Source organism: Ochotona curzoniae, unplaced genomic scaffold (assembly GCF_017591425.1).
Source record: "Ochotona curzoniae isolate NIBS_2020 unplaced genomic scaffold, NIBS_Ocur_1.0 scaffold_3835, whole genome shotgun sequence".
Lineage (NCBI taxonomy): Eukaryota > Metazoa > Chordata > Mammalia > Lagomorpha > Ochotonidae > Ochotona > Ochotona curzoniae.
The window spans coordinates 31276966-31349054 of record NW_024467114.1 but is presented as its reverse complement, the minus strand read 5'-3'; the positions used below and the strand labels follow the sequence as shown (position 1 = coordinate 31349054).

At 41.6% G+C, this 72089-nt stretch overlaps 2 protein-coding genes across 3 annotated transcripts in view; both read right to left on the bottom strand.

Moving 5' to 3' along the window:
* The window catches only part of POLR1F (RNA polymerase I subunit F), an 8265-nt gene extending 1217 nt beyond the window's left edge, over positions 1 to 7048 (bottom strand). The window contains exons 1-3 of the mRNA XM_040964900.1: positions 6797 to 7048; positions 4124 to 4265; positions 1 to 150 (exon numbers count right to left, since the gene is read on the bottom strand). The exon at positions 1 to 150 is cut by the window's left edge and continues 59 nt beyond it. Of these exons, the coding sequence (XP_040820834.1) occupies positions 1 to 150; positions 4124 to 4265; positions 6797 to 7029 (525 nt within the window). The 5' untranslated portion in view covers positions 7030 to 7048. The remainder of the gene's footprint in view (positions 151 to 4123; positions 4266 to 6796) is intronic.
* An 11188-nt stretch (positions 7049 to 18236) lies between these two features.
* TMEM196 (transmembrane protein 196) lies at positions 18237 to 68689 on the bottom strand. Of its 2 annotated transcripts, none has more exons than XM_040965032.1 (4): positions 68525 to 68689; positions 24884 to 24940; positions 21636 to 21890; positions 18237 to 18296 (listed from the first exon to the last, which is right to left on the bottom strand). In XM_040965032.1, exons 1-4 carry the CDS (start codon positions 68687 to 68689, stop codon positions 18237 to 18239), a joined length of 537 nt encoding a protein of 178 aa, XP_040820966.1. The 2 variants fall into 2 exon arrangements, with proteins under 2 accessions (XP_040820966.1, XP_040820968.1); XM_040965034.1 differs by having other exon boundaries at positions 68543 to 68689.
* Positions 68690 to 72089: the final 3400 nt, after the last annotated feature.

Below are 72089 nucleotides of genomic sequence, written 5' to 3'. Positions count from 1 at the left end.
AAACACTTCAAACTCCAGCTCATCACCCACGTCTACCTCCAAGGTTTGCCACTGCTCAGAAGACATCTTCTCAGGTTTGGGGATGGACGCATTAAAACACCCATGGACCAGGCAGCCAATGTGGCTGGCAGACACCTTATTAACCATACCCTGTGGAGGAAGGAAAGGAGAAAACACACATCAAAAAGAGATCCGCGAAATTAAAAGATGAAACAAACAATAAGTTTCGAACAGATCTTCAAAGAAAGGAAAAAAAAAATCAAATAAAGGACATTGAACACAGAAAAAGTTTACCTCAATGAAGATTTACCACATGTCAAACAGTAACATCACTTTAAAACACTAGAGTTTGCTAAAAGCGCAAATTTTATCAAACAAGTAACTGGCTGCCAACTGTCCACCTGGATAAAACACACAGTCCCTCTAAGAGCCTTCCTCCTGCCACCACCAAGATGCCTCTGTCCCTCTGTGGAGTGCCCTGGGGAGCCACATTGAAACCAGGCTGGAAATACACTTTCATGAGACCTGCACGTGGAAACATACGCTTTCTGTAAATGAAACTGACGATACTTTTCCATAAGTATTCTGGATTTCCAAGATTCGAGTGCACTTTTCAGTGACTCAGGTTAGCATGATGGAAGCCTACCGTTTATGTGTAAATTCAGAATATGGCATATGTGGCTAAAAAACAAGAACATCACAGGACCTCAAACTAAAGGAAACGCATATGCCATAGGACTTTAAGCTTATGCTGAAACTTTCCACAAAACCTAGTTCTCTTTTCTTCCATTTGTGAGGATATTTGCACGCAATGTATTTGAATGAAAACCCTGAAACATAAAAAAATCACATTTTCGGAAGTACAGATCTGTATGTGACACTGCCATGTGTGCAATGCTCTTTAACAGCAGAACAAAGCTCTCCTAGACCAGGGTCAGGCCTGAGTGTCTCCACTGTGGCTTCTGCGTCCTCGAGGTAAACTGTACTCACAGAATGCAGTATTAATTAGAAACAAAAATGAAGAGACCTCTAAAACTGCAGAGAGACTGGGGGAAACATACATAGACTTAAAGAAGCTTAAGAAGCTACATACTGAATGTCTCCAACAACATCCCGGAAGAGGCAAAATTATGCTGGCAGTCCAAAGATCAGCGGTTGTCAGACACCAGGGAAAAGGAGGTGAGCAGGTGGAGCACACAAAGGGTTTAGGGCAGAGCAGCTGTTTCACGTGACGGTGCGACATTAGACACCAGTCACGACACAGACTCAACTCCAACAGAAGCTGCAAGCCATTATGCTTGACTGCAATGTAAATGAAAAAATTATCTCAAAACCAAGAAATAAGGTAAGACAACTTTCCCAGCAATATGAAGGAACAAAAGTGCCCACACTGCCATAAAAATTGGTAACAAACGCAGTGCAAACAGAAGATGGTGTCAGGAACACAGCTAACTGTGTGCACACCTGGGGATGTGAATGTGGGACCCTGGGCGAGCCACTCATTTTTTCTACAAAGCTAAAGCGGATCTAAAAATGGTTTTATCAATTAAAAAAATCAACCAAAAGGTCTTTAGAAATTTCAAGCTTTGGGGCTACTAGAAAGCTCTAGGAACATGACAACAGATCTCAAGGCCTCCCTCACAGCAGCTCACGAGAACATCCCTACTCAGGGGTAGAAAAATCTTTTCAATGAGATCTAGAAAACAATAAACATCAAAGTGCACAATACTGAGTTGGATCCCTTTAACAGTTTCTCCGTCATACACAATTAAGTCACTGAATGTGGGAGACCTGGGTGAAACTCCTGGCTTTAGCTTGGCCACATGCTGGCCATGGTGGCCACCTGGGGAGTGAACCAGCAGAAGGAAGATCGCTCTCTGTAACTCTGACTTTCAAAATGAATAAATAAATGTTAACAAAATTAAAAGGATTTTAAAAAAATTAACACTGAGTAATGAAAATTGAAAATGAATTGAAAACTGACAACGCATTAGAAAAGACCATTTTTGTTCAAATATATGGAAAATTTCTCATGAGACAAATACAAATTAAAATAATAATGGGATACTACTATATGCCCACGGGTAAAATTAAAAAATTGACACACCAAATACTGACAACCATACAGAATAACCAGAAGAGCTGAATGGGAAATTAGTCTGACAATAATCTTTTATAAAGGCAAATGCACACTCAGCCCGTGGCACACCACTTCCACTAAAAGTTACTTACTGTAGAGAAGTAAGAATGTATGTCTATCACGGCTTCATTCCTACCAGCACCAGGCTGGACATGACCGAAATGTACAACAAGAGAGACAGTCCGACAGGCATACACCCACAGAACTGTGTGCCACGAACAGTAACAAGTACACAGCACCACGGGCGAAGCACAGCGGGCTGACGTAATGAAGTGTAATGAGTGAGTCCAGCAACACTGAATCACAGAACACAACAAATCCCTGATCAAAGAAAGCCAAACCACACTTGTACCAGGGAAAGGGAAAGGCGCGCTGGTCTCAGCAGGTGGAATGGACCAAGACCTGCCAGCACTCCTGGCCAGCGCACTGCGACCTGTGCATTACACAGAAACCACAGCGCCCTGCACACAAGGGAACACCGAAAACGTTACCAGTCAAAAGGACTTGAGAACTGCATCCTGTTCAGGGTTGAGAATAAAAAGGCTATTTTTCATTTAATTTTTCTGGCGAAACCTGAATGTAACAGCATGTACATGTTCACATTTGTGATAATAATTTATACAAAATATATGGGGGTTTCTTTTCATTTTTTGGAGATGTGCTTATTCATTCTGTTTGAGCGGCAGAGCACCACAGGGAGAAGGATGGATTCCCCACACAGTGGTTCAGTCCCCAGATGTCCACAACAGAGGACCCGGGCCAGCCTGAAGCTAGCCAAACAGAACCCCAATCAGCCCTCCCACACAGAGGGCCCAAGCCCTTCTGCTCTCCTCTGCTGCTTTCCCAGTTGTGTTAGCATGAAGCTGGAATGAAATTGGAGGCCGAGCGAGTAGGTCTCAAATTAGAACTTCAACGTGGGATGCCACGCAGGTGCAGGGTCCCAAGGCTTTGGGCCTTCCTCCACTGCTTTCCCAGGCCACAAGTAGGGAGCTGGATCAGAAGTGAGCAGCCAGAATATGAACCAGTGCCGACATGGGGTGCTTGTGATTGCAGGCGGAGGTTTAGTCAGTTATGCAACAGTGCCAGCCCCTGGAAATTTTCAAGTATAAATATACTTCTAACTTCAACAGTAGGTGGCCCAGTTGTGAGACCCCAATTTGGCAAGCAATACACACTATTTCTACTATTTTAATTAGTATTAAATTTTAAAAATAGTATGACCTCATGGCTTTTGCCACAGTGAAATTATATCTATAATTTTATTAACTGTACCAAGTTATTTGTAACATTATGCAATGTCTATATTTTTTAAGGAACAAGTGGTAGGACTACAAACACACATATGAACGCACAATAGCACACATATATGTATGAAGCAGGGTGAGTTGTTTGCATGCTCACACACACAGCCGCTGGTACAAGAGTGGGGTACAGAAGGCACGGGGACACGTCTCAGCAGAGGTCCCCTCCCGTCTCCACGTCAGCTTCTGGGAAGCCGGACGATCTGCCCTCGCCTGCCTGCACTCCCCCAGCACAGCGGCCCGGCTGGCTGCCTTCGGCTCGGCCACCCAACTGCACGTGCCCCGTAAATCCAACAGGATTTTCTGCCCTGTCTCACAGTTATTTGAACTGCTCTTTGAGACCCATTGTAACACTAGCGGAATCTGTGTAAGAAAAAAGGAAAAATTATGAAGAATTAAAATATCATTTAAAAATAATTACTATGATGGTTTCCTCTTAAAACCATTCTGGCACAATGCAGACAACAGATCGGACGGGACATTTATCCTGTGTATGCACAGGTCTCAGGGCACCGCAGTTTAAACTCACCTGCCTGGAACTTACAGAAAGTAATTTTTCTTTTTAAATAATAATTTTCATTCATCGGCAACAACAATTTATTTGAGTCTCAAGGGATATATAGTCTTAACAATATAATTACACACACACACACACACACAGACAGGAAGAAACGACACATACCTTAAGCTTCTGTCCTGGTTCAGGACAGAAAATAACAAAATCCGCTTCAATGTTAAGGTGGATGTGTCCCTGGTCATCGTGAATGTCCCCCAGCTCACCCACGACCTTGATGTTGTCATATGCTATGGGGACACCTAGAAGGCTGGGTACAAGAAACAAAGACCACGTTTTACCTTCTCTTCCATCAGGCCATTATCATACTGACTAGATGTTTTACTAGCCCAAAAAGCACACGATTCCAACATTTACCACTCATATTAAACATACAATGCTTCTAATTAGTCCTTAACAACCTTAGCTAGTCCATTCCACCACAAGTTCCGAAGTAGAAGTTAAAAGTGAATATTTATGGTTTAAAATGATTATTTGAAATCAAGCACTCAGAAACAAAATACCCCATGATGCATGAGCAACACATTTGCTATCTGCTTGGATTCTAGTCATGTTAGCGAGAGAAACAATGACTGTTGGCAGGGAAAAGGCCAGGGTACTGCTGTAAGAACGAATCACCAGCAATCCGGGTATTGTCCACCCGTTCGTGGCCCAGAGCAGGGGAAGCACGGCAGACCTGAATATGAAAGCCCCAAAGCAGGACTGCGGCTGGCAAGGGAAAGGCTGAGAACTGATGCCACCACTTTCTGCACATTTGATAGACAGGATTGGGGCAAAGGGTTCCTTTAAAATGTCACTTCCCAGCTCTCAGACTGAAGGTTTTGCCACCACACCCTCTCCTTGCAGCAAAACTTCCTCAGCTCTGTCAGGTCAGCCTGGAGTCACGGCTGTTCTCCCAGGGAACTGCTGTCCAGTGGCATCCCTGCTCTGCACGCAGGCCTACTGAGCTGGCTGTGCCCTGGACCACAGCGCGCATCTGTTGTTGCTGCTGTATGCAATCACTTTTGTATCATGACTCCCGGTAAAAAAACAGGAAGATTATTCCTAATAGAGCCTGTTTGAGATATCAAACATCAAGGGGCTGGCCACACACACACACACACACACACACACACTTTGCAACCTCATCTATTGTCCGCACCCATCAACACAACATTAAATTCAGGGGAGACTGTGTGGCCCTTTGCCAAGAACCCAATCACTCCCCGAAAGCAAGGGAGACAGGAGGGCTCCGTGGACCAGCTGGGATGCCACGGAGCGCATCATGCCCTGGGATTCAGCACATGAACTACCCTGTCTGGAGTCTCAGAGCTAGTTACAACAGGCAGCTTTAACCCTGCTTAAGAAACATAGCAGATGGCATTCTACCATTTTTGCGGTCCCTTTACTGAGCCATGGAAGCCTCAAACCTCTCTCACTTCTCTCCAGCCCTCACTCAACTCCCCATGACGCAGCCTTGCCTTGCATTTCACCCCTGCAGCCCTCCCTTCGCATCTTATAGCTAACATTATATTTGTAACTTCCGCAACAGCACTTATTTACATGAGTTGTAACAAGAAAAAAAAAAATCCAGCAAAAAGTCCTCCTGGCAAACAACCACACGTAACAGGAAACTAACGAAGGCTTCACCTGCCATCCCTGACCGGCAACGGAGGGGCGCCCATTTTCCCTGTCAGAAACGCCCTGCCCCAGGTCCACTGCAGCCCACCTCTCCAGCCAACGCAGGCCAGGGCACACTGACCACCACCCATTTGTCTGCTGGAAGTCCGGGCACCTCCAACAACCCTCCCAAGCGATGCCGTCGGCAAACCAAACGCTGCACTCTTGGTCTTCCTCCTAGCCATGGGACTTAACCTAGATCTGCATCACACGTAAGTGACCCGCTGGCTCACAGTCACATCTCCCTGCAGTTCAGGACTCCATCCCCTCCTCCTGCTTGCACGGGGAATAGTTAGGCCTACCGCCCCTCCCAGGATTTCCGAACACCTTGTTCATACCTTAATTTCAAGGCACTAGGAGGGCTTGGGGGTGTGTGTGTGTGTATGTGTGTGCGCGCGCGCGCACCCTCCACAACGTTACAAACTACCCACTCGCCTGATCTCATCAGGGCCAAGAAGCCTACATAAACCCTAAGACCAAAGCGACCCTAAATGCCCACAATGCTGCACCCCAACCGGCCACAGCATGAGCCTGCGGAATGGTCCAGCCCAATCCACCCACACCACGGTCCGGGGCCCTGGGGGGAGGGTCCCCCCACCTCACAGTCCAGGTCCATGCGGGGAGAATCCTTGCAGGAGGGTCCCTGCTGGGAGGGCCCATGCTGGGAAGGTCCAGGTCCCTGTGGACAGGGTCCATGAGGTGAGGGTCCCTGCGGGGAGGGGCCATGCAGCAGCGTCCAGGAGGGGGAGGTCCATGCCGGGAGGGGCCACGCTGGGAGGGTCTTAGTCCCTGTGGATAGGGTCCTGGCTCTATGGAGAGGATCCCTGTGGGGAGGGGCCATGCTGGGAGAATCCATGCAGGAGGGCTCATCCGGTGAGGGTCTACGGGGAAGGTCCCAGTGGGAAGGTTCCATGTGGGAGGGTCCTGCGGTGAGGGTCCTCCCACCCCACAGCCCGGGCCCCTGCAAGGAGGGTCCCTGTGGGAGGGCCCATGAGGGGAGTGTCTCTGGAGGGTCCGTGCGGGAGGGTCCCTGAGGGGACCATCCTTGCGAGGAGGATCCTCTCAGCCCACAGCCTGGGTCCCTGCGGGGAGGCCCTCGGCCCCGGCCCGCCCGTCCCGCACCTCTCCGAGTAGCGCAGCAGCTCGGCGTCCAGCTGCTCGCGGATGCCGGTGCGCTTCCTGTGCAGATACCGTGGCGACAGCGCGATGTGCCGGCGGTGCGGCCCGGCCACCAGGCAGGAGTAGGGGCCGTGCACCAGCTCGCAGGCAGCCGCGTAGGTCGGCAGCTCCAGGCAAGGAACCTGCCCCTCCGGGGCCGCTTTGGGCCGCGGGGCCTCCGAGCCGCCCGCAGCCATGCGTCTTGTCAACTTTCCCCTCGGCGCGCGCCAGTGACGCAGGCCTTTCCGCGTCGTGCCGGTCGCCGGGACTTTGACGTCATCTACCGGCTCCCACGCCCTGCTGCGTGCGCACGCCTGGCCAGCAGGGGGCAGCCGCTACCCCGCGCGTCTAGAGCCCAAGGCACGTACGGAGCATGCGCGAAGGCCCCGCCACCTCCTGCCTGTTTTCCAGCTACGGAAGGTGCGCTTTTGCAAAGGGCCTCGCCGGGTTTGAATTGAATGCACACCGGGGCGCTGTCCTGTCCCGCTTCCCTCCTCTTCCCTCAACCTGTGGATTCCTTAACAGACTCCTGAATGTGGTGTCTAAGTGCCACAGCGTCATCTTTTTAATATTTTATTTATTTATTATTATTCATTTTATGATACAGTTCCATAGGCTCCTGGGGTTTCCCTTATCATTACTATTTCATTACCACAGTATAGTTCCCCTGTTTCATTACTACAGTATAGTTCTTCATATACGGTCATATGTCCATCATTGCGGGCATGGACCATGACAGAGTCCAGCATCCTATTGTGAAGATAGAGTAAGCAGTTTCGTTGGGAGTCCATCTTTGGAAGTGGAGATGCTTACTACATTGTATCCTCACATCTGGATGTGTTAGTCTCCTCACGATGCCCCCCACCCTGCTGGCTCTCTCCTCTGTCCCTCGTCCCTCTCCTGTCCCACCCCCCCCTCCTTCCTCTCCCTCTCAGCTCCTCAGTCTCCGTGTGTCCTCTGTCTTCCTCTCTGCCTCTCCTCCATCATCTCTGCCTGCCTCCCCTCACTCCCTCCCTCTTCTGTCCCCTCCTCCATCTCCTCCCTCCACTGGCTCCCTCTCCTCCTCCATTTTCCTTCCCCTTCGTCCTTCCCCCTCTACTTCTCTCCTTCCCCTCCCTGTTTCTCTCCACCTCCCCCTCCCCTTCCTTTCTTGCTCTCCCTCCCTCTGCCTCCCTCTCCTCTCTCCCCCTAACCTCCTCCTCTCCCGCAGACACTCTCTCCCCACCTTGTAGAGATAATTCTTTTGCTGGGAAACTTCTACTTGGACATTAGTTTTCAGCTTGGGTTCTGCACCGCAAAGAGTTTCCTTTCACCCTAGGGTCGGGTCCCAGTGGCCTGTGTGTCTGTCACCATGTTCACCAAGCTCCTCTTTTACCGTAGCCGCCAGGGTGCCAGGCCCTTCCCTTCTCTGGGCTCTGCAGCCTGGTGACCCTGGTTGACACTGGGGAGAAATGGACACAGTCCTGGCTCCCCGGAGAACTGCGCCTCCATCACCCGAACAACCTCATGAAATCTGCTTCTTCCTCGTCAAATCGGGGAAGGTCACTTGCCCTACCGCCCTTGCAGAGGCCACGGAGAGTGTCACGGGTGGGGCGCTGTCTTCTTTGGCGGAAGCTCTGCTGCAGGTGGGAAGGGCTGCCGGACGCCACTGAAGACAGGCACAGCCTGAGTAGGAAAAGTCGTGGCTCTTCCCCTGACTTGGCTGCAGAATCCTACCCGTGGCTGTGGAGAAGAGCCTTGCTCAGTGTTTCCAGCCTGGCTGAGCTTGATGTCATTCCTGAAGCTGTGGGCACTCTGCGTGCCCAGGTGGTCCCTGGCACTGACGGAGACTTCTCTAAACAGGCTAACATTGCTACCCTTTATTGCACACTTGCCAGGCCCTGTGCTGCATACATTATGCCAGCACCCATGATGGCAATTACACATGTTTAAGCATGTGGACACTGGGGTTTTAGGGAATCGTTTTATGAAGTCAGACCCATGGTGGTAGCAACCCTGATTGTATTTTCGAGTCGTGTGTCCAGTTTGAAAGACATGTATTTCTTTAATTCAAAGGCAGGTGACTGGAAAGAAGACATGGAGAAAAATGGTGGGGAGAGATCTGCCAAGTGCTGGTTCACTCCCCAGCTGCTGCAGCAGACAGCTCTGAGCCAGGCTGAAGGCGGGAGCCAGGAACTCCATGTGAGTCTCTCCTACATGGGTGGTAGGAACCCAAGTCCTTGGGCCTTCATCTGTTACCTGCTCGCCATAATGAACGGTCAAGGAAGACAAGTCTTGCAGTCCAGCAGGACAGAATAGAGACTGGCTGTGTCGCAGCAGTTCTGATCTACAGTTTCGGTTGTTATCAGAAAGAAGTAGAATAGTAATTTGCACTTAGTGTGAGAAATTTAGAAAACTGTTTGCTTTCAGTTTTTTAAAGTAGACTGTAAAATATAGTTTATATGGTGGCAACAGACACTTAAGTTTTTTGCCTGATGGGCTCTGGAAAAAAAAGAAACAAAAGCAAAATCTGAACCCAATTTGTTACCAGTTATGGAGTGATGCTGGGCACATGTAATTCACAATTATGCCAGCAGATGGCAAACATGAGCTTTAAACGTGCTAAGTTTTGGTTTAGCCTAATGCACTGGAGTGTCCAAAATTGTTATTACTAATAACTGTATTTACCTATAGTATCTCTTAAAAGCATGATTTGGGGCCATTTTTAACGATGAAAATTCCTGCTTCTTGCTTTTTAGTTTGTTGATACTAACAGACACTGTGTCTAAAAAATAAGCACATTGTAGTATATATATTGACCATAACATATTTTACTTTTCACGAGCTAAACATTTGCTACAAATACACAGAAACAAATAATTCTGGAGTGGTGTTCTGCTGCACTGGAATCCATACATGAGCACAGGGTGAGAGTCAGGGCTGCTCCACTTCTTATCCCGTTTCCTCTAACGTGGCTAAGATGCTAGCAGGTGATAATTCAAATACTTTACCTCTGCATTCATGCGGGAGACCCAGACAGAATTCCTGGTTCCTGGCTTCCACATGCCCAACCCTGACTATTCCAGCTTTCTGGAGGATGAACCAGCAGATGGAAAAATTCACTCAGTGTCTCCCACTGTGTCTATGCTCTCAAGTAAATATGTAAGTTAAGACTCAGCTTCTTTAAAAGAGTACCTGAAACTGCAAATCCAGAAGCCAAGCCTGAAGGCCCCAGCATGCCATGAACTTACAACAGGTTAGAAATAAAAATTCCAGGACTCTATCTCAAGCAGAATTCATCTGGGGACGGAGCACAGAAATCGGATTGGTCAGACCTTCCCAGAGCCTGATGTCTGCTGACACGTGACAGCCACTGACCAAGAGGACTCGAAATACAGGCTGGAAGTTCTGGGTGACAATTAAAAATACACGTATTTATTGTTATTGGAAAGGTAGGTTTATGGAGATAAGAGGAAAGAAGGATCTCCCAACTGTGGGTTCACTCCCAAATAGCCTTAGTGGCCAGAGCTAAGCCGATATGAAGCCAGGAGCCTGGAGCCTCCTTCAGGTCGGCCTCGTGGGCACAGGGTCCCAAGGGTTTGGGCAGTCCTCCACTGCTCTCCTGGGTTACAAGCAGGGAGCTGGATGGAATGTGGAGCAGCTGGGACACCAGCCAGCGCCCACATGGGAAAGCAGCGCTTGGCGGCTGAGGATTAGCCAGTTGAGATATCGTACTGGCCCCTGGATTGATCATCTTTGTCCCTCTGTGATTGATGCCAATGAAGTCACGAACCAGGCACGTGGCTGTTTGCATCAGTGTACCAAGGAAATAGTTTGACCACCAACAAGCATAAACTAATACGTGATTTTTATAAACTTACCTAATGTCTACATGTTTCCTTTGATCAAAGGTGTGTGTGTGTGTGTGTGTGTGTGTGTGTGTGTGATAGAGAGACAGACACACAGAGAGAGCGAGAGAGAGAGAGAGAGAGAGAGGCTAGAGAGTTGCTTTGACCTCTGGCTGATTGCTTTCAGAGGCTGAGGAAGGGACAGGGTAACTCCCTCCAGAGAGCCTTGTTTTAGGATAAGAAAACACACCTCCCTGACCCAGCACAGCCTCTCCTTTCTGTGGCCACTGGCCACTCCTTTCTGCAGCAGGGTCATTACAGCCTTCTTGCAAGGCTTTCAAATCCCAGGTCCCCTGGCTCATCAGGTTAGCCATGGTGTTCACCAGGGGGGCTTGGGCAAACTTTCACTTACTGCCATCTGTCTTCAGCTCATCGCAGAACAAAACAATAGGAAACTTTCTTTCTTTAGCTTTTGAAGATGACTTCAGAGCTGTGGTTTAATAACCCACCTGCAGAGTTGGTGGGGGTGTTACCTCCAAGAGCCTTGACATTAAAATAGTTCCAAAGAAGCTGGTACGGAAAGTGTGGGGGTGGAAACCAGACACAAGTGAAATGTAGACTCCATGCCTTTCGATGTGTGATGTGTTCCGAAGTGGCCAAAAAATTCAGATGAATGTATCGGATTCTAGATCTCTCAAGGCCTTCAGAGAGCTCTAGTCATAACGATACCCCTGTGCTTTTGGAAATTATGACAGTGCAAGATGGACTTGCACAGTCATCAAAGAATGCCCTGAAGGAGACCAGAAGGGAAGACTCTACTAAAACCAGGCCCTTGCTAATAAAATATTTGAAACTCTAGGATTTGCAGCGAAGGCTGTGTTTCTGAGTAGGCTGGGCCGAAAGTTATCTGGAAGAACTAGACATACCCCGACCCCGTTTGTGTCTCAGTTTGCCTTGTATGTTTGTTGTAGTGATCCTCTGTTGTCTTGTACCAGGTTGGCTTCTGGCTCCATCTTGAAGAGAAATCTTTCTTTTGGTAATTTTTAGCATGGCTGAGTGAGCCAAAGCAGGGAACTAGAAGAGGATAAAATGCAGACTACAAAAATGAATGCATCTGACACATGAGGGAAGAATTTTGTTTGTGGCAAACTTGGTTTTCTCTGAAGCTTGGAAGTGTACTTGCTCTGTTTATAAAGCACCAGGGAACGTGATCTTTGCTTTTTCACTTAGGGCTCCTCATCTGTCTACAGTGATCTGTGTTGTCCAACCTCTACACGTTCAATCTCAAGTTTCCTTTCATTGTCAAACTCCGTGTTTTGAATTCTTGCTTGCAGTTGAAGCAGGTGCCTTTGGGCCAGGTGGTAACACGGCCAAAACCACTGGGGTCATCAGCCACTGTTGGCTCAATGACCAGGATTTTGCACGGAGGATTTAGCCACTGGGCCATCCTGCCGGGCCCGACTTGCTCCATTTTTTATCTGTCTTCCTGATAATGTGCATGAAAAGCAGCAGATAATGGTTCAAGTGCTTGATTCCTGTCACCCACATGGGAAACACAAAGGATATTCCTGGTCTCGCTGGCCAGGCAGGACAGTTGAGGCCATTGGGGGAATGAAAAGGCAGCGAATCTGTGTGTCTGCTGCCTATCTATCCATCTCTGCATTGCTTGCCCACTCATTCACATGAATACAACAAGCTCATATTTAAGATAGAATTATCTCGTACCCTGTGCATCACCATCCTTTTTATTAACATTCAGCAATAGGCTCCGGTGACCACCCCTTAATTGTTGTGATTTGGAAAGTGGATATTCTGTCCAGCAATTGGTCTGATTTGAGAGGACATATTACTTTAATATCACTTTCATTACTTCCTATTACTTTCTCAGAGATGGGTGTAAGAGCACAAACATACTTAACAGACAGGAGACTCTGGATCTCAAAAGACTTTTAGATGGTAGTGAGGTAGCAAACCTCTGTGGGTAGAATCCTTTTGTATCTGTAAAATCAGGTGTTAGTTCATTCCTCAGCTGACATATACACTGTAGTGGGAGGACAGCCTTGCTAATGGAGCCTCCCCCACATCTCCTGCAGCCTTTCCTTCTTGGGCTGTGGCCCTGGTAGACTCAAGGGAGCGCTTAAAGCGCCCCATTTCCCCCACCACCAAGACGTATACAGGGTGATACGTATGTGATTTTGCATACAGATGAGCTGGGGAACACCTTGATGAAGCAGCCCTGAGTCCTGATTCTGTTAAGTGAAGTCTTGTGGCCATTTTGAGCAGATATTAGGTTTCTTTTTCTGCAACGTGTCAGCCAATTCCTAAAGTCTTCTTGGTGACATTCAGCAGTGTCGTACATTTTACCTTGGGAGAAAGGATTGTCATCTGTTGTGTCACCTCTTCCTTAACTATCTCCAACAAAGTGAACATTATCTACCAACACAGAGCCTCTTTTCACTAGAAGAAGTTAACACTGATGGTCCTGAAGTATTGGAGCATTGAGGTAAGTTGCCTCTAGATCTGTAGCTTCACTGTTTAATAATGTATTTCTTGGGGAAATTCATTGTATTAGAAGATTTCTGGTGCTCAGTAAATAGTTCTCCCAGCAAAGGGAATGAAAGAACAACAAAGTTGCCCTGTATAATTTTACTGGGTCTGCACATTTTCAACACTTTCTGAGTTAGTTTCCTCGGCTATGAGTAACTGACAACTTGTGATTTATGGATTTAGAATAATTGAATTTCTTGGCTGTCACACACTTTGTGTAAGAAATATTACATATGTTTCGAAAAAAAAGTGGCTTAAAGAAGAAAAGCATGGAAGTGATGCCAAGTTCTAAAATTTTATTTGGAAACAGTCTTCTTACCAAATGGCATGTCTACGTTCCCTCTACTTGTGAAATATGTTTGCTAACTCATCTTTTGAAATGTACTTTTGGAGTCACTCTTAAAAGGGAGCTGTTTTTGAACTAAGACAAAGAATGAAGTGAAAGCCAGCATTTTCTGTGTCTTACCCTCCCAAACATAAGGCATGCAGAGGTATTCACTGACACATGGCACTAAGTAGAATCAATTTCTTCGGGAATAGGAGCTATGTAATATGTAATTTTGCCTGTCAAACGTAGAATGTTTATTGATTTAGAGAAGCCTTTTTTAGAGAAGAATCTTTATTATTTTTTTTTTTCATTGGAAAGGCGGATGTACAGAGAGAGGAGAGAGAGAGAGGAAGATCTTCCGTCCGATGATTCACTCCCCAAGTGAGCGCAACGGGCCGATACTATGCCGATCCGAAGCCAGGAGCCTCTTCCGGGTCTCCCGCACGGGTGCAGGTTCCCAAAGCTTTGGGCCGTCCTCCACTGCTTTCCCAGGCCACTAGCAGGGAGCTGGAAGGGAAGCGGGGCTGCCGGGATTAGAACCGGCGCCCATATGGGATCCCGGGGTTGCAAGGCGAGGACTTAACCACTTGCGCCACCGCGCCGGGCCCGAGAAGAATCTTTAACATGAAATCTCTAAAGCACTTTCTCAAATTTTTTAGGGGTGTAACTACTATAACTTTTGTTAGTTTATACTGATGTTGCTGCATCTGTGGGTCTAACTGGTCTAACAACTTTCAGATTCTACGGGATGTTGATCAACTCTTCATACTTTCAAGTTCAGAGAGAACTGGCTTACTGTGGAAGAACTTAAACAAAGATGGAGGAAGAACAGGCAATACCTCTCTGTGGTTTGTCGTTGGAAGTGTTTGTTTAGGTGTGTATTCACTTATGTGAGAAGGAAGATGAACAGGAAAGGAGGAAAGAAGTGGTTGCGGGAGAGGAAAAGATGAGAGAGGAAGGGATGGAGGGAGAAAAAAGAAAGAGAAAGAGAAAGAGAAAGAGAAAGAGAAAGAGAAAGAGAAAGAGAAAGAGAAAGAGAAAGAGAAAGAGAAAGAGAAAGAGATTCCACTTGCTGGTTCATTCCCCTAAATTCTGGCTGGGATCCGGGAACCCAAACAAGTTATTCCAGTCCAGAATGTAGATGTTCAAGTAGCATTTTACTGTGAGGCCAGATGTGCGCCCCTTGTGTGCTTTTGGCCAACACTGTCCAATAGTAACTTCTGAAATGATAGAAAGATATAATTGGTGTCAATCTGTTGGTTCTACAACACTTAGAATGTGACTAGTTTAATGGAGAAACTGAATGCTTGATTTAGCTTTGGTTCACTTATATTTAAATTTTATCAATCACCTATGCATAACAGCTACCATTTAGAAAATGTCCGTAGACCTTAGAACAGTTCGTGACCCGAGCAATTAAAGTCTACACCTGTGAGTATCATCAAAGCTGCCTCCACTTCTTCTTGTCATGGAACAGTACTGCACTCCAGAGAAAATAGGTGGACACTTGCTGGAAAATTTCCATTGGTTGGAATGAAAGGGGTGGCTTCCTGGCAGTTAGTGGATTGGGGACAACTGTTGGAAAAGAACTTGAAATGCCTAGGACGGTCGCTACAATGGGACACTATCTGCCCAGTCACCCATGTCAACCACTTTGACAAAGTCACATGAGCCACGGGGCTCTCTGAAGATTGTGATTCCACTTATGAGAGCTTGTAATCTCATGCCTACTGACGGCTAGTTTAATTTGTTCTGATCTCTAACATATTCATCCTGCTCGTACAGGAATTTCACTCTCTCATTAGGATCATATTGTCCTTATCTTCAACCACGCTCCCTGCATCACCACTCCTATCTCAAATAATGTCTTGATCCCCTATGTTTTGGCTGTAACTGTCTCTTCTCATGAGAGTAACCGTTCCCTGACAGTCTCAGAACAGCACATTTGTGCATCTAGCTGTAGTGTGTGTGTGTGCGTGTGGTGGGGAGAGGGTATCTGTATTATTATAGTAAAACAATGCTGAAACCATTTGCAATTGTGAAGCACACTGTTTTATTATGCAGACATATCAGTAGCATCATTGTGCCTTGTTCCACTTCTCAACCACGGTGTGTATGTGGACACACGTAAGCATACATAAATATTTCAGAATTTCTAAGAAGAGTTCACTTTTATTCTTTTATACTTATAGTAACTCCATCTGTTGGTAGCTAATCTCTAAAACACACCACCCCACAGCAGATTTATATATTTATATTAATTTTAGTAGCACATCACTTTTCTCCAAGGGTAAGCTCATAGTAAAAGTATGATGCAGTATCTTTAAAAATTCTAGCACTTAGCTCAACATATAGTCAAAGTCAAATTTTCAAGTACTTGAATATTGTCCTCTAAAGTTTGCCTACAGAATCCACAGCACATCTCATGTTAATCACTCCGGACTCAGTCTTGAAAACATTGGGTTGAAATAATTACATTTAAAGAGATATCTGTGCTTGGTTAAACATACGCTATGGGGTACTTGAATAATTGCAATGATAATGTCTCTTTTAACTATGTCAAAGCAATAACATGCCTACTTTAAATCTCTGAGGTATGATGACAGATTTGTTCAAAAGACATTAAAATATCTCACTGATTCATGACTGTTCCCTGTTGTACAAGCTGCAGAGAAATGCCACTGGAAATTAGAACCCGTCATTTCTTCTTTTAGAATAAACCTGCCTAACAACGTCTTTGGATACATTCAATACAAGTGTTCACACCAACATCTGCACTGTTGAGCTGAAGTTTCAAGTGGGCAGAGCGCAAGCCAGCTAGTGGCATCAGATGAACAGTGATGCTGATTCACTAATTTAGGTTGCCTAGATGGCCGGTTTCTGTAAGCTACTAGACAATAAAGTTGTCCAAATGAGCTGCGCATCTTCATAAACTACACCAAACAGTCACAGTTCAGTTATTTCTGGCAGAATTATTTTTAAACAAGTGGATTTAAGTAGATTGCAAAATCATCATATTGTTTTAAAGCAAAAAAAAAAATATTTCTATGAGCTCAGATTGTGTATTAACACAAGTAATAGTTATATTTTATTTTTAAATTATGGCACATTTTCGTCCTGGGCACGAAATACTATTTATCTGTGATTCATTAAGTAACACAAAAACTGACTGAAATGTATTAATCTGGGGAAATAAAAGTATGTAATATACTTTGAGTTCTGCATTTGAAAATATTCAATTTCTTTACGTGCTGTCTAGGGTTGTAGTGTCAGGAATATTTTCAAAGTCCATGCTGTTTTCTTGCCTACATGTAGTGCCATTTTTTTTTTTTAACCATTGTAGCATGGAATAGAAGGATCAAATCTAAATATTCAAATGTAAGTCTAATCTTAATTTTCTTCTACAGAAAGCCTCTTCGTGTTTTTTGGATATAAAATTTTTCACACGTGGCCTGCCCATATTATTCTGTGCCAATTACTAACACAATCAAAACATTTCCATTAAGTTAGAGCAAAGTTCATTACAATGTGGGGCGTATCACCTAACCATCTATATAACTGAGTAGGGCTGCAGGGTATTTGAAATATCAATGTCATCAACAACTAAAAGCCATATAAAGATGGAAAATATATTTTTAAGTTATACTTATAAATGAACCACAATAATTGCTGGCCTATGAATATCATTATCTTATTAAAACATTCAAATAATTAAGTAATCTATCTTTATACTTACTTTTTGGGTCATTCCGTTCCATAAATAGCAACCATGATGTTATTCACCAAAAAAAAAAAATAAATGATAATGGGAAATTTAGTGTAAATTCAATATATGATTTTGGATACAAAACACTTTGAACAATCACCTTCCCATCTCTATTGGGACAAAGTGCAAATAATAGAGCCACAAAACCCCAGTTTCTTTTTACTACCTGTTTACATTCATGTCTGCTATAAATATATGCTGTATATACTTTCAGTATTTACAGGATTTATACACACATACTTTATTCACAGGCTCATTCGTGAGTATGCAGATCCATCCGCAAAGTAGGATCGACATGCTCCTTGGATGATATGGACTTAGATGATATGGACTCTTGTGCAAAAATGCAAAAAATATCACACCGATTAGTATTCACTCTCTCTTAAAAAAACACTCTTTTGTAGCCTTAAGGTTTTTTTTTTTTTTCATTTACAAATAAATTATGAAATGAAGTTTTTTTTCACAAATTTGGAAATAATTGTAATGTTTTTAAAACAAGGCATTGCTGGGGTTTTCAATTGTGATGTTCTTCAAGCCAGCCGTCTTTCAAATAAATTGTGGTTATTTCTTGATATTTGTACTTTTCAGTTGCTCATATGAAATGTCATCACGAAGTTAATATTCATGCGAGTCACATAGTGTTTGTGTAGAATGTGAATTTTATCTCTGCTTTTTTTTTTTTAACTGAAAACTCTGTTTTAAAATAATCTGCAAAGTCTGCTGAAATGACTGTTCTAGGACATCTCGGGGAAGTTTTTCATCCCATGAAAAGAAAAAGCTGGAGGCAAAATTGAGGAAGGGTAATTTTAGCGGATACTCAGGAGAGGCAAAGGCAAGTGTAAGAACTGATTTAAATTTGTCTCCTGGTCCTTTGGTATCTCCTTTCCTCATGAAAATCCTAGAAAAAAAATTAAAGTTCAGTTCTTTAAAATATGATTATACTCTTCCATTAAATATTAGCTGTGGTCCTCCATTGCTCACGTTGTCAGTCATTTCCTGTTAAAAAAAATAACAAGAGCTAATTAAAATTCGCTTTAATAGGAAGACATTGATTTAGTTAATGGATTTGCAAAATTGAAATTTTAAGCCATTGAAAAACGTGCTGGGTTTGGGGAAAGGACAAGAATTGATATCGTTGTTGCATTTTAAAACATGACATCTCATTGCCTTTGGGAATACGTGAAGGTGCTGGTGACCGTCTATTCAATCAGTCTTCTCCACCCTCCACCTTCCCCCAAAGCCTCATCCTCTCTTCCTTTCTCTGTGTTTCCCTGTTCTTTCCTTCATTCTGATTTGAATGAAGGGTCTGACCTAGAAGGAAGAAAGCAGTTAAGTGCCCAAGGTTTTCCACTGCCTGGTCTCCGCTGACCATGTCAACAAAGAGCCAACACATTCTAGGGGTGACCTCTATTCTAAGAAAGATGGTGGGCTTTGCTGAGAACTGAAAAGGGCCCACAAAGAGATCTTTGTTCCTTTGTAACTAGAGATCACTGGAAAGTAGAAAAGACCGTTTTTCACGACACTGTCACTCATACAGTTAAAAAAAAAACAACAACAGTGAGATCTCTTAGCACTAAGAAGCTGAGGAAAGCCACACGGGAGGACAATGAAAACATAGATGTAGAGGATAAATGAACATAGTTCTGTGTGGGACAGCAGTAAAGATATCAGCTTAAGAAAAATGTAGGTGCTTTTACTGCACACATTTTATTAAAATAAAACCTTTTACTGTACAATAAAAGGTGGTAAGATGTGAGGCCCATTGGTTTGCCTCATGGTTAGGGAACTATACTGTATATACATTGCCAAAACTACCTAATGATAGAGTAATAATGTCTCTGTTAGGCCTATTTGCCAAAAGAGCAGTAGAAAATCATTTTTTCAGTTATCTCATTCCTATCAATATGTGATCGGGTTCTGTTAGAAGAAGTTGCTTGCTTGCTTGAAGTGTTTGTGAACTACTGGATTTATATATGGTGGAAATACATCTGAAGAATACTTTGTTTTGGGAGCGGGGTTAAGTTTATGATTAAGATCTCTGATCTGAGATGTCCTTCCTTGATTCACTGTTGATGGCAAAATGATTAGAAGTTATCACCCCCCAAAGACTTATCAGTAAAATGTACTCAATGATCTCTTCAGAAGAAAGGACAAAATAATAATGATTCCCAACTGGATTTATGAAATAAATAAGTCCTGCGTGTCTCTCCTAAAATGATTTCTTACCAAGGTCCTGCAAAAACATCCTGGAAAAATGAAACCAAATGACAGTGTGCTAACATCTTACATCCATTTAAAACTCCTTTTAAGAGCTGGTCCAATGTACTGGACTCCCATTGCAGGACTTTTTAAAAAGCTCTTTTTAAAAAATAATTGAGACAATAAAAGAGTTTCTCAATTGAATTCATCCAAACATGGACACAGTAAAATTATGGAAGGGAAAGGCCACTGTATGTTAGTTCTCACGTGAACGAATCTCTTCAATTTATTTGCCAATAGGTATATCCAAATTAATAAGAAGGTACTAGGCACCTACAAGTGGCTACAGTCTCTGCAAAGGGACAACACTATTCTGTGGCTTTCTGTATTTCCAATTAAACTATTTAATCAAACTTAGAGCTATGCTTATTTTCACCAATTTGCAATGTAGAAAATAAATTTGAATTGTATCATATCAGATCATTTCCCATTCATAGTTTTTTTTTCTGGATTAATGTCAAGCTTCTATTTATGCGATTTTGGCATGAGGGAAGATACAGTTTGTTTTTATCCTGAAACATCTATTATTAAATGCGAAACTCTGGCCTGTGAATGATGGTATCGAGTCAGAATCAGTGTAGCAGTGAGTCAAAGGAGTCGTGAATCATCCAAGCAGGAATGTGCTTGGATGCTAAGAGGCAGGCTGAATATTTTAAATACTCAACCAACGTTCGGGCTGCTAGGTTGTGCCACGTAGTTTTAGCTCAGCTCCTCAAGGTAACACTGCCAACGTTGGTACTTTGAGGAGCAACCTCACAGCATCAGGCCAGGCTGAGCTGCTGAGGTCAGGGCTTCCTGGGGGAGGCGGCATTTCCTGCAGGACATCACAACATGGTAACTCCCTAGAAATCAGCATACCTGGTAGGTAACTCTGGTGTCGGGGGCACCACCGGGCAGCTGGGCAAGTCGGTAATTTCAATAGCCCTCAATCTCTAATGTAAATATATAACAGTCATACAATAAATATTGTACAAAAATATACACACAAAACTGCATCACACTTGCATAAAAATAGAACACAAATGAACCACTATTCAAACAAGACCATTATCATCTCTTTTAACCCATTTCTTCATGTAAGTAGCTCCATTTTTTTTATATTGTTCATTCTTCCAAAAGGGCATGCACAGACATTAATGGCTTCCTGGGACAATTTAAGAGCATCTACTTTCCATATGTAGAGGTTGCACACAGAGTAGAAATACAGTAACTACTTACCATTTTCTGCAAAAGCGATATTATAAAGAAACATACAGTAACTCTAGCTGTTCTTTCTTCTTTGTGCTTATGCAATTTTATTTTCCTGCTATAAAATTAAAGACAATGCTGCTAATATCTGAGTTTGTTTTACAAATGTTGTCTTTTACTCAGTATATGCAGCTGCAGGAACTGAATTAAGAAATACAAGCAAAACATGACAGAAATGTAGAAAATTCACTCTACTGCTTGTCTTCCTATGAAATTAATGTAATTTCCTGTTTGAATAAGCTTCATGCAACAATAACACAAGGATCATTTTTTTCAAATAGAGACCATGCTATCCTCCTATGCATGAAATGAGAATTAAATGAAGCTTTATGTGGACTATTGCATCTGCACTGATAGAAAAAGCTTTTGGTCGCCTTATTAAAAGGGCCCCTTTAGAGCTGAAGATCTGATTTACATAATCAAATGCATCTACTTGTAAGTACAAGGGATGAGCTAAAAAAGAGACTTGCGATTTCTAAAACTGGCATTATTGAATAGAGACTGTATTTAATTATGTGTTTTCCTTTGGTAAAATATATTTAAAAATCCATATTCATAAGGCTTTCAGTATTTTATGAAATGCTAGTTTTAGGGACTATTTCTTATAAGACAGAAAGACTACAAAGTTATGTTGAAAGTAAATATCTTCATGAATTGCAGAGAAAAAGCTGCGATTCCCGTGTGCAATCTGGTAGGGCCAAACCCATGAACTCTCACACCTGAGGCAATTATCCATCAGTGGTATACCTAGGGTGTACCCTGGTACATCTAGGGTGGCCTGCCATCTCCCTGTCTTCACCACAGGGAGAGGCAAGGCGTGAAACTCACTTTCTCAGCCATCTCGTGCGAGTGATGCAGGGAATGCTCCCTCTCCGAGAACATCCTTCTCTGCTCGTAGCTCGCCAGTCGGCAGGTGAGCCAGGAAGACAGGGTGCAGCCTCCGATCCCAATGCAAGCCAGAGACATAGAGGCCAGGTGCAGAGGGTACAGGGAAGACGTCTTCTTGGTGACCGCCCGGAGGAACTGAAAATTCAGGATGCCCCCAATGAGTCCACAGATACAGCAAGCTGAAAAGAGGATCATCTGGCAAGGAGAAGAGAGGGGTGTTAAAGTAGACGAAGCAGTACAGACTAGAACCCAGCATCTCCTACTTCTAACCCTTGGTAAACAGGTGTAGGTGCTTCATGATAAAACACGAGAGCTACTGTTTCAGTGGGTTTTTTTCTAAGTTTTTGTTGATTCATTTGAAATATAAAGAGAGAAAGAGAGAGGGAGAGCGCTCCCATCCTCTGGCTCACGCCCCAGAATTCTGCAGCAGCCAAAGCCGAGCTGGGGACCCAGTGGGAAGCCAGCACCCAACAGGTCTCCTGCATGAGAGGCAGGAATGGGATTCTTTGAGTCCTCTCTTTATTTGGCAGGTTGCTTCAGGACTTCATGTGAACTGGTCAGGTTTCTGTGTGTTTTTTGTTTGTTTGCTACTCACAAAATCCTACTTGGTGCCTTGCTTCAGAGAAGCTTTTGATCTTACTGTTTGATCTGTTTTTCTGCCCACTGACTAGAGAACTTGACTTGGTGTGGATGCCAGAGGATCCCAGGAAGAATCAAGCACGGTGCTTTATGAACAGTGCTATTGTCCTGTGACTATTTAATAAGGACAATTAAATGTTGTCAGTAACTGCAGTAATTTTATTTTGGTTTTACACCTGATCTCAATTTTATGGGTTCTCATACAATTTTTTTTTTTAATTATCTAGTCTTACTTTCACTTGTCTTTAGACCAACATCTCCATTTCAGTCACTTTTCTTGAGCAACACTGTGGTTCACATCAATGATATATTGTTTTTCTTTGTTTCCTGGTAATAATTTTGTCTCTTCTTTGACAGAGGGCTTCAGTCCAGACCTAACTTTATTACAGTACAGAGTCTTCCTGGACTCCCTTGATCTCCTCTTCAGTAATCCCCCGGAGCAAACAAACTTCATAACTTCACCTCAGCATTTTATTTTTGCCTTCTCAGATATTGCTTGAGGTTGACAGTTGACTATAGCAAGCGCTAGGAGCCCTCCGACTCCTGGACCCTATGTGAGTGAGCTGCTGCATTATAAAAAATGGCTGACTCCTATCTTGTAAGACAGAAGATCTAGCGTTTCAACCTGGAATGCTGAATATTAGAAAGAATAATGAATGCATTGGCCAATCAAAAAAAATTTTTAAGGCTTCATAGAGACCACATCATCTCATCTAAGTATGTGCAGTTCCAAGCAGAGGGCCAGGCCATCGGCATATAAACTAGCAAATGAAGAAGCATCACGGTCAGAAAGAACTGCAGGTAGGTCCACCAAATCCATCATCATGTATTGCATCTGTCTCACTGCGCTTATCATCAGGGCTACAAAGTCAGGGACAGCTGAGTGAAGTGTTTTCAACTTGGTTGTGCTACTGAACATAGATCGCCAAATAGCGAAATCATCCCACCATCTGGAAGTAAACCAACGAGTTTTATTACATCTGGAAGACTATTGAGACAGAATGTCGTTTCCTGGTATTACTGATCACAGTTTACTCATTCTCAGAAAATATGGAAAAAATATTATATTCCGGCACTCAGATAATGCAGGAGTGATAATTAGCAATAACACATTTTTTTCTTAAAATTTACTGTCACAGCAAAGCTCATATTTCTCCTGATGTTATTCTCATTAATTCTTTCAAGAGAGTTCATTAACATGTGTTGACAGAACATTTTCACCTAGAAATTAAAATATTGAAATTTGTGTCTAAGTGTGTATCCAGTTTGTAGTACTTTTAAACCTCCCAGACTGAAGATTGGAGAATCTTTTTGGAATGGAGAAATGTTTATAAAATTTGATTAACGAGTAGAAAAATCTTTCGATGTAGGGTGGAAGACAATGTGCTTGTGCTGGTGGATGTTTTTACAGCCTGCTTGCTACTTTCTGTAAAGTTCGAATCTTATGTTTTTTTTTCTTTTATAACTGATAAGAGAATTAGGAAGAGCAAAGAACACTAATTCCTTTTTTAAAAATTACTTCCAGTCTTTTCTGTCTTCTTGCTTTGCTGGCTTCCTGCCGTCCTGCCTCCCTGCTTTCCTTCCCTCTGGTCGTTGACAGATGGAGTGAAGGTCCTATCTAGAGAGCCTGGAAGCATCATACATATAAATTGCAAGCCTCCAATATAACACTTTTTTTTTTCTTTTTATAAAATTATATATATCACCTGTCTAAAGCAATGAGAACTTTTTCCTTTTTTGCTGCCATAGGTTTTTCTCACAGAGAAAGCATGATTGGAAAATAACTCTGGCCCTCTCCACTCCCTAACGTTCTGGGAAAGCCGGCCTCCCCGTGCAGGGTGCTCCGCACACATCCAAGGCCACTTGGTGGGCCCCTTGGGTGACATGAATGTACCCAGAATGTAAAGGCCTGCGGATCTTGCCTGAGGTGCTCAATCAACTGTGGGAATCCCAGTCTCAGAACCAGGAGTTCTCCTCCAGCCAGTGTCAGGTGAAGTGTGAGCATGTCTCTGACACCAGAAACCTGGGATAGCACCAGCAAGCATCTGAAAATACTTACATGTGTGTTCACAGTTGTAATAAAATAAGATGTAACAAATCCTTGAGCATCAACTGTTACCATAGCAACACAGGGTTCTCACTGCTGTGCAAACCAGTTTCCCGGGTTTGGAAAAGTCCGTCTTCCTGAGACTCAATTCTTTAATTAACCAGTTAAATTTCCTACAGACTCAGTGCCTTTTCTTTGTTAGCTCACTTCGGGAACTCTGAACTGGAGAAGTACAGCTGTCATCTGCAGCAGTGATTAGAGCTTCATTTTTACGTGTTTAAGGAATATGTCACAGCTTCTTGTGTTGTTAGGATTTTGTCAGTCTCTAATATTCTTGATGGTTTTCTTGGAAGACAAGAAAGCCACGACTCATATCTCAGTCTCCTTTTTTTATCTTAAATTAGTAATATTCAGTCTATGAAAGTTGGCCTATCATCATTTCAGTTGTTGCAACTGAAGTTCAAACACTTCAAGGGACAGTACAAATATGACACAGACTTACGATCAGTCCTGACTTTTTTTTGGCGCACAGTATTCCACATATGCCACAAAGAAGAAACTGAAAAGGAAAAGAACAACTGTTATTTTTTCTAAGATAGAAGAGCCCTCAGATTTGAGCTTGTTATTCACTCCTGACTCTTACTCCAGGGAAGTTTGGGCGTTGTACATTCCCAGCCAAATTTGGGAAGAATAAGACCCCATTCTAGAATAGTAACAGCTAAATATGCAAATTCTAGCAAAAATATATTTTACGCAAGGTGGACATAAGTAAAACTTGAATCAACTCTGGCACCTAGCAAAATTATTCACTGAATACGTATAGACCTTTTTTTTTTCCTATTTTCTTTCATGGTGTCCTTACTCATCCCATGTTCTGAGGGAGCAGTTACACGGCCCTTAATGCAGGCCTAGGTCCCAGGACTGCTGGACTTAAACACAGGTGAGATATTTTCCACAAATATAAAGAGGAACATCAGAGAGTTGCATTTCTATCGAGACATGCTTTGTATTTCTCCAACTAACACAAAGGATATTTCCTCAATCTACCAGAAGCTTGCCATTGTTATATACTTCATCAAAAGGAGATGAAGTTACCTGCAACTTTTTTTTTTAATTAACTGTAAATAAAGACATGGGTGACAGGTTTACCAAAGGAGTTGCATCAGCTCTTCTCTCAATGACAGGTTCATGGAAACTTTGGTTATCACTTGATGGCAAATGCTTTAATTTGAATGGAGACATGTAGGACTATTTAAGTAGAGATATGCAGATGTATTGAACTTGATGTTACCATTGGAAATAGAATTAACTCATTCATGTGTCATAAACTTACAAGAGGCTTTCTAGTTTGCAGAGAAAACTCATTGCCTTCGATTCTTAAAATTTTTTCAAGAGAGGAAGAATTATTGTCATAATGAGGTCAATATTTTCACTTAGGTATTTTGTTCCTATTTAAAAATCCATGTCAAAATTTTCTAAGCGTTGTCAGAAATAAAGTGCATTTAAGAAGCACTGAGAGAATTTACTAGAAAATAATGTGAAAGGGAAGTAGTGGCAAAGAAACTTTATGATATGACAGCAGGAGGGTGAGGAAGCTGTGGTGAAGGATGGCAGTTCTCGCAGGAAACACACCGACATGTTGTGTATGATTTAGATGAGCTTTCAGCTTTACTGGGAATGGATCACAATCATTTATTCATTAAATAGCATTAGAAAAAAATAGCATTAGGGGTTTTTGTCAACCTTCTCCAATATCATCCATCCAAATTAATATGAAACAGTTTGAGTGTTTAAATGCATGAAAGTGTATAACTGCATTAAAATTTATAAGTCCATTTGCAGTTGACAAAGTTAAATATTTATATAATTTTAGGAGAGTGGGAAAGATTTTCTAAATATAGCACCAAAGTCATTGACCAAAATAGAAAGCACTTATAAACATTAACCAAAAAAAAAATTGCCATTTTGATGGTCAAAAACTCTACTATCAAAGACAAAAAATATTCTAAAGTATATGACAAAGGTCTAATACTCCCTATAAAAAGACCCAATGAATTATTTTTAGTATTGCAAAGTCTTAAGAATATAGAAACTCAGAATAGCGTTAAACTGGAATTCTTACATAATTTTTAAAAGCCTTAGAAAGCTATTTCTAAGTAACGATTTACCAGCACATTCTGGGGCCTTGGAGCACATGACCTTGTCTTGAGCTGGAGGCCTCCTTGCTCATACCATCTCACATCTGGTCTAAGATGTGCCCAAACAACTCTAGCCTGAACCGATTCCGTACCCCATCATTGTTTTCAGCTTCGGAACAAAGCCCTAGCCTGTCCTTCATCTAAAATTTCCCCAAATAGCACTGTAGTTGCTTCACCTGAACTCATTCTTGAAATAATTTGAGAACAGTACAGCTTTGCGTTCTGTGGAACTGTTTGGAATCTATAAATGTTGCCCTTATTTATTTACAGTAAAGTTTAAGGGGATCTCGGGAGCATAGTCAGAACCTCATTGCAGCTGCTTGATCGGAACACACACGAACGAAGTTGTCACTTCCTGTTGTGCCACATCACATCCATGGGCCAGGAAGTGGGGAGGTGGGAGAAGTTTAGAGCCTAGCTGGGCAAATGTAGAAGAGGAAAATCTGGAAAAAATGTTCACCCTAGAGTGAAATACTCTGAGTACTTAACCTCTATTGGAGTACCTGAAATTCACGTTCTTTAAAGGATATCTAGTACACCAGCATTGTGGAGCAGCAGGTAAAGTTGCCACCTGTGATGCTGGCATTCTGTAGGAGCCCTGGTTCAAGTCCTAGGTGCTTCAGCTTCCTGCTAACCTGTCTGAGAAAGTAGTGGAGGAGGGCCCAAATACTCAGAATTCTGGCATTCAAGTGAAAGACAAGGAAGGAATTCCTGGCTCCTGGCTTCAATCTGGCCCAGCTATGGCAGCTACGGCATTTGAGGAATGAATCAGCAGGTAGAAGGTCTCTCTCTCTTGAGATCACACAAGAAGGTCAGAATTCACACAACTTAAGGCTTTATTCAGTGTCCAAGGAATTTCTAGTAATGTTCTAGAAATGCTCTAGGAAAGGACTTTCAGCAGCTCCCTGTTTGTGGTCTGAGAAAGCAGTAGAGGATGACACAATATTTTGGGATCCTGCACCCATGTGGTTGACCCTGAAGAAGCCCCTGGTTTCTGAATCAGATTGGATCTGCTATGGACATTGTGATTTTCTGGGGAGCAGAAAAATTTTCCCTCTATCTCTTCTTCTTCTTTTGGTAAATATGTCTTTGCAATAAAAATAAGTTAATCCAAAAGAAAAAAAGGACTTTTCAGGATTAGTGTAGTGTGGATTATATAAGCAAATCCATTAAAGTCCAATGAATGCTTACCTAACTATTACTGCTCTCTCTGCCCTTATCCATGTTAGTTTTTGTTGTGGTAAAATTAAGTAGAAGGTTAATCAGTTGTGTTACAAACTACATTTGTTTCTTCGGAACCCACAGCTACTGAGAGAGGGATAGAGAGAGAGCTCTTCGGATGGGTGTAATGCAGGTTGGATCAATAGCAGGGAGCTGCACTGGAAGCCCATATGGAAGGCTGGCATCACAGGCAACAGCTTTAGATGCCACATCACAAGGCCTTACAGTCTCAATTTAAATACACCCTGTTTTAGAAGAAAATGTATGCTAAAATTTCAAAGTACACCCCTCTACCCGCTCTTATCACATGATGGATATTATGAAGCAAGTAAAATAAAACAAATTAGCTAAATAAGAGTAAAGCTGATTCCTGTCATTCTACACAGCCTTAATGAGATATACAAACTTACATGGGAAAATACAATTTCATTTCTGAAAAGATGGGCTGTTCAAACCCAGAGAGGGTGATTTACTTTGCTTTTAATTGAGGCAATGCAAATATAACAATATGATGGTAGAACATCAAGAACTGTACTGTGAAATAAAACTAGTTAGTCCTCTAAGTGCAATTCCTCTGATTCACTTGGGGGGTAGATTCAATAGGCAAATGCATGACTCCTTGGATGAATGGAACTATTATGAAGACAGTATCCTTCATTTTGAGTGGATTTACTTTATAAATGATTCATGGTGATTTCTGTTTTTGCTTAGGAAACAGGGAGATGCAAAGATATCTTTCTCACTCTAGTTATAAGAAAAAAGATGGCAGGCTACAAAATTATCACTTTCCAGAGCTGGTCTGAGAGTTGAATCTCCAAGGCAATGAGGTAACCTGACTTCAGAGGCAAAGCACCACTAAGGAAAGTTCAGTACAATATGTATCAGTGAGTGTGGGGTGATGTGTGTGTGTTGGGGACTGGGGAGTGGAGGAATTGTAATACCCTATTCCTGCCTTCCATCATCTGTTCTATCAAACCAAAGCCCTATGACCCTGGCAAAAGTACTGCCAGGCCTGTTATTTCCAGGGGCTATACAAATAAATTTTGCTATTGTACCAAGAAACAAACTAGAAGACAACCTTCTTTGCACGAAAGAAGAGACCAACAGAAATCAACCTAGGTCTGCCATGCTTTGCTCACACAAGACAGGTACCATCAACCTGTGGAGGTGAGGCAGGAACCAACCGCTGGAGACCAACCACAGATATACTGCAGGCCAAGTGTCACAGGAAGACCAGGGCAAAAGACTCAGGAAGTTGCAGTCCGGAGATCAGGTGCACAGGGACTTCAGATGTCAAGACTGATGTAGAACAACACAGCTCCTTCTTGCCACCTGCACCTGCAGAACTGAATTCTTACTTGATTATGGTATCAGGAATTTTAAAAGGTAATGTGTAGTCAGTTTTAAGAACCACTGCCTATGGGTAGGTTTCCAAACTTGATTAGCTTTCCTTTTTTTTTTTCTTTTTTACAATTGGGATTTATGCCAAATCACTAGGAGAATGGGATCCCCAGGTCAAGGGAAGGCTTTGACAAAGAGGGGCATCCGTAGAGGTCTACCTAGGGTTCATGTAAGAAAATTGCAGTCATATATGGACGATGTCAAGAAAGATAGGAACTTTGTATGAACTGTGCTTCACATTTCTAATTGGTGAGAGTGATGAGTGGCAGCAGAGCCTAAAGCTGAGGCAGAACCAAGAGCACAGGGGGACACACCTCTGTGATGGAGGTTATGAGGAGGCTTAGGCTGAGGAGCTGGAACTCATGCCATAAAAATTGCCAGCACCTTAGCTTTTTGCCAGAGCACAAGGCAACAACAGGCACCATTAGAGGAATCTGAAGATGCACTAACAATATCAATAGTAACTATAATTCTTCACTAGAATGACTCCCCCTCTCACACTGGCAGCTCAAAGAAGATATTAAGATAAAATAGGAATACAATATTTTGGAAAAATGGATTCCTAGCCAAATTCTCATTACAATAGCAAGTTACCAAGAAGACGCACATTTCACTAAGGGAATGATGCTGGAGTGAGTTAATTATGCTGCTTCTTGTCTATCTTGGGCTTGCTGATATGGCATTATTAAGGACAGATGGACAGGCACTTGGAGCTTAAGCTGTTGTCTGTGCAATGCTGGATCACATATGAGAATTGGTTTATGTTCTGGCTGTTCCACTTCTGATCTAGCTCCTTGCTAATGCACCAGCAAAAGCAGTGGAAGATGGCCAAACACTTGCATCCATAACACCCATGAGGGAAATTTGGATGGGATTCTAGGCTAGTAGTGTTCACTTACCCAGCCCTGCCCATTACAATCATTGTAGGGAGTGAACCAGCAGATGGAAGGTCCTTATATAAACTACATGTGTACAGGGGAGTGAGGTAAACAACTTGGAAAACTTACAAGAAAGCAGAAGCATCTCAAACTTGGCTGCATACTCCGTTCCAACATCCCTAATAGTTGGACCAAATTACACTTAGACAACATTTTTCAGTTTTTCCAGGTGATCATAAGATGCAGTTAAGGCCCATGTCTCCTGCGTTTAGTCACAGGAAGGGGCTGACAGGTGTGTTACCAACAAAACCGCTCACTTCAGGGCTCTCCCATCCATTAACCTTCCTATTCATTACTCTCAGTGAGACACAGAGATACATAAAGGTAAAATAAAGTGCTAGTCACAGGAGAGACACAGGACATGTTTACAACAGAAGGCCCAAGAGACCAACCTGTTTAGGCTCATAAAAATAGAGGCCATTGAGTCCGGCACAGTAGCCTAACGGCTAAAGTCCTCACCTTGCATTGCCAGGATCTCATATGGTTGCCAGTTCTAAGCTTGGTGCCCCTACTTCCAGTCCAGCTCCCTGTTTGTGGCCTGGGAAAGCAGTCGAGGACAGCCCAAAGCCTTGGGACCCTGCACTCATGAGGGGGAACTTGAAGAAGCTCCTGGCTCCTGACTTCGGATCGGCTCGGCTCAAGCCATTGTGGTCACTTGCGAAAATAAATCAGTGGTTAAAAGATCTTCCTCTCTGTTTCTCTCCCTCTCTGTATATCTGATTTTGCAATAAAAATAAATACATCTTTAAAAAAATAAATGTCATTTTCAACATTCTTTAATATTGTACTTGGTGCCTTTCATCATTGCTAACAGACATTTCTGCCTTAGCCTCTAATCTTTTCTAAGCCTTTTTCAATTTCTCTACCTTCACCTTTGCTTCACCAGATGTAGATTTGGATGTAGAAGAATCAGACTACTTCTGTGCTATGAAAAAGGGAATCTAGGATTAAATACTTCAGATGGAATGCCATGCATGGACTGGAAGTCATTGTAGTCCATGAATTAAGCCACAAAACTCACAGTCTCACTCATATGTGGAATCTAACAAAGGCTGATCCTGTGGAGTTTGGTTACTGAGGTCTGGGGTGGGGCGAGAGGGAATTGGGATGGGGAGAAACGGTGTAACAGGTACTAAGTTTTGGTTCAATTAGAGAAATGCATTTTGGTGTTCTATTCGCAGAAGATGACTAAGATAATATGCTACATGTGCTGCTTAAGAAATTTTAACAAAGGATTTTAAATGTCTTTACTATCACACAAACGATAGTTTGGGAGCATAGATATTTTTACCTAATTTGAACATTATGCAATGTATATCCGTATCAAAATGTCACATGATCCCTAAAATATGTACATTTTTTCTGTATCAGTTAAGCTCAAAATGAAACTAAATTGAAAATGTAATTAATTCAGAAAAGAACCACAGGCAAGACACTTACAAGTAACTGTTACCAAAGTCTTGAAAGAAAATAGTTTGAAATTAAACAAGCAAAAATAAAACAGATGACTGCAATAAAATATAGGCAACACTTCTAAATAGACACTGGAACAAAGAAGATACACAGATGGTCAATGATGACATGAAAAGGCAAGTGATTCTTTGTCACTAAGGATTTTCCAGTGTAAATAACAAAAAGGTATCAACAATACCATTAGTGCTTATATATTAGAATGAGAAAAACAAAACTATTGTTTGGAAGGAATTCATTACCTGAACCCAGACTTATCAATTAGTAAGGTGTAGGAAGTAAGACACTGTACTCTACCTCCTTGCAAGCAAAGTCTCTAACACTTAGCTGCAGCTTTCTTTGAGATTTTCCTCCTGACTTTTCCATCATTTGTTTTTATCAGGATAGTCTCATGGATATTTGCTATACACATCATTCTTTATTTTGTTGTATGAATTGTCCCTACTTTGCTCACTCAAAGTCCTTCTGGCAGGCTTCTGTGTCTAGATGATAAACATTGGTCAATGTTGGTTTTGCCTGTCGGTTGCACACCTGTTACTTCCTGGCATGACAGTTTTCTCCAAGCCCATTTTGAGTGCTTTCTTCCTCGGTTCAAGAATCAGCCACTTTCCCAATGATGCACGGTTTCTTATACCAGAGAATCAAACTAGAAACCAGTAACTGGGAGACAGGTGTGCTCATTGCTACTGGCGTATTCTTGCTTCAAGGCCTTGTCAATGGACAGGGCAGGGAAATATGAGTACATGCCAATGTGTGATAAATAAATCCTTCTTGTCTGTGTCTTCCTCCATGGAAAACATCAGACAAACTGCAGCGTCTACGCTACGTCTACTGATACCTTGATGCTAAAGTTTCCACCCCATGGAGTTATGAGCAATTTCTGTTGCTCACAAATTAGTCTATGGTATTTGCTGTAACAGCCTGAGCAGATGAAAATAATGATTTTCACATAAAAAGATTTAACTCCGTAGATATTTAGCTTGTTGAGTTTAGCTTGTTCAATAATTTTTTTTTTTTTAAATAAGAAGCAGACACAATGTACATGAGATTTGGTGTAAACTGAAATGGCATCTCTTAGCTCCTGGAAGACAGCTATTTCAAAGCTAGAACTTGGGCAGCTTGTATCCACCTGGGAAACCTGAAATTATTACCCTCGTATACCTCACACCAAATTTGGGTTAATATTCTGGTGGACTAAGTTTCAACTTAAAACAGAAACATCTGGAAGAAAATGCGATTTTCTATTACTTTGAAGTGCAGTTACCTTTTACTTCTGACTGAAATTTCTGTGAGATTAAAGAGTGTTCAAAATAAAAGCTCTGCAAGGGAATGTGGAAAACTGCCTGCATGGACACAAATGACAAGCAAATTCAAACCAACAGGATTTGAAATCGAGTATCAAAAGGCAGGATTATCACGAATGTGACATAATCTTTCAGGTTCAATGAAGTTTTCCTCAAGAATTTTTTATTTTTATTGGAAGATCAGAAATGGAAAAAGAAGAGAGACAGAGAGGAAGATCCTCCGTCCGCTGATTCACTCCCCAAGTGGCCGCAACAGCTGGAGTTGAGCCAATCCAAATCCAGGAACCAGGAACTTCCTCCAGGTCTCCTACACGGGTGCAGGATCCCAAAGCATTGGGCCGTCCTCGACTGCTTGCCCAGGCCTCAAGCAGGGAGCTGGATGGGAAGCAGGCCACCAGGAGTAGAACCAGTGCCCATATGGGATCCAGGCACATGGAAGGCAAGAACTTTAGCTGCTAAGCTGCCACACCAGGCCCTCAATGAAGCTTTTCTTAGGGAAGAGGATGCACAGCAAAGATGTCAGCAGTGTGTAGCTTTTCTTGTGGTCTTTTAACATTGGCCATGACTTATACGCAGAAAACATTGGTATTTCTCTGGTCCTCAGAAATCTTGCTTTTACATAGATATGAACAGACTACTGATGCCTCAGCCATTGGGTTACACAAAAACATACTTAAAAATGCATTCTGACATTTAATGTCCTTAATATTTTTTTTCTGGTGGATTTTGATTCTTTTTAAATTATCTGAGTTAAAAATAGATTTGGAATGACATAGGCAAAAGTATAAGTGGGGAATAGGGAAGGACTTAGGAACTGAATATCCTTAGCTTAATGAGAGTCAGCCCATTTACAGGATCCTACATTTCCCCATAACTATCTTTGCTTTAACTTCCTTTGAGGATGATGGTTCAATTTGTAAAGTAATTCAGTCAACTGAGTAATCATGTGCTGGTCATATCGGCCATGCCACTGCTTGAAATTATCTCTTTGGGAACAGCTAGAACCTATGCGTGATTTATGCAGTGTTTAAAAGATAAACTGAATAAAACTGGTCAGACAAAGAGTCTACAATAGGGTCCAGAGAAAACATTAACTTCCTCCCCCCATGATCAATGGAAACGTGTATGAGTAAGACACCACCTGTTGGAGATCTTCTGACAGCTGACTATCCACTTGGGAAGGGAGAGATGGCTGGTTCCCTGGTAGCCATTCAACTCTTTCAGAAGAAGGAGAGCTTTGAATGAGATAATGGCTGGATGCATAGGGAGAGACAAAATTAAGACATGTAATTTGGTGCTATTAAATTTTCCACTAGATATTAAAACTCAAATAAGTTCTTTCCTTTTGGAAAACATGTTTAATTAGGGTAAACTCAGCGGTTCTCTCCCCAAATGCCCACAACAGTTGTTTTTGGGCCAGGAGTCTAGAACTCAATATGGATCTCTCAGGAGGGTGGCAGGACCCAGGTGACAGCATCATCATCTACTGCCTCCCATGGCATACATCACAGGAAGATGACCTTGAAGCAACATTGAACCTTGAACCCACATACTTTTAATACGGGATGTAGGTGACCTCATGGTTACTTTTCCAAATGTCTACTCTTATATATACTGTTTACAGAGATAAGCAAAATGTCTTCATTGGATACTCCTAAACAATCAAAAACAACAAGCCAGGAATCAAATAAATAGTTGCAACTAAGTACAGTTAATCCTTGACAGGCTCTTTTCCCCCTATCAAAGTGTGTGTGTGTGTGTGTGTGTGTGTGTGTGTGTGTGTGTGTGTGTGTGTGAGTGTGCAAGTGCGGTGGAGGGTATCCTTGGACTTTTAAGGTCTTTTAAACTTTGTTGCTCAGTTTCTTAGGCTGCTGTGTCAGAATACGAGATTGTGGGTAAAATGTGACTGCTGGCATTTCCAGTGGGACCACTTAAGGAATGAAAGAATCCTATTTCCAGGGAACATTGATGCAAGTGGGCATTTTCTTGCTCTTTTTCCTTGCCTTTCTGTTTCATTCCTGCTCCCTTACGGGAGTCTGGAACCGTTGATAAAAAGCTTGTGAAATATATTCAGTAAAGAAATCGACTAGATGATTCACTTATGCTTTATCTTACTTAGCTATGTTCTCTCCATTTACTACAATTCTCTAGGTAGATTTTGGATTAGGCATAATATTACAATTTTATCCCCAAATCTATCTATGCCGAAACCCATCAGTAGACACAATTGGACTGTGAAAAGGGCTTGGGAAAAGAAACTTTGAATGAGTTCCTCTAGACTGCATGGGAAATCAATGAGTGGCTGAGCACTTCTTATTTCATTCACCTGGAATTTTTTTCTCCTCCGGGGGAGGTGTCTGTTCCAACTGCACACCTATCTAGTTCACTTCCAACTGGTTTTAAAAGACAGCACACACACACATGACATCTATCCAGGTCAGGGTTACAATTTGCCGAAAAAAAATCCTAAAGCTTTAAAAAAAAGAGATTTTATTTTTATTGGCAAGTCAGATATACAGAGAGGAAGATTTTCCATTCACTGATTTATTTCTCAAGTGGCTAGAGTTGAGCCGATCTGAAACCAGGAGCCAGGAACTTCTTCCTGGTCTGCCATGTAGGTGCAGGGTCCCAAGGCTTTGGGCCATTGTCAATTGCTTTCCCAGGCCACAAGTAGGGAGATGGATGAGAAGCGGGCTGCCAGGACATTAACCGGCATCCCTATAGGATCCTGGTGCATGCAAAGAGAAGACTTCAGTCACTAGGCTATGGCACAGAGCTTTACCCTAAAGCTTTGACCAAGGTAAATAGCTAACTCATAAGGTAGATCCCCAAAATGGACATTGGGGAATGGGAAATTGAAAAGTGATGATTCATTTCTTATTGCCTCCAAAAGCCTAAAATAAGATCTTACAAGAGTATAAATCAGGCTGCTCAAACGAACACATTCTGGGAAGAGGGGCCAGAGACAGAGGCTCTGGGAGGAGTGTCTGTAACTAAAGAAGAGTGAAGACCTGGAAGATTTATGAACTCTAGCTCATCAAGGTTCCGGAGGAGATGCTGAGTTGCTCAGTAGTTAAGAATAGCTCTGAATGGCGGTCTCTGAGCCTCATCTATTTCTATTATTAATGTGATAGCTTTCAGCTTTCTTGGCACAGAGAGGACCTTCGTAAGATAATTGAGAGCCCTCTTCCCAGCCTTTCACTGGTCCGTTTCTTCATGACAAAGCAGGTTTATTAGGCTGGCGCTGCTGAATGTCTTGTATAACAAAATGATACTACAGAGAACTAAAAATAGCTCACACTCTCTGTGGAGCCAGAGAATAGGTGCTAGCTCTTATAGATGCAAAATGATTACTCTTGACAGTTTTTCTATTTCCTGGAGTGAAGGTGTACTTTTACTGAAAAACCCAGGAAGGAGAAATAATTTAGAGGTATAAAAATCACTTGGATTGTGGACCTTGAAGAAAGTATAAAACAGTGCAATCTTTATCAGTATCCTTTATCACAATCATCATTGATTTATGGGAACTAATTTTACTTGATGTTTTAGCAGATGGAATTTCACCCTCATTTCTAGCCCCTTTATGTTGAAACTCACGGAAACATCATCTAAAGTTTCTGTTAGAATAAATTCCCAAATTTCCTTAGATTTCAAACTTTTCTCAGAAGTTTGTAATATTTACTATTTCAATCTTTTCATCATTACTGCAGGGAATGTTGAAAATATACTATTTAATATTTTTGTCCCATGGTAGAGCAATTATGATAGCCAAAAACGAGCCAGAACAATAGCTCAACTGGCTAATCCTCAGCCTACAAGAGCCAGCATCCCATATGGGTATGATTCATGTTCTGGATGATCCATTTCCCATCTAGTTCTCTGCTTGTGGCCTCGGAAAGTAACAGAGGATGGCCCAAAGCCTTGGGATCCTGCACCCACATGGGAGACCTGCAAGGAGATCCTGGTTCCTGCCTGTGGATCATTTCACCTCTGATCATTGAGGCCATTTGGGGAGTGAACTAGTAGATGAAAGATCTTTTTCTCTGTCTCTCCATCTCTCTGTAGAGAGCAGAGACAGAGAGGAGAGACAGAGAGGAAGATCTTCCATCTGCTTATTTACTTCCCAAGTGGCCTCACCAGCCAGAGCTGAGTTGATCTGAAACCAGGAGCCTGGAACCTCCTCTGGGTCTCCCATGCAGGTACAGGATCCCAAGGCTTTGGGCTGTCCTTAACTGTTTTCCCAGGACACAAGCAGGGACTTGGATGGGAAGTGGGGTTGCCATATGGGATCCCAGCACATGCAAGGTGAGGACTTGAGCCATTAGGGTACTACGCCAGGCCCCCAAAATAAATAAATCTTTTTAAAAAGAGCAGAAAACAAAGCACACCTAGAAACTCAATGTCAGAAATTCAGTGACAGCTGAACTGGTGTCCCTAAATCTTTTGCTGATTGTGCCTTGTATTCCTGAGTGCCAGCATCACTGAACCAAAGGAACTCCCTTGAATGTACGGGCCATGAAATGTTCTCAGAGAGAAGATTCTGTGTGACATCTCTGCTGGGAAGGGCTGCTATGGAGGTAGACCGATTTCCTAACCTTCCTCTTGGGAATTTTGTTTGGACTTTCTCACAATTGTACTTGGCCTCTTGCTTCCCCCTGGAACTCTCAAGCAGTTGTGGATGCAAAAATCAAACCTCTTCCCTTTCATTCTTTAAATCTGATGTTTTTGAAGAATGACTACAGAGCTAGAAAATGAAAGCCCCTGCAAGGAACATTAAATAAGTAGCTGTCAGATGGGTCTATTTTCTGATATTGAATGTGTCTCCTTTGTTGGCTCAGTTCCATCCCACATCCAGACTGAGAGCCTCAATATTGAGCATCCCGAGAGGATCTGGAAAAAGACAGAGGGTCAAAGGTCGCTTCCATGGTCATCTGTTCCCAAGTGAAATCATCTGTCAGTGTATTCTCTGGGTTATTTTGGCAAAAATGGTGATTCTTTCACATTTTATTCAATTTCTGTTAATGCATATAGATAAAAATCAGAAATATATCCTTATATTTAATACAAATGGATAGAGTATGTCCAATCTCTGACTTCTATCCATATGTTGCCAATATAGAGTCATATTTTTATCGCTGTGTAAATAAGACCTAGTGTCTCCCAGAATATGCACTTTATTTATGTATTTTTGAAGCACTGAAGCAATAAAATGTAAGAATATCTCATTGCTGTAATTGCTAAAGGATAAGTATGGTTTATGCTTCAAGATGTACATAAAACTAGGCTAAAACTAATACCATCCAAAATTTGTTCTTTGGCTTCTCTAAGAAAGAAGGGTGGTCTCATTTGCTGACTGTTGATTCTGGATCTTAACACAAGATCTAAGAACCGAGGTGAAGAGCTCCACGGAAGGAGGTTTCAATTCATTGTCAGAAACAAACAAACAAACAAACAACTTTCTAATGAGTAGACCTACTCACAAAGTGGCCTGGAACCACTGCTACCCTAAATGAATTTCCTTTCAATGGATACTTTGGGGGAGTTAGTGAATGACCACATCTTAGAGGATCCAGAGTCTAGTACATTCTGGTAAGAGACCGGCAATTGCTAAATGTGTGGATGGACTGGCTTAACCAAGGCTACTGGGTTCAAGAATCTCAGATCACTTATTTACTCTCACTGAAGAAACAACAGCGTTGATTTCCTCCTTACTTTGGTTTCTGCTGCATGAAATTCTAATTGGAGTCTGCACATAGGTTTCATCTTTTAGGCCATTTTTTAAAAGCATGAATTGATTCATCTTTATGATTATGAAGAAAACAAATATGTATGCATCTGTATGTACAGCTCCAAGGAGACAGCTAAATTTCCTCCACTTTCTTGCTTCCTTCTCAGTTACCCTTTCTCCCTTCCCTGTCTTCATCTCCAAATTTTACTCCTTTCTGTATTCACATGTATATATTCTTAGAGCACTGTATGAGTTAGGAGAACTAAAGTGGGCTCTGTGATCTGGCCCAGAACCACAGCAAGAAGGAGCTGCTACCATTAGCTCTAGATCTGCCACCTAGAGGACGCCTGCAGTCCCATTTGCTCACCGTGGCTCCGTCTTTGGTATTAGAACAACCCGCACAGCATCCCTGACAAGGCATGTGAAATACGTTCGTGCACTTCTTCAAAGGTTGCATTGAAAAATCAATAGCGATTGCAATGATTGTAAAGGTTTATTTCAGTTTAGGGAAAAGAAATTTATCGAAAATGTCCTAATAATAAAAAGAAGAGGTTGCAGATGCCAAGCTTCGCTAAGCCTTGTGCACATGTCGTGTGAATGAATTCCTGCTGAGGCAAGATTTTCCCCTTCATTCAGCTGGAAAGAGGCAGAGTTCTCAATGGAAGATCGGTCTTTCTAACTCCAAAGACTGGAGTGATTTAGGATTGTCCCATCAACGTTTTACCCAGTTTCCTTGCAGTAATGTTTTCTGTGTCTTCCGTAGTAAAGAAAGCTCCTGGGACAGAGATTGAAGCAAATTTTAAGTTTCATCTGTCAACAGGAGAATACTATGACTCTGCGGTTATAGAGGCAGAAGACACCTCACAGTGCACTAAACATCAGCGCTTCAGCAGTGACAATGCAGTGGAACCGGGTGCACTAAATTTGGGTCCACAGTGTGAGCAGGGGGCTTTTCTCCTGAAGGTTCCTAGATTCTACTCTCTGCAGAAATATTTTCCTGCCACTTGGTGGCGGTAGCTACCAATTAATTAATTTATTTTATTTTTATTTTTTTTTTTTTTTTTAATAATTTACTGACCTTTGCCACTAACCGGGAATGATTGCTTTTTTAAAAACTTATCTCTTAAAACAATGAAACTTTTCATGTAATATGTTTCTTTTTAATCCTTTTGGCTGTCTATCTTGTCATCGTCAACATCTTGGACATAACTCAGTCATGTCCTGCTAAGATCCTGATTTTCTTTTATTGTATTGACGACAAACAATGACAGTGGGGTGGGAGCTTAGTTCAAGCATTCGGCTTTAGAGATGCTCATTTAGTGATACAATTTTGAAAGAATCGAGGCTGATCAAACTAGGATTAAAAGCATCAACTCACCACAATCAAGAAGTTTTGTCTCCTTTGACCCAATTAGTCATTATACAAAGGAAGAAATGTGTTTAGAAGAATTTACGTGATGTTTTCTAAGAAACATTTGGCCAGGGAGAACAGTAACAAATATCTGAATGATTCAAATCCAGAGCTGTCTGTCTCAGGGCACGTACCCTCCCTACGATGCTGCCCTCTGGTGGTGACTTTAACATGAATAACGGAAGATACAGGTGAGAAGGGCGTCTGATTTTCAAAGCCAACAGGGAACATACACATGCAAAGAATGCTCAACTTTCTGATGCATGTGGAGGGAGTTCATAATGATACACTTTATATTTAAAGACAAATGTGCAAAGACAACATTGTTTAGGAGTTGTAGAAAACGTTGACCTTAAATAATTGTGGAGCCGTCCGCAAACAGACATCCATGATAAAGAATCGCTAAGATTTAGCCCTTCAAATCGTGTTTACCAAAAATATATTGGACCATAATGAAATGCTTACAAACGTTTTTAAGAAAAGGACACAATGCAAGCATTTGTGCCACTTTATTCTTGTATTACAAAAATCACCGTTCCCATAATAAGCTGAAGCAGCACGCCGTCATGTCAGCAGGGACCTTCCAGATGCTCTTTGGAGAGACCATGGGAAACTTCGGTCACTTTGGCTCCTGTGTTTTCACAATCGTCTACAGCAAATTCATGTAAAATCATGAAATATTCACTACACTTTTCAGAAAATTTCCCTTCCATTAGAACGAACCTGAAGGCTTATTTAGGCCCTAGTTTGTGACTTTTTCATTTAAAGGACCTAATGCACTTGAACAAGAAGGAAATTGAACCTGTGGAGTAACCTTTCTTAAAAGATCAAGGGGACCTAAAAAGTACCAAATAGAGCAGGAAAACCCACTCAACCAGGAAGACAGACCTCAAGCGTCCATCATGAAAATGACGAATTTGGTTTAAGTCAGGGAATCCCCAAAGGGCATTTATTTGAAGTCTAACCAGCAGCCTTTTGGGAGGTAGAGCAAAATGACTGATTTGGTATACGTGGCCAAGCCCCAGGTCACCTTCACAAAAGCTGGAAAGCAGGCACCTATGCCCAGAGTCTTGTTTTACACCAAATAATAAAAATTCACATTGAAGACAGTATGCCATTCCTCCCCGACTGCAAAGCAGTGCAGGACAATGAGAAAAGCTTCTCACATAGGGGATGAAGAGAGAATGAAGCCTGATTCTGAGACCCAAATCCTAGGGCTGGGTTCCCCATGATAAGATTGAGCATTAGACAGGGACTCATGGCTCTGTCCTGAGGCTTGAGCTTGTAGACCGAGCGCTGGGAGTCTGCACAGCCAGGTAGCTCCTCCATCTACCACCCCTCCTCCAATCACGGGGGTGCACCTCATACCTCTGTGTCAGCTAGGTCTCTTACCTTGAGACCAGCACCTGATAAAACCCGAAGACCTCCACCCCAGGTTAATACCTGCAGCTTGAAGCTCTGGATTTGTCCTGTTGTCTCATGGAGACCTTTGCTGTTGTGTCAGGTGTCATTTCCAGTTCATTGGACCAAGTATCTGCATGCTGAGATTTTGTAAGGCTCAGAGATTGCAAAACCCAGGAAAGGAACAGCCCAGTACCCGTCTGGGTGGCCACTGGGCTGACTTGAGCATCCTTCCTCTAACCTTGAGCAGGCAGCAAGGAGCCATAAAAATAGAACTGCATTGACACTGGAAGATCCCAACCGTTCTCATTAATTGCTTAGGACCTATGAACCAAGTCTAAACTTGCCCCAATACCAAGTAGACACCTGTGCCCTATTGGGATGGATTGGTTTCAGTGTGTAGCCCCGTCAGTGTCACGTGAGCCTGACATACACAGCCAAGATTACACAGGGCCTCGGTGACTGGGAAGGCCCAAGTGTGACCCATTCAGTGCCTGCCTGGACAGTTGAAAGGCTGCCTTTATCAACTGTCCTATAATCTTGTACAGGCAGCAAGGAATGAGAGGACAGTTCGGGCACTCAATTCCAGGCTGGTAAATCCCAACACTGAGCAGATCTTAACAGTGTGTATCTCTAGGCATGTGCCTGTAGATGGAGCTGTTCTGATGCTGAGTCGAATTATACTGCCCCAGCTGATCCAGTGGCCTGAAAGAACACCACTGGCCAGAAGATCCCAGGCAGCAGCAGACACACTACAGCACAGTGGGCTTGGCTCCTGCTCCCAGGCCCCACAGGTCACAGCAAGCTTGAGCTCTGGGTATGATGTGGCTACTCGGAATCTGTGCCTGTACTACCTCCAGGCAGAAGCTTGTAGTGATGGACTCTGCCCTTTCCTGATTCAGCTGCAGATCTTGGGCAAATCTGACCTTGGTGAATAATTGTGGGACTGAAACAATGAAGCACGGCAGTACCAATCCTGTGCCCACCCTAAACCTAGAGTGCTGGCAAACAGTGAAAGTGTCCACAAACTTCGAGTAACTAAGCATGCTGCCTACAATTTCTGGAAGGACAAGTAAGCAAAACCACCTTATCCAAATGATGCTTACAAATACAGATACTGTCATATACACACACATATGTGTCAAGAGCTTCCATGGAACCATGACCTTCTGACAAACAAGATGAAGCCAAAGAAACCAACTATTTAGGAATCAAAATTACCAAACACTCCAAATAAGATTTTCAAGTAGTTCTTTTAGGGGCTGGTTCTGTGGCATAGTAGGTTAGGCTACTGCCTGCAACACCAGCACCCCATTTGAGTGTAAGTCAGAACTCTGGCTGTTCCACTTTTGATCTAGGTCCCTTCTATTATGCCTGAGAAAGCAGCAGAGGATAGCCCAAGTGTTTGAGATCCTGCATCTACACAAAAGACCTGAATGGAGATTGATGTTCCTGGGTGCAGAGTGTTCCAGACCAGCTTTGGTGGCCATCTGGAGCGTGAACCAGCAGAAGACTCATTCTCTCTCTCCCAATTCAAATACATAAATGACACTTAGAAAAAAGGAAGAAAGGAGGGAAGAAATAAAGAAAGGCAACTCAGAGGATGTAAAGGGAGCAGTGACAAATCATGTAACATTCTATAGAAAGATTTGGACAAGAGATACAAAGCAAATAGATAAGATGGACAAAATCCCTTTGAATGGAAAGTACCTAAGTGTAATTAAACATCCAAAGAAAGCATTTGTGTGAAAATACACCAAACAGCAGAAAGGCTATGTGAAGCTGAACATGAGCAATTTTAAAATACACAGTTGGAGAAGTAACAAGTAAAAGAAGAGAAATAGAGAAAACTCATGAGCACTTTGAAACTTGAGAAAAAACATCCACGTTGTTGGCTTTCAAGAGAGATTTCAGAAAGTCAAAAGTATAGAGCCTATATTAGACAAAGTAGTAGAAAACTTCTAAAATCTAGAGAAATACATAACTATCTGGGTATAGGAAGATTTACAGTCACCAGCCAGTCAAACCAAATCATTTTATCCCACAACACACAATCAGCACATAATCAAGCTTTCCAAGGGTAAAGATAAACAGAGGATTCTTCGTGCAATACTCGAAAAGAAGCAAGTAACACAGAGAAGCCCCAAGCTGCTCAACTGTTGAGTTCTCAGCAGAAACCTGATAGGCCAGAAGCAAGCAAGATTGATTGCCACAATATGGAGAGCAACAAGTTTCATTCAAGAATGCTATACCCAACAGAACTGGACATCAGGCATGAAGGAGCAAGAGAGAATCCCAGATAATCAAAAGCAGAGATGATTTGTTATCATCAGACCTGGCTTACAAGAAATGCTCAAGGATACTTCTTACATGGAAAGAAACTGAAGATAATGAATATTAACATGCAGAAGTGGAAAACTCGCGGATAAGAATCACTACAGAGATAAATTAAGAATGTTCTAACATTGAAAACATGGTGTGGAAGTCATTTATGGCTTTATCATGGAGACTAACAGAGAAAGTAATAGAAAATAATAGTTAATGCTAAAATGTTAAGAGAAAGGCAATATCAAAAAAGGTAAAATTGAACACCAAAATTTCTTAATTAGGGGAACTGGAATGAGTATAAATGTAGGGTTTTTAAAAATTCCTATTTCTTGCATCATCTGTTTTTTCTTCTATCTTTGTAAGCAATCTTTTGCTGCTATCATTTCAAAATAGCTTATTATGACCCAACATTATTTTAAGTCTCATGGTAACCACAAAGCAAAAAAAAATCTATAATAGAGTTACTAAAAATAATAAACCAAGAATCAAAGTACACTACTAGACAAAAATCACTTAACCACAAGGAAGATTTTAAGCCCGAGAGAAAGAATAAAACAAACTAGAATAAAATGGTAAAATAAGCATCAACATTGTAATACTGAGACCTTACCGATGAGTAAGTTACCTACCGATAATTAAACATAGATTATTAAATTCTTAACTTAGAAGTTATAGAATGATTAACTGGGTTTAAACACAAGATTCAACTATATGTTTCTTTGAAAGTCAATATTTATTCTGTTATTATTGGAAAGGCAGATCCATAGAGAGTACAGATAGAGAGAAAGATACTCCATGCACTGGTTCACTCCCCACCCCCTCCCTAGTGGCTGCAACAGCCTGATCTAAGCAGATCCACAGCCAGGAGCCAGAAGCTCTCTCCAGGTCTCCAACATGAATGTAGGTCCCAAGGCTTTGGGCCATCCTGGACTGCTTTCTCAGGCCACAAACAGGGAGCTGGATGGGAAGTGGGGCAACCAGGATATGAACCAGTGCCCCTATGGGATCCTAGTTCATGTGAGGAAAGGACTTAAGCCACCAGGCTATGGCATCTGGCCTTCAAGTGTAAGTTTCTTATAGAAATTCATTTCACCTTGAAGTGTTGGAATAGACTAGATGTAAAAGGATAACATAATATACTCCAAGCAAATGAAAGCCAAAGGAAAGAAGGAGAACCAATATTCTTTATGAATGTCTTTTAAGTCAAAGCAGTACAAAGAGACAAGGAACGCCATCATATAATGATAAAACTCTTAAGATATTAAGAATACACACACACGTGTGTGTATTCAGAACACCAAATCATAAAGCAGATATTAATGGAATTAAGTGGATAACAATATTAATAATAATAAGAGACATCAGTATCTCACTTTGAGAAGTAGCTCGATCTTTCAGAAAGAATATCAGCAACAGTAACAATAAGAAAATTCAAAGCAATGGAAATTGCTCCTTGTGTCAGCTGGACCAAACTAATACAGAACATTCCATCTAAGGCTGCAGAATACACATTTTTCTCAACAGATACATCAAATGTTCTCCAAAGGTCATATTGGCATGTCACACACACACACACACACACACACACACACACACACACACACACTTACCAGGTTAAAACATTTAAATAATTTGGATATGATTTCTTACTAGAATGCAATAGAACTAAAATTTAGTAAGAACGTGACACCTGCCTCTAAACCTAATGGGTGATGAGCAGATTAAAATGATACAACATGAAATTTTGGGGTGCGCATAGTCAAAAGCGTAACTATAGTGAATGAAAGGTGTCATCTCTTTGAATGGAATATGTCATCGCGGCTTGCATGAATTAGCCATGTATTCAACAATTCCTACAGATTTTCCTTTCCCAATTGTCCTCCATTATTTCCCCTAGTTACTATTTCTTTTTTCAAATAAACAGCATTCAAAAGTAGATCTCTATGTATCAAGGTGAGCCTAATCCGCTACAGTGGGAACCAGGGTGTTGGTGAGCCATCCCACTATAACTGGCCTCGAATCATTGCAAGTTACATTGAATTCTTTACCTGAAAGAAGGCTTATTTTTTAAGATTTGTTTTATTATTTGAAAGGCAGAACGAGAGAGGGATTGTTCCATCTATTGACTTATTTCTCAAATGACCATAATGGCTGTGGTTGGTTCAGACGGAAGTCAGGAGGCAGGAGCTGCTTCTGGGTCTCCCGGACGGGTGCAGAGGCTCAAGTGCTTGGGCCATTGCCTTCCCAGGTGCACTAGAAGGGAGTTGCATTACAGATGAAGCAGCTGGGACTAGAGCTGGCACCCATATGGAATGCCGGCATTGTGGGCTTAAGCCATTGCACCATGATGACAGGCCCCTGACAGGTTACTGAAGTTTGAGATCAGTCTCTTCCATGAACAAAATTGGTCTTGTTTTACCTTTAACTCACTCTGGTTGTCAGCAAGTTCTGAAGGCTTTACCCTTGTCAAGTCTTTCTCTGTCCGCATTTTAAGACAAGAGCATCATTAATTTCTGTGTGGTCAGGACAAATATGCTTCCCAGCTGTTTTCATAATCACTGTCTTTCCTTTTCTCTCCAAGAAAATTGCTAGCAATATGTCCCCATTTCCTTAACAGAGTAGATTTTAAAAGCTTTCCATAAGAAATAGGTGAGGTGATGGAGAGATTATCTTGAGTTAGTATTTCCTCAGTATATATACTAGATCAAAACACAACGCTCCACCCCATGTGACCATATATTATTTCTGTTTGCCAATGAGAAACAAAGTTTCCTTGATGAAATGGCCTGGAATGCAACAAAGTGGCAGACTGTCTTCCTTCAGTCAAAAGAGTAGTTGATTTAGCAAATTTCTGGATCATTTCGTTAGGCTGGGCAGAGTGAGTCCAAGATGGCTGTTTCCCCGGCACCTGCCAGAGGATGCCAGGCGATCCCATTAAGGAAAGTTTGGAATAACCCTTCGGGGATCACCCTGGCCTTGTCAGGAATGCCTGGACAATCCACAAGAACTTGTCTCATCCCACTGTGAAGGGTACCTGGCGCTACACATCACACGCACGCGCACAGCAGGAGTGTCTGCCTTACTTCATCTTCTGTCTCCACCCTCCTCCCACATCAGATGTGTAAAAGCCCAGTGCTGTAAACGCGTGGCAGCTGTTTTCCTCACGCAGTCACTCTGCGTGTGGAAGTGGTCGTTGGCCGTCTCCCGCCATGGGTGATCCGTCAGACTGGTTTTTGCTGTTTAATCAATCGCTTTGCTTGGACTAAGAATCTTTCTTTCTCTCAAGCTAGTCTGAGAGCCTCCAAATCTAACACGTTCATGATTCTTTAAGCATCATTCTTTCCGGTTCATAGCCTCCATATGGATATTTGTGTCTCAGAAGAACTTGTGAATGCAAGTAATCCTTGTATCAATACAAAGCTACCTTATGGTTTCAAATTGGTGAGAGTGAGCTGCTGTTCAATTTATTTCAGGACATTATCTTTTTCCAATTAGGACAATAGCAGACACAATAAATGGAGTCCACGGCGTTTAGAAGTCGATAAACAAACAGCATCCACTAAACAATTTCTTTCCTTTTGGAGTAGTTCTATGCAGGACTCAAAAATAGAATGAGTCTTGTATTATCTACACCAAAAACACAACTTCCAAATCTCTTATAGGGAAACAATCATGTACTGTCTTTTTAACTAAATGTTTCTGGAATTGCAATTTCCCAATGCTCATCTCCTTGAGCAGTGTGTTGGTTCTACAGGAAACAATGGAATGACTACAAGATTTAAGCCAAGTTAAGAGAAGTGGTTAGGGATCCTGATTTTGGGGAGTGAGAAATAAGGAGCATATCTTATTACAGGGAAAGGACACTAACTGTTATTATTGTTACTATTTTTAGCAAAGAAACAGGAAGAGGTCAGTTGGCGTGGCTTACCTCTGAAAGTATTTGAAGAGGAAATGCAACTGTTGGGAGAGGAAATCATCTCTTTGCTTGATGGGATACAGTACAATGCTGTGCCTCAGCCAATACTTTGGGACTCCAGTTGGGAGAAGCACATACGCACTGCAGATCTGCTGGTCTCCAAACGCTAGGGGAGCCCTGTGCATGCTCCCAGGCACTTTTTCCCTCTGAGAAAACATTAATGGATAGGTGCTGTCCACTGAGGGCCAGCACGGAACACTGCTCCTTGGAACAAAGGATTAAAAGCAATGGGTGGGTTTACAGCACAAGATGTAATGGGCTTTGGAATCAGACAGACCTGTCTTCAAATATTGTAGCTGTGCCACATGCAAATGAGACTTAAAGTCCCTTACTTCTCCAACTGTAGAATGGCTATACTACTATAGATGTGCTAATGGTGTTATTAAAGGGACTGGCAAAACAATGTTTCTGCTATTTGGGTATATTTCTAATATCCAATAAAGCCTAAATAGTTGGTACTATTTAGTGTTCATTATTTAAATTGCAAAGCACTTTTTAATATTGGGTGTATACTAATCAGTATCTGAGCTTCTGACAGAATAATCAGGAATATATTATGCATCTTTTCCCTCTTTTGTTCTCTTTTATCATCTCATTCACAGGATCCTACCGCTACGCCAAGCCCCTGCAGGTGTCTGCTAGGGAGCACGCATGCCCTCTACTCCACTGAGGTGAGCTTTCCTACAGCACATCAGTGTGGACTCCAGGATTACAGAATCCCTGCTTTTCCCAATCTTTGGCTCCAATATGCTCCACTGCAATTGACAGAGGATTGAGGAATTAATTGACTATCCTCTAGAAAACCATCAAAGGTATTCATGCAAAGGCAGTCATTCATAGGAGCTGCTAATTCTTGCCTCTGAACCTGCTTTTTCAATGCAAGATGCTCATGGCTAAGGTGCGTCTGTGCTTCAGGAGACTGGGGAGTAGCACAGGAGGTTGATGCATCACGACAGCTTTATCTATTTTTAGCTCAGTCTACAATCATTTTGCAATTCAGTGTGTGCACAGCCAGATACCAGGCAGCGAAGGCAGTTCAATGAAAGAGATCCAGCAGGGATATTATACACTACAAAGACTCACAAAATGAACCTCTATTGTATTTGCACCCTTCCTTTTCCACAACTGCTCACTCTTACTACTAGAGATGTTCAAAATGTTCATGGAAAAAGTCTACCATGCAAGTAATTAGGCATGAATTTGAAAATGATTCTATACTGAAATTAACCTTGTTTAATTCCATTTTCCATGAACTTTTTTTGTGTACTCTCATTTTTTTCCCCCAAAACCCAGAGGCATTATTGATTTCCACTTCCCCTTCCTATTGCATTCTATCACCTTAATAATGATGTCATTAATTCTATGTTCATCATTAGTGACTTCTTCCCGTTGGGATGCACCAGCCCTCACCTTATTTATCTATGAATTCTCATGGGAATCTCACTGCCTGCTGTTTGTTCAATATCCTTCAGGGCTTCATTCCTAGTTACTTATTCATTCATTCAGTGTTTTTTTTTTGTTATGACTCTGAATTTCTTGGCCTAGCATCAGGGCCCATAGAAATAGTTCCAAGATAATTTTCCCACTGGTCTTCTGATTGATCAACATAAACTTAGGTCATCTCATACACGCTCCCGTTAGTTTCTCTGTTTATTCCACCTGTCTGCCTGGAGCAGTAGAGGCAGACTCTCTTTTCACGGACCCTAAGTAGAGTGATGAACTCTGAAATGCAGGGGCCGTGGTTTGGAAGCTAAGAATACAGACTACTGGATGAGTGAGACACAGAGTTGCCGCATAAGCATCCTTCGCACCCAGGCCGCTCTCTTCTCTGTCACCTCCCCCAAGATGGTTGTCCCTCCTGTTTTGATTCTGGAACTAATACATCCTGCATTCTGTTCTCATCCTTGCATACAAATCTTCTCTCTGACACCCCGTTCAACTTCACACCCCACCATCAGTGAACCACACGGTGATGGTCTCTTTGTTCCCAGAGAATGTCTGAAATGAATCGGCTTCTCTTCACTCCAGCTCTTTTCCCAAAACCATAATCATCTTTCAGCAGTGCTGACATAACTCCTTCCAGTTATTCTTTCCATCCTGGCCTTCATTAAATTCACTCATCTCTGAACTCATGACTTCCATATTTAAATGTCTTTTGGTGTTATCCTAAATCTTTGCAGGATCTATAAAGTATTTAATAACCACCCCCCTTCTTCTCCAGCCCCAGTATTCACCAACTTCTCCCTTAATGACTTGAAATTCATTAATTCCATCCCATTCCCAATCACTTGGTGTACGTAGCTTTTTTTTATATTTGTCTGAAACACCTCTATACACTCATTGCCCTTCATGATTTAACTTTCTGTCTGCATATGATTTGTTCATGAAAGACTTTATTAACTTCCTGAGCCAGGATCTTGTTTAAGATGCAACAGCACCATCACTTTCTCCTTTGCAGTTTTGTAATTAAATCCTTACTTAAGCAATTATTTGCTTACTGATTTTCTCTCCCTTCCCACCACAGAATATCGAAGGTCATGATCACCCACAATTGCTCTTTTTTTTTTTAAATCCCCAGAACATAGCACAATGTACTATGCATGTTCTGAATGTGTATTCTGTGAAAAAATCAGTCAAAGCAACACAGCTTGTTCCAAAAAGTAATTCATTTTCTTATTCATTCCATGAATACCTGCTTTCACTTTTATTTGTCTGACTCATTGAACTGAGATTGTTCTTAAAATAATTTGACTCTAGTTACTAGTAACCTGAAAATATTTCAAACACTTTTCTTACCTGTCCATCCCTAAAGGAGACTAAACTGAAATTTGGCCAAGCCCTTTAGGATTTCTCTTCCCTGTGTTCTGTGAAGCTAACATTTTCATCTCTACTCTCAAGTACTCTTGGGCCACCAGCCAAGCTAGCTTTTCCCTCCGAATTTCTTTCCCCCAGTCTTCCCCCCAAAAGGTACGTTCCTCATGAAACCATTGGTCCCTCTCTTCATCTTCCTTTGTGCATCCACAAGATTTGCATAGATTTCATTCTGTAATGAGTTATATTTATTGGGAATTGATAGGCAGAAGTTTACGTATTTGATCCTATGCAGCCAAGTTTGCTGGTTTTGAATGATGGCTCTGCCATGTTTCACCTGTGTGGCTTGGAGAAATTTACTGATATGACTATTCGCTCAAGTTTCCTCTTTATCTGGATACATAAGAGTACATAGTTTTTAGAATTGCTACAAATATTAACATTTATAGGTACAAATCACTTAGAATTTTTTGATTGCTTCAATGGGAATCTTTTGAATTCTGTATATCTGAAGCTTTTTATTGTTAAACTTAACCTGATGTAATCAGTTTTAAGAACCTAAGGGAACTCACATTTAGCAAAGCAAGGAATGAGGGTGAAATTTATCAGAATTTCAAACAAGGGATATTATTTAATAACAAAAAACTGCCAAAAAATGATATACATACAACTCTAGCAGAATGCACAGGGAAATCTTCTGAAACAAACCGAATGATTGTGGTAAGTCATAACAGGGTCTGAAACGTGTTGTAACCGAAGTGAATTTTTATGGGCATATTAAGAGTCTGTTGGGACTGGCACGGTGACTCAACTGGTTAATCCTACACCTCCAAGAGACAGTATCCCATAAGGGCACAGGCTAGTGCTCCAAATATTCCACTTCCCATTTATCTCCTTGCTTATGGCCTGGGAAAGCAGGATGGCCCAACGCCTTGGAACCCTAGGCCCACATAGGAGACCTAGAAAAAGCTCCTGGCTTATGACTTTGGATCAGCTCAGCTCCAGTCGTTGGTGGCCACTTGGGGAGTGAACTAGCAGATGGAAGATCTTTCTCTCTCTGTGTCTGTCCTTCACTCTGCAAAGCTGCCTTTCCAATAAAAAGGGTTTTTGTTGTTGTTGTTGTTGTTTTTTAAGAAACACAACTAAAATGCTTTACCAGCACTGTATTTTGTATTCATAAGCACAAAGTAGTTGTGGCCTGAAACCCTGTTGTGTTCAGAAACCTTGAGCTCATTCAGTTTCCTTTACTATGTACTTACATTGTATGGGTTAGTAGAATTCGTTACTTTCAACTTTAAGTAGAGGGAGTTGGATTGTTAGTATTGTAAGTTTTTTTGCTGCTCTGACATTTTCTAGTCACTGTTCTATGTGGTCCTATTTTTTTTTTCCAACCCAAACTTAACAAATATCTCTGCCTTATGAATCTCGATGTAAATTAGCTTTCTAACAATCAACATGTCATTTGTAATAAATTTATGGTCTCCATTCTCTTCATAAGAAGGAGGCAACTGTTACTATTTCACAATTATGGAATCAAACGGGTCAATATGAGAGTACCTCCTTCCATCTGCTAATTAATTCCCCCAAATGGTAATACTAGTTAGGGATGAAGCAGGTGAAAACCATGAGACAGGAGTTTCGTAGGAGTCTCCCATGAGGGAGGGAAGGGAATGGGTACATGCATCATCATCCGCTTTCTTTTAGGCGCCTTAGCAGGAAGCTGGACCAGAAGCTGAGCTAGGACTCCATTCTTTGTGTTCCAAAATGTGATGAAGGCATTACAAATTATAGTTTCACAATGCCCACCTTGTTGCAAATCTTTCATGTTTCATGAATCTTTCATTTGTCTTTCTAAAAGATTAAGCAGAGAGTCTGACGTCTGAAAATGGTTGATGATAGAGCTTGGCTAAAGCCAAAAGGTATTAGCAGAATTTCAAGTTAAAGTTATACTTCCAATGTGGGGATTTAGCCTAGCAGTTAGGAAATCAGTTGTCCCATTATTATAGAACCCAGTTCTGACTCCTGACTGACTTGATTGCATTCTTGCCAATCGTTTTGGAGATCAAGATGCCATTTTCATCTCCCTACTTCCCCCCAGCCCATTCCTGACCATTGAATGCATTTGGAGGATGAATCAGAAGATGATAGCTTTGTCTGTCTATCTCCTTTTGTCTGTGTTATAAATACACAAAAATAAGTACAAAATCACAATTATATATTTTGCTTAAAATATTCATTTTTAAAATCCTTTGATTATAAGTAATTGGTATCCCAAGGTGATTAAAATTGATTATCTCTCATAACAATCATTTGCCTTCTAAATTTCATAGGAGAAAAAATTTCCCAACTCACTATTAAGTGCACCTTACTATATATTCATAGCCAGAAATAAAAGTATCAGAAAGACCACTCATTTTTGTGGTGGCACTATGGAAAGTCATACGACATTGTGAAGTAGTTTCTTCATATTTAAAGCTGTGTTGGCTGAAGGGATGTGATATATGTGTATACCCCCACACACACATATACACAATTTGTTCCAAATTGGGCAAATCATGTCTTAAACTTGTTCATTCTGATTTCTACATATTTAGGTGTAAAAAGAAAGCACTTAGTTAGGAGTAGCCTAACTTGTAGCCACAGAACTTGGACTTTTCCAATAGAGTTTCATGGAATGCTCACTGTCTGATTGGTGAGCTTCGGAGTCTATTTATAAAGCCACCCTGAAGACAATGTGCTTACTAATCTGCCCAGCTAATAACTCTTGTGTGCTTCAAAATATTAGCTAACTTCTTAAAACTAGTTTCCATTTCCCAATGGGTCTGGAACAGCATTGTGGAAAGCATGCCAGCATTATTCTAGCCCACGCTATGTTTCACAGACGTCCAAATGGATGGAAAGCCCTGAAATCCATCCAAGGTTTTATGATATTTCCATTCTAATATAGCAATTTCAGTATACTTCAGGATAATTTCTGTTCGGTTTGGAACAAGTGATAGCATTTTTCTAGGCTGAAAACTCATTTTAAGGGTATGTGACATTCTCAGATACCCATGGACATCTCTACAGTTTCAATGATTTTTGACTCTTGCTTCTGCAGCCATCATCTTGAACAAAATCTATGGGCTTCCATTTCTTATCTGTAAAATTATGAAATTAGATTAAATTAGTTCTAAGTCTCTGTCAAGTCTCTATTGTATGAATTAACTATATTTTTTCTTGCAATAGAGAAAACCTGTTCATTGCAGTACATCTCAAAATATAATGTAATCTTTTTTTTTTTTTTTTGATCTTCAGCTGCTGAGCTGAAGTATTGTTTTAGACACAAAAGAAGCACTGAGTTTGGTATCATGGTCCATATTGGGGTGGCAGGTCTCAGTTGTCCTGCTTCTGATCAAGATCTCTTCTGTTGCATCTGGCAAAGCAGCCTTAGCAGAGTGTTTGTGAATGGCCTGAGAGTTTGCCCTGCCAGCTACATGTGAGACCCAGATGGAGTTCTAGGATCCTAGTTTTGGTCTGGTTCCACTCACGACTATTGTAACCATTTGAGAGAGAATCAATGGACGGAAGATTCTCTCCCTCTTTCTCTCCTTCTGATTGTCTCTTTCATTTTCTCTGTCACTCTTGCAAATCAATGGAAGCCTAGAAATTAGAAGCAACAATTAAAAACTCCAGAAAACATCCAATGTTTTATCACCATTGACCATTAACTGTGCCAGTGTCTGCTTCTCATCTGTTCTGATCCTGTTTCCTGTATCTTCCAATAGACAAAAATGAAAAATTATCAACAAATACCTCTCATTTTTAACTCTAGATATAATCCTCTTTATCTACTTGTTTCTCTCTCCACATAGTTATATTCTTCTTTTATAATCCATTAATTGTATCAGCATGAAAAAATATTTAAATTCCTTCCTTAAAAATAAATAAGCTCTCAGGCCTGGTGTGGTAGCCTAGTGGCTAAAGTCCTTGCCTGGAGTACACCGGGATCCCATATGGGCGCCGATTCTAATCCCGGTCAGCCCTGCTTCCCATCCACCTCCCTACTTGTGGCCTGGGAAAGCAGTCCAAGAAGGCCCAAAGCCTTGGGACCATGCACCTAGGTGGGAGACCCAGAAGACGTTCTGGACTCCTGGCTTAGGATCAGCTCAGCTTTGGCCATTGTGGCCACTTGGGGAGTGGTTCATTGGATGGAAGATCTTCCTCTCTGTCTCTCCTCCTCTCTGTATATTTTCCTTTCCAATAAAAAATAAAAATATAAAAGAAGTTCCTTGACATCAAATCATTTTAGATCTATTGCCCTATCTTTTTAAAGCTCTATATTTATTATTTACGTATTGCTTGGATTTTTTTCTAGTTTTGGGGGGGGAGAGTGTGAAAAAGAGAGACAGAGCTCTTGTTTCTGCTAAATTTTCTCCCTAATTTCTACAATGACTGAGGCTGGACAAAGCCAAAGCCAAGAGCCAGACATTCAGTCCAGGTTCCCTCTGTGAGTGGAAAAAAAGACTAGCTACTGCAGCCATCACCACTGCTTCTGTGGATCAGTTAGTAGCCAGACCCCAGTATGGGATATAGGGATCATAATCAATGTCTTAGCAGTTAGCTAAATACCTGACCTCAGTTCCATCCTTGTATTTCTCATTTTCTTTGCACCACACTTTAGACTGGTTTGCCCTTTGTTCAACTAATTTTGCTGAGGCAAACAATGACTCCCCACTTCGGTTCTCATGTAGTAACAAGGACCTCCTTTGGACCACTCACAAGTTATGCTCATTTGATCCTGGCATTTGTTGTCTCTGTGGTGGTTCACTGCTTCTCATTCTATCTTGTTCCTCATCACTACCCAAGCTCTGGATATTACAGCAACTAAAAGCCATGTTTCAGAGATTTTTATCAAGCTTGTATGTTTGTTTACCCTATGTTTACCCCCATGAGAACTGAAATTTTTAAATGCTCAAGTCTTCTAATGGCCTGGTGTTTTCATATAATCTACAATGACCTTTAGTGTACTTCACATCTTCTGTAGATTGCTCATAAAATCTGTCACGGAGTAAGTGCTATGTAAATGGCTGATTTCCCATATTTCTAAAGGAATAGTGACAAGAGAGAAAGCTGTACACATTCAGACACTTTTCTTCAAATATTTCGATCAATTATTTATGGATCCCATGGTTCTCGAACCTCATGAATAAGGAAGGCCTGTACTCACACACAAATCCAGAACTCTACCACAGCCCTTTCTTCCAAATTGTGGAACCATCTTGCTCACAGTCCACAACACCCAGCTTTTCTTCATTTGGTGTGTTACAGGGGCTCTACCTCAGAAATCACAAAGGGATTCTTTATTTGTCTCAATCCAACACAACGGCCTCCATCACCACCTGCCCCCACCAACACGGAGATGTGTGTTTCCCCTGTGCATGTCATTTCTCAAAAGAGGAAACAGAAGCTCTGCCCTACAGGTTTCTTGATGTGAACATCTGGATATCCTTCTTAAACTGTCTCTCCATAATGGCACATAGTCAAACATTCTTGTCAACCCTTCATCTTCAATATGTGTGCTCTCTCTCTCTCTTCGCCTTCTCTCTCTATTTCTCTCTCTCTCTCTCTCTCTAACAGTTCTACACTCAGCACAATACACCATGGCATACATCCAAGTATCCCCCTCAGTAAGATTGTGACAACCCAATTTGCCTGCCGCCAGTTTGTTTTTCGGATCTTTAAAATATAAATGTACCCTTCACTGTTTAAAAATTTATGGTGGCTCCCAATTACAATCAGGGGAGAAATCAGATATGACAGCATGGCTATGAAGCGTTAGGTGACTTTTACCATTTGCCTTTCTACCACACCCAGCACCTTCCAGCTCTTCTTCCCTGTTGACTATACCACAGTCACCTGTTTTTTCATCAGTGACTGAAGCACCTCACTTTTTTGGAACAACGTTATTCCCTCATTCCTTCATCATCCCTCAGAAAATATGACTTACTGAATAAGATGTTTCCCAATTCCATCATTGGCAACAAATTCTTTGTTATTTATGTAAGTATCTTTTCCTGTTTACCATGGCATCATTGCTGATTATAATTTGTGCATTATTTACTTATTGGCTTTATTCCTCTTTAGAACAAGATCCAAAGGTTGAAGATTAGAACACAAGATGTGACAGCTATGAGGTGGATATTTGTTGACTCAGGTGAGCAGGAATGATGCCTAAGGAGAGCTGCTGGCTTGTGAACTTGGAGACCAAGCTTGCATCTCTGACGTCCCCCAAAGCTCTCCCTCTATAGTACACAGGCATTCCTCCTGCTGACTCACGTCTACCCAGATCCATCAAATGTTATTGGCCACTGATCTTGGCATTGACCTGGCCCCATTGCCAGGGGCCCACACCTTGGGAGTCCCAGGTCTCCAGTTGGGCCATCTAACAATCTAGTTCCTGAGACTTCTCTGCCTTCATTAGATTCCAAATTCCAACAGACATAGCTTCCTCTTACCCTGATTCTCTTGCCTTTTTAGCTTAGTGTTAACTTTCAGAGATGTTACTTTTTCCACTTTCCTATTTATATTGTTCGCTTTCCAAGTGCACAGTTGTCACCAAATATTCAGTGCCTTTTCCCCCGTTCTCAAACTCATTTCTTATATACCTACTTGGTATATATGCCAATGCTGGAATTGACGACAACCAAATTAGAGTGACTTCGTGGCTGCCTTCCTATATATCACACATTTCTTATTGCCCACAGTCAGATTAGCTAGAAAATGGCAATAGCGCTATGAACCCTCACAAACATAATCTACTTCATAGACAAAAGTTAAATACTGAAAGGGTAAAATGTACAACCACAATATTGATGTGGCAAGTCACCCTCCACCAGCACTGGGGTGTTGCGATGGCTTAGCATACCAGGTGAGGCAAAATGCAACCACAGCAAATCCAGCATGAAGCAAAAGCTCTCCAGGGAGTAGCAGAGAGAATAATCTCACGGTGTCAAATGAGGATGCACAGCAGGTGGCAAGAGAAACCTTTTCAGAGAGTGTAAAGTGACTGAATGAAAGATGAGAACAAGGACAAATTGTAGAAGAAATCATGAGACACAGCGTGGAGCTAATAGACATGCCAAACACTGCTAAATAAGTTCAAGTCCAAATTTTTTTTTTTTTTTTTTAAATTCCGTCCCTGGCCAGGGCACAGAAGAAATCAGCCTTGGTTCTTAGAATAGTAGGTTTTCACATCTCCCCCACAGCATTCACATGATGCAGCCATTCTTATTTTTAATACATTATGCCATGTGTTCTATTCCAGTTACGCTTTGTGACAATTTTTCCTGTTTTTTTTTAATTCTGAATATTTTAAACACAGCATGTCAATAAGATTTTTTGATGTTTGAACTATTCTTGCTCAAAGGATGGAAGGAAAATGATAACAAAATTTGTGAAGGATCAGAGGAACTTTGAGATTGTGTTTATTCAGATAAAACTTAGTTATTGTTCATGCTGTTTGTTAGACCTTAGCGAAACAAGTCAAATATAGTCGTAACAACACTGGAAGTTGACCTCCTGAGTCCAGATTTTGTTTTTCTTACTTAGTCAAATGTGATGAGTGAATTTTAAAATAAATCTGTATGAAAATTAAGCCCATCATCACTTCTAGAGGGAAATAAAAGAAAATGTGATTCAAATTAAACATTCAGGTATAAATAGTATAAAAACATTATACTTTACTAGAGTAGCTTAAACTTTATATATCATATATGTTACATAGGATCTCTATAATATAGTTTATATCAGCAACTTAATGTGTGTATTTATATGTAACTTAAGATATTTTAATGCTAACATAGTTGTCTAAATATTCATTGAGTTTTGCTAATATTTTTATGTTTATGTAGACAATGGGTAACATGTTGTTGGATATTGTAGTATATTAAAACAAATACTCAGATATGATGCTTACAACTTGATACATGTTGCCATTGTAACAGAATTTAAAGAGTAGATGATGGACTTTGTAACGAAGAAGCAAGTGTACTCTGAGGGTACATGGCAGCATTGAGTCTGATTTGTGCCCTTTGTTTAAGAGTTGAAAATAGCCAACATCTGGTGAAGTAAAGATGTACCTTGCACTCTTCCATTGAAATGCCATCCAACAGATGAGTATCCATTTAACAGATGTGACATTTCTGAAAGCCACTCATTTCTGGCTTAGACTGACACTGCACATGGGGGTTGTGGCACTGTGAATTTATCCCCAAATTGGGCATTAGCTCCTGGAGTGCAGGCTGTGCTCCACATTAATGGCAGTTAACAGTTAATTTCTAGGTTTGTTAATCTTTCCATCTTCTTGCTCTGTCATATACACATGCCTACATACACGTTTCTTGTAGACAAATTCCCCAAATGTATTTATTTTTAATCCTACTTTTATCATTTATCTCACTTTCCAAGTTTCAGTCAGTAAATCCTCTATTCTTAGGTTCTCGTTTCTGAAGTAGATAATTTCATCTGCTGAGATAAATGACATGGTAAAGGCAGTTGGAATTCTTACACTATATTATAAGCACAAGCTGCTGTTGATGTTATTATGAATGCCATCATTATTATTTCAATTCCTTGGAATAAGCCTGTAGGAAAATAATTGCCAAGAAACAAGTACAGAAAAAAAATAAGAATTCCAGCAGCCTAGCCAATGATAATGAGAACATTTTACATACATCTTTATTTTACAGAACGACAGAAAGTAATATCTCTTTTCCCAGCACGGAGATAAAACAATTATTCCTGGGGAAATTCCTGGAACACACATTATCTTCAATTCTAAAAAAAAAAAAATAGGTCACAAATCAGACTCAAAAAAATCAAAGTTATCAATCACGTTCATTGTGATGAATGCCATTAGAGATTATATGAGCCTAATTTTAAGAAGTCTGGAGTCCAAGGTCAATCACAGTGACAGTCTTACAATAGGATCCTTTCCGTAAATGTATAAAAATGAAATCTGCCTGTAACCACACAAAGAGAAACAACATACAGAATATAGATTTTCCAGAAAAATAGAAAAGCTTACAGGTGTTGTTGTACATCCTGCATGGTAATTGAATGTCTAGCACAAATACTGAATATTTATGCTTAAATATTACATTTAATTTTTACCATGACTTCATTATCTCAAGGGCAGTACTGCTGTTTTGCCAGTGAGTTGGTTAACTGCTCAGTGAGATAACGTAACTCAGCAGTAAACAGTTAGAAAATGCTAAAGCTGGAATTTGAGTCCTAAGTTGTGTTCATTTCCTTGTGTTCTATTGATACCTCCAGCTGAATTTACAAGTTCCTCTTATTATGTGCCAGACAGCTGTGGACCTAATTGGAAACCAATAATGTATGAGCTTAAAAATCCAACATCGATAGGAAAAAAAAAAAGCCTTGAGAATGTGGTTGTATTTGTGATTTTACACGTCTGTCAAATTTTGACGCTGTTTTCTTTCTCTTGTCTGATCCAGAATGCGTATCATCCTTGCAACTGAGCACCAGAGCCTGGGACGAACAGCCTTGGGCTCATGACCAGTGAGTTCCACCCAGCAGAATACTCAAGCCTATGGGACAGACCCATAGTCCCATTTATTGAGGAACTAAGGATAGATCCTTAGTCCCATTTGTTCAGACCCATAGTTCCATTTGTTCAGCCTCCGTTGAAGTTGCTCCCTTCTCACCAAATGAGGTAGATCTACGTTTATTAGTTTTACACGAGCATTTCTCTGCTCCAACCAGAGGGGTTTCAGTCTCCTGCTGATGCTGAACCTTGCTTCTCCTCTAATGCCTCCATACCCCTTGTTACTTTTTGGTCATAGTTTTGCTTATCTAATTTCTTGCCTCTGCCCAATGGAAAGATGTTTGATCATCAGTTCAGATTCATTTCTTCCATATGCTCTCTGTTAAAATTTTGAACACTTTAAATTTGTCATCTTATGCCTTCCTTACTTGTCTCATAATAGTGAAGAACAATTTAAGAAACTTAGATTTGGGCCTGGAGCGTAAGCCTGGCAGGCAAAGTCCTAACCTTGCACACACCGGGATCCCATATGGGTGATGGTTCTTATCCCAGATACTCCATTTCCCTTCTAGTTTCCTGTTTGTGGCCTGGGAGAGCAGTCAAGGTCAGCTCAGCTCAGACTGTTGCAGCCACTTAGGGAGTGAATCCGTGGATGGAAGATATTCCCCTCTGTCTCTTCTTCTCTCTGCATCTCTAACTTTCCAATAAAATAAGTAAATCTTCAAATAAATAAGCCTAGGGCCCTGTGCAGTAGCCTAGCAGCTAAAATCCTGACCTTGAGCACTCTAGGATCCCATATGGACACCAGTTCTAATTCCAGCAGCCTCACTTCCCCTCCACTCCTTGTCTGTGGCCTGGAAAAGAAGTCCAGGATAGCCCAAAGCCGTGGGACCCTGCACCCAGACAGGAGACCCAGAAAAGGCTCCTAGTTCCTGGTTTTGGATCAGCTCATCTCCGGCCATTGCAGCAGCTTGGGGAGTAAATCATCAGACAGAAGATCTTCCTCTCTGTCTCTCCTCCTGTCTGTATATCTGCCCTTCCAATTAAAAAAAAAGAAAGAAACTTAGTTTCATTTTTCAAGGCTGAGCCTTAATCTTGAAGAGCAGGAAAGAATTTAATTCTACCGCTTTAGTCTACGTTGTTCTGCTAAAATGGAGTTAGGCCTGCCGATCACTTGACTCTTCTGGGAAATAAAGGAACGAAAAGGACTTCATCTTCGTTTCATCATGGCTCATAACATTCATGAGGTCAGATCCTAGTGAATAATTTTTGTGGTGGACATTTCTGATGTTCCATACAACGCCATGGAGAGAGCACAGATATTACGTCAGGATTGTTTTGGCTTTACACAATGGTTTGGCAGATTAAATAATGTCAAGCTTTAGGTAAGTTCCTTTGCATAATTAAAAATTGCCAGTTTTGGGGCCCGGCGCGGTGGCGCAAGTGGTTAAGGTCCTCGCCTAGCACGCCCTGGATCCCATGTGGGCGCCGGTTCTAATCCCGGCAGCCCCGCTTCCCTTCCAGCTCCCTGCCTGTGGCCCGGGAAAGCAGTCGAGGACGGCCCAAAGCTTTGGGATCCTGCACCCTGTGGGAGACCCGGAAGAGGCTCCTGGCTTCAGATGGGCATAGTATCGACTGTTGCGCTCACTTGGGGAGTGAATCATCGGACGGAAGATCTTCCTCTCTGTCTCTCCTCTCTGTATATCTGCCTTTCCAATGAAAAAATAATAAAAATAAATCTTTAAAAAAAAATTGCCAGTTTTTTCAATGCTTAAAAGGTTAAAAGGAATGATCTTATAGGCATTAGCTACGTATGAATAAATCATGTCTAGCATCTTTCTACAACAAACCGGATCTCTTCCAAGGTTATCTATGTCACCACTGGTATTTTCCTTTTGTCTTTATCACACATTTCTCCCCACTGCTCAACAATGCATCTCCAAGCAATGAACTTAGGCTTGCTTCTCAGGAATCCTAATATTAAAGTAATGGGCATCAGTTAAGGTTAATAACTCTCATCATTGAATCTCGATATGTAACTGATGTGTCTGCAATTCATACAGCATGAAATAAGCATTGCTTTGAAAGCAATGTATGCAAGATAAAGATGTAAGTTTATAAGCTATTAAGCATCTTTATCAGAAATATCAATTTACATTTTTATTTGGATTTTGAAGTTATACTAGTTATAGATGGATTTTGAGGCCTTCATTGATGGCATAAATAGTAGTTATTGTATTAACACCATTTGATTTGCTTAACTGATACAGTTGTTAATTGATCTGTTACTGAATATCTTTATAATAGGCTTTCTACTTTCCTTGGATACTTCAAAAGTAAAACGAAGGGAGAGACGTTTTATGTAGCTGTTTCATCATGCAGTGTCAGCCGCTTATTTAAATAAATTCTCCAATGTAGATATTTTGATATGTGTTTGTAGGTGCTTCAATTAAATACTAAGCTAAATTCAAATATCTTTCAGCCATCAGCTATGAGAAGAGTGAGTCCATGAAGGCTTGATTAAGGACAGTGGGAAAACGACAAAGCCAACGTGGCACTAGTGGATTTTGAGGTCTTGGGCCACTGGGGAGCATCCAAGAGCTGCAAAGCAGAGAAGGCAGCAGCTCACTGAGCTCTTGGTGCCAGGCTCAGTCTCAATAATGTTGTAAGAATTACTTCTGAGCTGCACCCCAACTCCAGAGGGTACTGGATCGCCCGCCTTTTCCAACTTCAGAAACTGTGACTGAGTGATGACACATTAGCATCCTCTGCCACAATGGTGTTGAGTGAGATGGTTGGATCTCCTTTGACCATCGTTCAGTGTAACTGAAGTCTGTAGAGCTGTGCATTCATGATAAGACATGGCATGGAATCTACATGACTTCCAAGACACACAGTCAACATTTTTGTGTACTCTATGCCTAGTTATTTATGTATAAAAATGCCAATCAAATGAGTACATATGATACAAATATAATTATATATAAATCTAAATTCATAGTGTGGTGGGAAAATGACACTTGATTTGTCTAAGTAATCAAGTGACATTTCTGAACCAGTATCATTTGAACATAAAATTCTTGAGGATTGCCCTTTTGGGTTTGTGTGTGGCTGGGGACTTGTGGGGAGGAGCTGTGCGAATTTCTGTGCACTGTGTGTGAAATGTGCATGTACCAAAATCTACTGTGCTTCTGATCAAGCACAGAGGCATTTCAGCTTGCATATCTGAAGGATAACCATCGGATATCACAGTTAGTTAAAAGGACCAGGTGGATGTACAATGGAGGTCAATTACTTGGCTGAGTTGGAAGTTTATATTAGATGATTTTATTGTTAATTAGCCAAATACAAAGAGCCACCATACGTATTTCTAGGCAAGACCCTATCCTCTGAACTAGCGTGCTTGTCCTTCTTTGCATCCTGTTTCTGTGAAGTACACTGCCAACAGACAGGTAAAGGGAATATACACTTGTTTTCCTCCTAGGTTTCTGGGGGAGAGAGTTTAGAACCAGTTCCACTTTAGGAGAAGTATGAAAATTCCAAAGGAAATTTTGTCATGGATTCTGGACTGATATTTCAACAGTTTCTAATTAGAAATGACCAGAATCTGGACTAAGAAAATCTTGCAAGATAATTCACAAAACTGTAAACTGGGTCTCATAAAATTCTCAACTTTTCTGTTATACCATGATAAATCACAACTGAAGATGGGTTTATAATTGTATTTCTTTTGATGATAACTATATTTCCTAGTTGTTTGGAGTACCTAAGTAACATATTTAATTGTCTAAGTTCAGGAGATAACCAACATCATTTGAGAATTCAAAGTGTGAGTCACACAAGGAAGAGATTCTGGCTGAGTCTCTGCAGATCTGCTAGTTGGGATATTGCCCAAAATAAAACCATTCAGATATTAAGACATGCCAAGGAATCGTAACAATACAATGGTGGCTAATTTTAATGAGATGGTCAAGATAAGAACTTTAATTTTAATTATTTAAAACAACATTTTTTAAGGAATATTCAAGTATTCATGAAGCACTGATGTAATTAAAATGACTTATAAATGGGGCAGACATGTTCACCTGCAATGTTTTGAGATTAGGAGAAGTGTTTTTATCTCTTGGTAAAGGATGCATATATTTTATGTTACATAGCTTGAGCCTGGAGAAAAATGCTGTATTTTCTATTTAGAGATACTGAGCTCAAATTACGAATTCTTCCAAACAATTGTTTACAAGGTTTCTTTTTCTCTTTATTTTTCATTAAAAGAATCTGACAGATTGAAATAGTATAGATAACACCTGAGCTAGCTTTCAGTTCCAAGCAGCACTGAACTGTGCTGTTGTGATAGGGATCTGATTGTATAGGATGAATCCAGCAACATCTTAGAATTGGTGGATTTGTTGCCATGGTGAATCAGGAATCTACAGAATAGGTATGTGCTTTAACGATGTTACCAGTTTCACTGAAGGAAAACATTAGATTCATTCATCAGATATGTTTATGCTGTACAAACCAAGTATACCCTATAAGAATAAACAATAAAATTATTCAGCTTTAGGTGCTTTGGACAAGAAGAATTTTGAATATTTTTAAAAGACAACCTTCTGGTTTATTTGTGGGAGAACTAGGCTTAGAAAGGTGTTTTTTGTCAGTTAAGTATTACAGAATGATGATCAAGTGTAGATACATGGAATCATAGTACGGTGTTAATAAATACAGCTCAGCCAAAATCTTCATTAACAACATCTCAAACTGCAGATTCTCAAAAGCTATTCTAGAGCAACAAAATAAAATTCTCAAGAATTCACGAGTCTATATACTGTTCACTCCTGTTTTTGTTGTTACAGTTGATATTCTTGAACCTTCAAAAAGTGACTTTCACACACCAACTTAGAGACAGAACCCTGTGCAACTAACTTCAGGTCACGGAATCTTTGCGATCAATTGCATTTAACATATTTACGCTTTCCCCATTGCAACTTGCTCAGTGGGTGTTTCACTGTTGCCTATCATGTCTTTGGAATTTGCTCTCTGATTGTAAGGTTTGATATTAGCTGCAACAAATAAACACGCTATGAAGACATGTACAACTTTGTTCCCTATGAATTATTGTTAAATGATTTTTTTCTTCTAATTGCTCACATTTTTTTTAGATTGATCACAGCAAACACCCCTGCTGGATTATGAAAGACTGAAAATAGTCAATAGAAGCCTCTATCTCATGCATCTTAAGACCTTTGTCTTGGTGCTGCGTTTTTAAGCCACTGTTTTTGATTTTGCATGTTTGAGGTGAAATATTCAGAAGAGTATTCTAAACACCTTATTGTGTATTATTTTATGGCCCCTTTGTGACATAGTTCCTTAATAGTATCCCTCTTATTTCCACTGATTTTAAATATATCTCAGAAAGCTTATAATAGTGCCATTCATATGTTGAAAAATGTCCAACCAAAGACTATACTTTAAGGGATAGAAATTATAGTCTGAAAAATGTCCAACCACCAAACAAAATAGTATGATTACACACATATGCATAGGCTATGTGTGTATCAACAGATTAATTAGTTTAACATACCACTTGATATTCATAAGCAATACAAATTTTTAACCCAGAAACTACTAAAGAGATCATTGTCAATATGTTTTTGCTCTATATCTCCCTGGAGTCTCATCGAGAAGCAAGAACAGGTATTACCACCATTAAAAATAGGAGAGTGATGACCCTGCTGCCTTAACCTAGCATGCCCTCTCCCACTACCTGGTCCTAACCACCCCCCTGTACTCTATCTTTCGCCCAGACACCATATGCTTCCTGGAGGGTGTGCCACCCTGGCCCATCACTTCACTTTCATTTATGCTGCTCAAGGCTGTTCTCCTCTCTGGTTTCATCCACTGCCAGTATGGACATCCTTACTGAGCATGTTACAACATGTCACACACTCTACTTACAGCATGATTTCCTTTGTGCCTTGTTACCACCTCGTTTACCAGACAAGTCATTCACTAGTCAGCAGTAGATTTGGAATCTGCAACAAATAATCTAACACCAGACTACCACCTTGTAATCCCTGCAAGTTTTCAAGATCAAGAATCAAGTCATAATGATTTGAAGGATGCTTCATTGACCTGCTCAACCTTCTAAGGCAGCAATCTAACTTCTCATGTTGCGAAAGTCCTTCTTGCATCCTCTACAGGGAAGGGAACTTTTGAGGTCAGTGATCTGGTTTGCCATGGCTAATCTCTACAGTAAATCTCTTTCACATGATAACTCCTCTATAAATATTGCTTCAATGGAATCAACCTACATGTCCAACAGCTGACACCTGGGTAAAGGATCCATGGTAAATATGTGGTGGAATATTACACATCCATATAAAAGACTTTCCTGACGTAAAAAAGAATTCTTCACATTTGTCACAAATTGGATGGAACTGTGATAAATGAAGTAAGGTGGACCCATGTGAAAGTGAATATAGTATGAAATGAGTGGATTCTTCTTATTCATTTTACAGAGTTACAAACATTTTCTTTACTGACTTATACTTTCTACAAGACAATATATCCGTCTTTCTTCACTTTACAGTCATTCCCTGAATCCAATATTTTGTGGTAATAATATCCTTGTTTTCAAGCAAAAATTAGTGTAGAAGCATTATGTCTGTAATATGTACATATGAAGTGAATATGGTTAAATGTTAAAAATTGCTCCATTTTAACATTAACCATAAAAGCAAAGCTAAAAAGACTAATGCTTTCAGTTCAGAAAGTATTACCAGCATTAACTTAGCCTTGAAATACGTAAAAGGTAGTTCAGATTATATCATAAATGACTTCACATGAATAATTTTCAAAACCTAATGATAGCCATCCTAATTTGGTGAACATATAGATCACTCCTGGGTATGTATTTCTTCACAAATGTCATTTCTAAACACAATCCATAAAGGTGAGTAACTTTCTGAGTATTGTTGATTAAAGTAATTAATTCAGTAAGAAGTTTTGTGTGAATTTACAATAGAATATTTCACCAGAAATTCAGGTACATTTTTCAAATTCTAAGCAGTTAGCTAAAATGTAAATTCCTCATAACGTGTGGACAGGAATAATTCAGTTGCTTTGCGTGAAACTGATCAGAAGGTTTGATGTTCTCTATGTACACTGATGACAACTCATCTAGATAATGCAAAAAAGTCTGGAAAAAGAGGCACGTCATTGAATTATTTTTCTTACATGATACCAAGCTACTGTAGGCATCATTCTATTGTTTAAGATAAATATTTTAAAATTGCTTATGGACAACCTAAGTTTATTTTTTCAATTTCTCTTGAATTTCAGAGGCCACAGTATCCCTCAACATTGAATTACTTTGAAATGATTTGCCTTGAACACTTAATGATCATTTTCTTCCAGCGACTTAAAGCTAAAGTATGCTAAGAATGACTCTTAATGAGCCTGTGGATGATCAGTGTCTGGACAAGCTCCTACTCAGCTATCTTGACAAGTGTGATGAAACTGAAAAGCCGGGAGAACATGGTAGCTATAGAGCTTCCAAGAGAAGCAAAAGCTGTTTTCCAAAAATTAGGTCCACACCAAGATTAGTAGTTATTTTCTTTATCCTTGATGGGAGGAATGAGTCTCAAGGCTTTCCTTGAGTAAATAAAGAAGAAACTTGTTGAGTCTGCCGACAGACACAAAATTACATTACAGATGCCCTTTAGGCTCATCCGATCTCCGGATGAGAAGGTTGTAGCACATCTTATTATCTAGAATTTACACAGGAGTGTTGAGAGAAGAAACACCTGGAAGCTGACAAGGGAAAGCTGCTAGCAGGTACAGTTTCTTCCCTTTTTCTTTCTTTTTTTTTTTTTCTTATGAAATGCTTGCACTTGCTGCTCTAACTCCTCACCACATTACTTTCTCTCTCCCTCTCTCTGTCACGTCAGTATTGCCTTTGGTGCACTCGGGGCAGGGTCACCCAGACAAAACTGCGCAACTGTCTCCGCTTGTGTCCAGTACAGGCAAATGATGTAGCTCTCATCTTGATTTTCCTTGTGTTACAAGGAACAAAAGACTAAGTGAGTCTATCCGCCCTTGACAGGTGCGCCCTCTGAACCAGCCACTACACAGTGCCTTGCAGAATCAATGGAAGCTGACACCTGCATCCAACTTTAAACAATTACATTTAAAAGGTGATCTCACACCCCCAAAAGGAAAAAAAAAAAAGAATTAGCAAGACCCTAATTAAGACAGGACAATGCACAGAAGCTTGGCTTGCCAACAGGCACCTGAATGCAAGCCAGAGAAGGTTCTCATCTCGCATCCCAGGGAGGGAGTGACTCACGCGCGCGCACTACCCATCACCGTAAAGAGGTAAAGAGAGAGTGAAATGGCTCAACGTACACACACCCCGCTCCATACCGGGGACGAGTCTCCAAGCTGCGGCTTGTGCTCTCGGAGGGCCAGGCTGAAGCTGACCGCCCCCACGGCCACGCTGGACACCCCCAGCCCTATCTCCAGCACAGAGAGCACCAGGAGGCTCCCGATAATCTGGCCGCTGGTGCACATCCTTCCTCGGGCATCGTTCCTTGCAGATCTGGGAGGAAAAGCAACCTTCTACCTTCTTTCTTCCTCCAATTTCCTTCCCTCTTTGTTTTCCCCCCACCAGATCGCAAAACTTTTCTGTCTTCACCAGCGAAGCTTGATGCACGAGGGCTGGTATTTCCTCTTCACTGGCAGGTCGAGGGATGAAAAAGCTACCCCAACCCCCTGGCACGTCCAGAAAGGGACCGCAGAGGACTCTAGCGCCGCGCTCGCGGGTGCGATCCAGGAGCAGAACGCGCGCCGGTGGCGCGGCTCTTGGCGACCCTGGAGCGTGCAGGGAGCGCGGAGCCTGGCTCGCGGTCGCTGTCCAGAGTCCTGCCGCCGCCCGCAGCTCCTCCGGGACCCGGCTTAGCCTGCACCTTCCTGGGACCCGACCCGTGCCCTTCTCAGTCCGTGCGTGCGAGAGGAGCTGCGCCTCTCGGAGATCCACAGGGAAATGCCCCGGAGCTCTTCTGTCCCCCGTCTCGTCTCCTTTGTTTTCGTGGCAAAACGCGCAGTACCTCCGAGAGTCCCTGGTCCCCAGGCAGCGCGGGCGGATGGAATTCAGCACCACGCTCCAGGCGGCCGCTGTGTCGCCTGGAGAAGCGACCTTGTCTGATGGCCTCTTTCTGTCTGGGTGTCTTCTCCCTCCTCGTCGTTGTCCTCTTCCTCCCCCTCTCTCTCAATTTGGTTCTCTCTCATTGCTATGACCTCATTGAGATTTCGGAGGTGGATGGAGGAGGAAATCGCCGGATGTATTCCTGGCTCTGGGGCCAGGAGACCTGGCTGAACCACCACACTTGCCCCTCCCAAGGACCCTGGCCCTGAGTCCACTCGGGGCTCTTCCTCCGCGTGTCCCTGCTTCACTCCCTCCTGGGCTTCTCTCCAGCTGCGGGTGGCAGAATGTCTACGTCAACTCCCAGCTCATTCCGTGTAAAACTTTGCTCTGTGTGTACGCTGTGTGGGGGTGCAGGGAGCAGAGCAGGACAGCGGTTAGAGAACAACCCCCTCCCCGGGAGTTTTCTTGTGCAGAAGAACTAGACCAGAGCCTGCCTGTCCAGAGTCTTCTCCTTCCTCCTGGCCAGCAGAACCAGTCACCTTCTCGGTCCGACGGCTATCAAGCAGGTGCCTCGGGCATGTCCCTGGGTAGGGATGTGGCATCTGCAGCTCCTGTTGTCCCCAGGAGCCAGCCACCAACCCTGGGATGAACAGTCAGACCCAGCATAGTCTGGACTCAGACAAGTGCCTCCTTCAGGACTACGTCGGGAGAAGCATTATTTGTAATTTCAGTCAGACTTAGCACACCGCTTATTCTGAGGACTGCCTTTGTCGGAACCGTTAGTGAACTGGCTAAACCTGGCTGAGGCAATTTGGGGAAACCGTCCTCAATGCTCTGTATCCTCAAACGTGCTTCAACACGAGGAGCCCGTTTCTGTGTCCGTAATGTCATTCCATGAAAAATCAGTTAGACTGTCACAGAGCTGCACAAAGGGGGAGAATAAGGAAAGGTGTTGGTGTAGGTGCAATTTGTCTCAAATATTAGGTTCCTAAATTGGACATTGATGGAAGGAAAACGGAAGAAAGGATGGAGTTAGGGAACGCTAGGGCACTTGACCTGTAAGCAGCTGAAGTAGGGTCGCAACACCAGGGAACTCCATCTCCGGGCATGTGCAGACCCGTGAGCATAGGCTGTCTGTGACAAGAGGCCTCTAAGGATTATTTATCAGAAAGAAGTGGTGGTGAGGGGAGAGCATACCTGATTGCTGGCTCACTTCCCAAATGCCAGTGATAGGCAGTGTTCCACCAAGCCCAAAGTAGGAGCCTGAAACCCAACGTGATCTCCTTCGAGAGCAGTAAGGATTCAGCTGCTTGAGTCATCATGTACCACCTCCCAGGCTGGAGTCAGGGGTTACGGAGCCCTGTGGAATGTGGAGTGGGAGGTGGCATCATAAGCACTACACAAGATGGCCGTGCCTGGAGTCCTTTAAAGCACCACAGTTCATGGAAAGGCTGAGACCTGCAATTCAAGTTCTTTAGCATACATGCCAGTTCCAGTGTGCATAAATTTGATCCACAACAAAGCCAATTTTATGGTCTAATTTATTTTTCTTGTGATATGTGTAAATTCTACAATTATAAAAAAGAAATTCTGAGACTAGCACAATAGCCTAGTGGCTAAAGTCCTCACCTCACATGAACCAGGATCCAATGTGGGTGCCAGTTCATATCCTGACTGCCCCACTACCCATCTAGCTCCCTGCTTGTAGCCTGGGAAAGCAGGCGAGGATGGCCCAAAGCCTTGGGATGCTGTACCTGCATGGGAGACCCAGAAGAAGCTTCTAGCTCCTGGCTTTGGATTGGCTCACTTCTGACCATTGTGGCCACTTGGGGTGAATGAACGAGAGATGGAAGATCTTTCTGTCTCTCCTTCTCTCGGTAAATCTGCCTTTCCAAAAAAATAGATAAATCTTAAAAATTCAATCCTCTTCCCCCAAAGAAAGAAAGTAACCAAGAATTCCATGTGATTGAACCTCAGCCTTCTTCTTCTTCTTTACATTTATTTACTTTTATTACAAAGTCAGATATATGGAGAGGAGAAGAGACAGAGAGGAAGATCTTTCATTCGGTGATTCATTCCAAGTGAGTGCAACGGCTGGTGTCGTGCTGATCTGAAGCCAGGAGCCAGGAACTTCCTCCAGGTCTCCCACACAGGTGCAGGGTCCCAAGGCTTTGGGCCATCCTGGACTGCCTTCCCAGGCCACAGGCAGGGAGCTGGATGGGAAGTGGAGCTACCAGGATGAGAGCCAGCGCCCACATGGGATCCCAGCACAGTCAAGGTGAAGACTTTATCTGCTAAAGTCAGGGCCTGAACCTCAGTCTTCTTTTGCAGTATTTGGAGAACAATGTAAACATTTATACTGAATGATAAGTTGTGGGATAACTTGCCAGTTCTTAAATTGATCAAAGGCCCATTTATTAGAATTCCTCAAATAGCTTTCGATCTTAATGAAGCACAATTTGTTTTATTCAAATATTAGGCAAGTTGTTTAAATTATTTAGTCCATCTGCAGACATAAAATACCCAGTGTTCTTCACTTGGCATGTCTTTAGTCACTACTTCCATTTATAAAATTTGCCTTCTCTTTCTCTCTTCTCTGTGGGAAGAGAATAACAGTAAGTATTAAAACAAATTGATGGATGCAGATGTTTTAGGAGATTACCTTATTGGAGTGAAACTCAGTTTATGGAGATGAGAGAAATGACGAATTTCACAAATAGAAAAATGAACAAATCATGTAAAATGGTTTGATTTTCACCTTCGGATATGTTGTTTAAATGAATTTATATAAATATTATACACTGGTTGACAGCACTGTGGCTTATG

Excerpts from the sequence above, each read along its gene's own strand:
- TMEM196 (XM_040965032.1), bottom strand. The coding sequence starts at position 68,689 with ATGTGCACCAGCGGCCAGATTATCGGGAGCCTCCTGGTGCTCTCTGTG. Across the intron at positions 24,941-68,524 it reads CGGTATGGAGCGGGGTGTGT|TTTCTTCTTTGTGGCATATG; the intron begins GTACGTTGAGCC and ends TTTCCTTTTCAG. Across the intron at positions 21,891-24,883 it reads AAAAAAAGTCAGGACTGATC|ATGATCCTCTTTTCAGCTTG; the intron begins GTAAGTCTGTGT and ends TCTCCTTGCCAG.